Source organism: Coregonus lavaretus (genome assembly GCF_964263955.1).
Source record: "Coregonus lavaretus genome assembly, chromosome: 12".
NCBI lineage: Eukaryota > Metazoa > Chordata > Actinopteri > Salmoniformes > Salmonidae > Coregonus > Coregonus lavaretus.
In genome coordinates, this window is record NC_139999.1 from 38,613,204 (window position 1) to 38,682,336 (window position 69,133).

The 69,133-nt window shown below is 42.8% G+C and overlaps 2 protein-coding genes across 3 annotated transcripts; both read right to left on the reverse strand.

Moving 5' to 3' along the window:
* Positions 1 to 14,800: 14,800 nt before the first annotated feature.
* LOC311137958 (STE20-like serine/threonine-protein kinase) lies at positions 14,801 to 38,691 on the reverse strand. The gene is made up of 18 exons (XM_084172589.1): positions 38,671 to 38,691; positions 33,663 to 34,016; positions 32,747 to 32,911; positions 32,548 to 32,596; positions 32,284 to 32,433; positions 32,005 to 32,077; positions 31,662 to 31,856; positions 31,396 to 31,564; positions 27,450 to 29,420; positions 26,696 to 26,826; positions 26,393 to 26,516; positions 25,966 to 26,145; positions 25,764 to 25,893; positions 19,861 to 19,985; positions 19,521 to 19,706; positions 19,181 to 19,306; positions 18,882 to 18,995; positions 14,801 to 18,317 (listed from the first exon to the last, which is right to left on the reverse strand). Exons 2-18 carry the CDS (start codon positions 33,810 to 33,812, stop codon positions 18,237 to 18,239), a joined length of 4,119 nt encoding a protein of 1,372 aa, XP_084028715.1. The 5' UTR covers positions 33,813 to 34,016; positions 38,671 to 38,691; the 3' UTR covers positions 14,801 to 18,236.
* LOC311137959 (LETM1 domain-containing protein LETM2, mitochondrial-like) lies at positions 34,956 to 59,475 on the reverse strand. 2 transcript variants are annotated; one of them, XM_084172591.1, is made up of 11 exons: positions 59,312 to 59,475; positions 48,924 to 49,001; positions 47,939 to 48,413; positions 43,970 to 44,113; positions 43,545 to 43,688; positions 43,134 to 43,337; positions 42,645 to 42,764; positions 42,186 to 42,311; positions 39,762 to 39,872; positions 39,380 to 39,451; positions 34,956 to 39,027 (listed from the first exon to the last, which is right to left on the reverse strand). In XM_084172591.1, the coding sequence occupies exons 2-11, from the start codon at positions 48,968 to 48,970 to the stop codon at positions 38,980 to 38,982; spliced, it is 1,491 nt and encodes a 496-aa protein (XP_084028717.1). In that variant the 5' UTR covers positions 48,971 to 49,001; positions 59,312 to 59,475; the 3' UTR covers positions 34,956 to 38,979. The 2 variants fall into 2 exon arrangements, with proteins under 2 accessions (XP_084028717.1, XP_084028716.1); XM_084172590.1 differs by having other exon boundaries at positions 39,762 to 39,875; positions 59,312 to 59,442.
* Positions 59,476 to 69,133: the final 9,658 nt, after the last annotated feature.

The window sequence follows — 69,133 nt, forward strand, 5'->3', positions numbered from 1 at the left end:
ACCCTTTCCATCATATGTTTTATTAGAACAAAAACAACTTTTAGCCCTCACTGCCTTCACCTCCAATGCTTCAGGGTTCGCTGTTACCTGATTTTCCTTACCGTCTAACAAATTCACATAGGGTAATTCATTTAACCAAGAACACCTAAACCTAGGCCTAAACAAATGTTTTGACAACGACATTACTTTATCTGTTAATGCTTGTTGCTGATACAACAGCCATGACAAAGCATAAGATTGACACATACTTGATAGAGGTTGAGCAACCGTCTCTAAAATGGAACCCCACGTCTCTGGTGCTGGAATTCTCAACAGACATGGACCCTCAAGATTCCTCACTGATCTTACAGAATGAGTTAACTGCTGGAACCAAAGATTTCTACCTGCCCATTCATCTTCAAAACAGAAGAATCAAATCCATATGCTTTCCATTTAGTTTCTCTTTTCCCTAACGAGCGGTATTGATCAGATGTATCTTCTGATGTTATGTTGAACTCAAAGAACTCATCCTGTACCTCCATGATATTATCTTGCACTATTTCAGATGAATCTATATTGTTCTCTATCACTATCTGCTGAGTCATTCCTGCTACATCCTTTAATTTCAGAAAAGTTGTTGTCGGTGTCGGTGTCATACTTCCTACATTTGTTATTGCCGTCGTACCATTAATTCCTTCCAAAGTTACCATTAAAGTATTTGATTTAGTTGATGAATTAACACCCTTAATTACTTCTAGTGGGAAAGTTACCGATATCCTCTGTGTATTATTTACTGTTGGAGTGGCTACTGTAATATACTTCTCCTGAACTCCTTTGGTGACTGTGGAGGCTACAACAGACCTCAACTCTTCCATTATAAGCGTCACTTTACGAATTACATAGCCTTTTAACCAATAATTCTTAACCGGAACAAATTTTAATGCTTGCACTAGATAAGTACACATATATTCTCCCTGATCTTTCTCTGTAACATTACGCAAAATAAGTGAACAATCACTCATAACCCTCTTCCCCTTCATATCGTTGTACAAAATATACTTCCTTTGACTAGGGGGCACCGCTTCTACATCTGGTCCTGATAACAATACTTCTTCTCCATAATTATCTCTCCATGTGGGAGGAACGTCCCCTCCCCCACTCCATCTCTCACAGCTACAAGGAAGATGAGCTGTCTCACCCCTCCTAACTTTAATAACAGTCTTTTCTTCTAAAATTGGTGCTGGAGCTATTGGTTCCCTTGTAATCAAATGCGATATATTTATGGCTTTAATAACTATCAATGTTGAAAGAGTTAAATTGCTTTTCACTGTTGTTATAATAGACTGAAGTGTTGATGTCATTGTTGTTACTTCATCCCTAGTTTTCGTAACGTTTTGGTCTGACTTTTCTCCTAACTGGTCTAGGCCTACTTTGTCTAACTGAATCACTAGCTTCTCCTGTAACAGAGTTGCCCTTGGTGGTCTCTGCTGCTTCACATTCCACTGAAATATTCCCTGTTGCTTCTGGGACGTATTGAAAATCAATTTCCCCAAATCCCCTTTCCTTTCCATCCATTGCATAGTCATCTCTGGCATCATCAGAAGTGTAACCATTATCAACGTTATCCCCAACATTGACAATCTCTCCCTCTCCCTGTTCCCCCCTATCCCCATCCTCTCTCTCTGTGCGTGGCACCTCTTCTCTTGGCGCTTTAACACAATGTGACAAATGATACCACGTAGGAGACCCCTTAACCTGGACAGCTGTTCCAGTACTACGAACCACTTCAAATGGTCCTTCACGACGTTCGTTATACCACTTCCTTCTGAATACCTTTACGAATACTTTGTCCCCCGGTTGTACTGTATTCCTCTTATCCTCCTCAAGCTCCTCCTGCACCTCTTCTTGTCTTTGCCTGTCAGAAACATATGTGGACAACTTTTTATGAAAATTGGCCATATATGTAACGTACGCTCTCATTTCATCTTCCAACAGAGCCAAGCTTGGACCCTTTCCGCTTGTTCGCAAACAAGGCGTAGGCATCCTTCTTCCTGTTACCAACTCATGGGGTGTCATACGTAGATCACGTAACTCACTTGAGCGACACACCATTAGTGCTAAAGGAAGCGCCGCTATCCAGTTTAGACCTGTATGTTGACAAATCTTCACAATGCGATTTTTCAAGACACCGTTCATTCTTTCACACATCCCTTGACTTTGTGGGTGATAAACTGCTCCAAGACGTTGCTTAATTCCCAATTTTTGCAACATCAATTTAACTGATTTATCCACAAATTCCCTTCCATTGTCTGAGGATATTCGATCGGGTAATCCCCACCTGCTTATGACTTCTTTACACAAGAACTTGGCAACCGACTGAGCATCCTTACGCTTGGTTGGACAAGCTTCCGTCCATCGTGAAAATCTATCTACAACCACCAACATGTATCTTTTCCCATCAACTGGTTTTATCATATCAACAAAGTCAATAACCAACTCACGCATAGGACCCCTTGGTGTAGGAATGTAACCCGGATGAACAGTTACCCCTCTTCGAACATTATTTTTAAGACAGATAGTGCACCTTCCTATCATATAATCAATTTGTTCAAACAAATATGGAGCCCAAAAACCATATTCCTTTGTGATCTTTCTGTTAACCTCCCCCCTCGCAACATGAGCTAACCCATGTGCTTCCTGAATCATCAGACCTAAGAGGTCTAGAGGCGCTACTATCAACCCCTCATGGTTTCTCCACAGACCAGTAGCATCTTTGACCGCTCCTCGGTCTAGCCATAGCTGTTTGTCGATCATAGAAGCAGCTTCTTGCATCAAAATTACATCCTGAAGCGTAATTTTGTCTTCCAAGTCCACTCCATGAGTGACCAGAAAAACTTTTCCCAATTTATCCGCTCCTGCGACGGCTTTTGCAGCTTCATCAGCAGCTTTGTTCCCTTGTGTCACTCTTGACATATCTGTTTTGTGAGCTGCACACTTAGCTATCACTATCTCTTTAGGCTTCATCATAGCATGCAACAGTTTCATTATTTGCGCATGATGTTGTATCGGAGAACCATCCGTTTTCTTAAACCCTCGACCTTTCCATACTGCCCCAAACAAATGACATACACTATGTGCATATGCTGAATCAGTGTATATCGTTACTCGCTTTCCTTCTGCTAACAAACATGCTTCTGTTAGCCCCACAAGTTCAGCAAGTTGTGCAGACGCAGGCTGTGGTATTACTTCAGCCTTTTCCACAACAAATCCAGTTCCTCTGCCTTTAACTACTGCATAACCAGCACATAATTTCTCTCCCACCCGATAACAAGACCCATCAGTCCAATACTCCAGGTCTGCCTCACGTAATGGAAAGGCTTGTAAATCTGATCTAAGCCTCGAATATCTATCTGCTTCTTGGACACAATCATGTGGCTCACCATCCTCTGAAGTTGGTAAACTCTCGGCTGGATTTACTGTATCACACCTCACTAGGGTGACATCTTCCTGCTCTAAGAGCCTATGATAGTCTCTGAGCCTAGGCATAGTCAATGTATATTTCCCATAGTTCAGAAGATTTCTGAGACTATGATGGGTAAGAATTGTTACTGGGTAGCCCATTGTAACCGATGATGCTTTGTCATACATTGAATATACTCCCACCATTGCTCTGTAGCACAGTGGTAACCCTAGTTCTACCTCTGAATAAGCAGTAGAGTAGTAGGAAATAGGCTGAGGATTCGTCCCCGTGCCTGTCGGTTGACAAAGAACCGCACACGCATATCTACCTCCAGTAGAAGTAGACACATATAGCAAAAAGTTATTTGAGTAATCTGGTAGTGTAAGTGCAGGTGCCTCCTGCAACCTCTGTTTGATCGTTTCAAATGCCACATGGCCTTCCTGTGTCCAGGAAAGATTGCTATGGAGTTGACCACTCTCAGTACCCCTAACCATAGCTCTCAAAGGTGCCATCAAACTAGTATAACCCTCCACCCAAGCTGAGGAATAACCAGCAATACCCAGAAATGTCATCATCTCTCTGACCGTTCTAGGCTTTGGAGCCTTACGAATAGTTTCCACTTGCCTGTCCGAAATGTTTCTGTGGCCATGCGTTATGTTTTGACCTAAATACACAACCTTCTCCTGGCAATATTGCAGCTTTTTCTGTGAAACCTTATGCCCCTTTTCTGCCAATACCTGTAGCAATTTAATTGAGTCTCTATGACATGTTTCCTTATTTTGTGAGCAAACCATTATATCATCCACGTACTGAATGACAGTGCTCTGCAATATCTGATCTATCCCTACCAAATCCTCCTTCAGTACTTTATTGAAGATATGAGGAGAATGCCGGTACCCCTGTGGCATTCTACTGTACTCATAGAATTGTCCCTTATATGTGAACCCAAATAAATTCTGACTCTCTACACTAAGTGGAACACTACAAAATGCTCCACATAAGTCTAGCACTGTAAAATGTGTCGCATCAGGAGGAACTTGGGCTAACAAGGTATGAGGGTCTGGCACTTCTGCTGGAAAGTCAGTCACTACCTCATTTACTGCTCTCAAATCATGAACTACACGATAAGTTCCATCTGGTTTTTCCACAGGCCACAAAGGCGTGTTACTCCGAGGGTTTTTTGTTGTCCTTAAAACACCTGCTTTCGAAAGTCCTTCAATTTGTGGTTCAATCCCTTGGATTGCTTCATCTTTCAATGGATACTGATTTTTCCATGGAGGTCTGGCTCCTGGTCGAAGTTCAACTTTCACAGGTTGGGCTGATTTCACAAGTCCAATATCGGTACTGTGTTGAGACCACAACCCTTCTGGAACTTGTTGCAACATCTCCTCTTTCATAGAGTCTGAATCCATCTTCATATTGCAAATAGATTCATGTGTCATTCCTACCGCCTGTGGCTCTCCTTGTCCTTGAGCCGAAATCATTATTTTAAGAAATCGTTGATCTTCACTTCTCCAGATCGCCAAATTCTCTTTCATTGGTCTGAAAATAAGTTTCTCTGCTTCTGTCATCATTTCTCCTATTTGCTTCTGCTCATAGCCTTCCGAAACCAACAAGGTAACATGTGGCACACTCTTCTCAATCTCAAATTCTTTATTCAGATAGTCGTCTGTGTTTATCTTCATAGCTGATCCTTGTGGTCCTAAAATAATGCAACTTGAGCTAAGTTGAACATTCTTCGGTTGATGACTCAACCATTCCTCTGAGTGTGGTTGGGCAGCCTTCTTGAAATACCTGAGCGTACAATGGAATGGATATTCCGGAAGCCTCGCATCCGGCATATTTGCAACAATAAATCTCTCCCATATCTTAGCCTGCTTCATAAAATCTTCACTGAGATTTCCAATCCAGAATACTGAAGACGAATCCATCTCTGTCATCATCAACACTTGGTAAACCTTTTCCTTTGGCATTTCTACCAGACAGCCGTCTGGTGTACATCTTATTGTACAGTTCAACTTACACAATGCATCTCTTCCCAATAATGCAACAGGTGTATGTTCTGATACCAATATGGGTATTGTAATTTTCTGATCTTTATAGCAGAGCTCAATTGGTTCCGTAAGAGGAATCAGCTGTTTTACTCCCTCAAATCCGATTGTCCTAATGAGTTGGTTGGACATAGGGAGATGTGTAGCATCTTCAGGCCGAACACAGGTGAACGCAGCTCCGCTATCCGCCATCACTTCCAATGGTCGGTTGTTTATTTTCACCTCAATTGTTGGATCTTTTTCCGGTCCTGATGCTAACAGCTGACACCCCCCTTTCGGATCTTCTAGGCACCTCTAGAATCCTTGCTCCGGACCCCTGTAGGGGTTCACCGGTCCTCCAGATGATCTTGACTGGCCCCTGTATCTTCCTCTGAAATTCCCTCTGATGTTTCCTCCTGACCAATTGCACTCACGGGCATAGTGACCAACCTGTCCACAATTATAACACACATCTGGAGACTGCGGGAAGTATGGCTTAAATCTTCCTCCCCTTTCTAATCCTTCTCGTCCTCTTCCTCTCCAATTCTGTGTCTGTCCAGAAATTGGCTGTGGATATGAAACAACTGGTACCCCCATTGGTGGCTGGTACAATTGCGGTTGGACCTGGTCTGGTTGAAGCTGCGGCAGTGATTGTTGATTTGGTGCACACTGATTCTGCATAACCAAAGCTTGTTTCTTCTCCTTCTTATTGTCCCCAAGTTGTATTTGATTGAGTTTTCTGAGAGTTTCTTCGTCCTGTTCTTTCTGGTTGTGTTCCTTTTTCCTGTACAGATCCACTTGATGAGCTATATGATCTGTATAGACACCTTTTGTCATGCTTCCAAGTCCAACCACTTCTGCCAGTTTGCTCCTTACTGGTGAGGGCAGTCCCATTTGCAGTTTAGCTCTCAAAATTGACTGCTCAATTTGACTCACATCTGGATCATTTCCAGTAATATTTCTCCACACTTGATGAACTCTTGACACATAGGCTCTCGGATTTTCTTGTTGTCCTAGTGGGTCAATCAGAATATTATCAGGATGCACATTTGTTGGAAATGTATCTTTCAATGCTCTCCACAGACGATTCCTACTTGCAGCCAACAATTCAGGATCGTTCACTGCAGTCCCTACATATCTAATGAGTCCAGCTCTCTGAAAGACTTCTTCCATATCTGGAATCCCAATGAGATTAGCCAAAAGTCTCTTAACGTCTCCTATGGCTGACTGTGTTCCCACCGTAATTTCTTCCAATTTCGAAATCCAAGGATAGGCCCCATCTTGAAGAATAGGCAGCTTCTCAAGTATATTTGACATATCGGTATTTTGCAACGGCTTATATTCTAAGTTTTGACCTCGAATGATAACTGGTATCATTTTACTCGTGGCCTCTTCCTTGGCCTTAATGCATATTTTCCCTCAACTTCTTTGGATTATTTTTTCCGCAGTTTCTCCCTCTGTATCTTCAGCGTCTTGAGTTGTTCCTCTAGCTCTCTTACCTCTTCTAAAGTCCTCGCTTTATCCAGGTCTGATAAGCATCGGTCTATATCTCCTTCTATTCCTTCTGTGCCAGTCCTTGTAGGATAAACTCATTTTGAATACACAGCACCTTTAGTCTCCTCTTTATCGCTGTCTTCATCTTTGCTTTCATCAGAACTAGAATATATTGTATCCTTCTTCTTCAAACCTTCCTCACCCCTTCTCTCCGTTCTGGCCAACCTCCGTTTGATCACAGGATCATATCCACCCATGATCTCCTCTGAATCACTCTGATCATCATCGTCCTCATCCAGTTTCATCCTACTTAACCTCATTCCACCCTTAGTTTCCAGACATCTCGTTTTCTTTTTACTTTTGGAGTTTGGATGCATTTTTATGGTCGTTTCTGCTTGTCCTCTCTCTATTATTCGTTCATCTTCATCTCTGATGCAATAATCACCCTGCTGGAGGATCACTGGAAGCTGAGGATAAACATCCCTAAGCTCTACTTCCTTCTCATAAGGTGGGGGTCTTTTCGCTGAATCCGTATGTGAGAAAGGTATACTGACTTCTGCCCTTAGTTTTTCTGTCGACTTCTCTTCCTTTAGCATTTTCTCTATACCTTTGTTTCTCTTATCGTTGGTATCTTTCCTCAGTTTTCGTCCTTCATCTTCAAACAGCTTAAGAACACCCAGCTCCCTTTGTCTCTTCTCTTTACGTCGTTCCCTTTTTTTCCCCTTCTTTTGATCTGCCTTGTAAATTGACAGAAGCACTTTCATGATGTTGATGACGTCAGGGTTCAGAGTCCCTTCCACTGGCCATGGTTGTTCAATGTCAGGCCAACGTTTGTTCCATTTGCCGGATAACCTCGCAATACCCTTAACTAAAGGATTACTATTTTCAACTATATCAACCGGTGTAATGACTTTCATAGCCTTGCTGTCCTTTCTCCCCATTGTAACTACTCTTTTATATTCCTTTATTGTGAATTATTTTATTTTAGACTATATAGCCTATGGCTTCCCCCCTTTAATTATTAATATAACCTTTTTTTTTTTTTTTATCAATCAACAAAAATATGAATATTAAAAAAATTCAATACAAAATTTTATTCAAAAAATATTTTTAATTAAAATAAAAAATCAATTAAAAAAATCAATTAAAAATTATGAATAATTAAAAACAAATTTTTTATTTCTATATCCTATCTTACCAATTTATCAATTAGAGGCTATCTTACCACAACCCATCAGGAAAGTAAATGCAAGTAGTCAACTTCAGACTACAATACCCATAAACCCCCTTGCTCTATAAGCACCTAATTATCTTAATTTCACAGAATAATGTCAGTACTTGATTTCCACACAACCCTAATCAACCCAAGTGATGCACAGAGACTCTAAAATGCAAATTTTATTCAAATGATCAGTCTGTTGCCAAGCGTCTGCGAAATTGTCATAACATCAAATATCCTGTAGGGGAAGATTTTGTAAACTAGCCTGATATCTGACTCGATCCTCTGCCGCGTCACACCTTGTCACGTCAGCCCCTCCTCTCTTTCTCCTCTGACACTCCTCTCGTCCTATCGCCTCTCATATGACAAGGGAACAAAAAGGGACAGACAAGCATTTAAAGTTTATACACTCACTGAGTTATCCACATTCAATATTCCCCCACTCATATTCGCTCTAAGACTTAACTCAGGACTAAATAGCTCAATAACATTTTTATTTATTTTAATCCGTCATTTTATTTTATTTATTATAATCCGTCAACATATATCTAATTTATAAATTCACTACATCTCAACAAATAGTTTCATTTTCAAACAACAGCCGCTTTAACAACTAGACGATTCGTGTCCAAATCTCCTCTTTTCCTGTGTCTGTTTCTCTGTCTCCCCCTGCAGGACAGTCTAACAGAAATATGACAAATTTACCCACAATCCCCCGTGTTGTAGTTTTAGTAAACAACGTGTTGTAGTCTAGTGCCGTAAAACAAACGTCTCATAATCTCGTGCCGTAAACTCCCCCGTTTTGTAGTGTAGTGTCGTAAAATTAAACGCATGCGCAATACATTCAATGATACGATTTCCAGACAATAGAACGTTATCATTTTACCCCAGCCCCTCTCTTTTACCCTTTATAGTCAAACAATAACACTTAACAGAGCTCACAATCGCATAGAACCTGAATTCTACACACACAAACATAATTTAAGAGGCTTTATTCCATCGCAATGGCCCTCTAAGGTCACACGTTAGCATGTAGCACGCAACACAATTAGCATTAGCATTTAGCATTAGCATTTAACATTAGCCTTTATGTACAATGTGGCATGAAACACAACCAGCATTTAGCATTAGCATTAGCATTAGCATTTATCATGTGGCGTGCAACATGTAACAATAACCTGCATTGTGCCTAACTTATTTTTCCTTTACCGCTAACTTTATGCTGCCGTGAGTTCATGGATATCCTATGAGAGGTTACATCAAACAAAATGCTTCGTCAACCACCCGCTGAGCGGTAACATGCAATTGAATATATTCCAAAAACCCGTGTTCCCAGAACACACCTAATCACACCGAATGCGTTATTAGGATTTATGGCCCACCCTATGGTGGCCTCATTTCGAGGTCTTTTCAGATTCACAATGCCCTAATTGTACGTATATCTGCCTTTATTCACTACCATCAATTGCTGTACAATTTTAGAATAATTATGACAGACCCTTAGTCGACCGCAATAACACCCCATCAGCACAAACCCAAGTAATTTACATGGTACACCTTCACCCGCGCACAACCATAAGCTAGCCAAACAACTAACGCCCAATAATTTGTGAGGAATCTCACCTTATAGCTGGCTTGAGCGGTAGTCACCTCGCTGCTCATGAATGAAACAAAGGGAAGATGCAGGCCAATCTCAGCGGAGCCTCCATTTGTCGTCTATCGCGTCGATGCTGGCAATTATTGCTGTCAAACAAAGGAGTCCGCTTATACTGAACTTTGATCACAAGGTTTATTCATATCACAAGTTTTCAGCATAAGTTTACAGACCTGCAGTGTCTGGAGAAACAGTGTCCCAAAATAATCTGTCTGTTTCTAACCCCCTCTTCCTCCAGCATATACTTATAAACAATGCAAAAATATGGGTTGCTCCCTTTGCTGTCCAATCACCTGTCTCCCCTGGGGCGTCACCCTACAAATGGCTACTTTTGAACTAACATAAACCTCTTTTCAGTTCTACATGAAAAACATTAACAAAGACATAATCCTAATACACTTCACTACGGTTTGCAACTGCACATGGGGACAAAGATTGTACTTGTTGGAGAAATGTCCTCTGGTTTGATGAAACAAAAATAGAACTGTTTGGCCATAATGACCATCGTTATGTTTGGAGGAAAAAGGGGGTTGATTGCAAGCCGAAGAACACCATCCCAACCGTGAAGCACGGGGGTGGCAGCATCATGCTGTGGGGGTGTTTTGCTGCAGGAGGGACTGGTGCACTTCACAAAATAGATGGCATCATGAGGAAGGAAAATGATGTGGATATATTGAAGCAACATCTCAAGACATCAGTCAGGAAGTTAAAGCTTGGTCGCAAATGGGTCTTCCAAATGGACAGTGACCCCAAGCATACTTCTAAAGTTGTGGCAAAATGACTTAAGGACAACAAAGTCAAGGTATTGGAGTGGCCATCACAAAGCCCTGACCACAATCCTATAGAAAATTTGTGGGCAGAACTGAAAAAGTATGTGCGAGCAAGGAGGCCTACAAACCTGACTCAGTTACACCAGCTCTGTCAGGAGGAATGGGCCAAAATTGTGGAAGGCTACCCGAAACGTTTGACCCAAGTTAAACAATTTAATGGCAATGCTACCAAATACTAATTGAGTGTATGTAAACTTCTGACCCACTGGGAATGTGATGAAAGAAATAAAAGCTGAAATAAATCATTCTCTCTACTATTATTCTGACATTTCACATTCTTAAAATAAAGTGGTGATCTTAACTGACCTAAAACAGGGAATTTTTACTAGGATTAAATGTCAGGAATTGTGAAAAACTTAGTTTAAATGTATATGGCTAAGGTGTATGTCAACTTCCGACTTCAACTGTATTTCACTGTGACCTGCTGCTAATGACTATCAGGCAGTGAGCAGGCTGTTGCTGAGTGCGCGGTGAGGACGGCCGGAGGGGTGTGTGTGTGTTGAGAGTACTGAGCTTTTGTTGCACACATATCTAGATGATGCTGCATACTATTTTGCGCAATGCAGATACTGACTGCGTCATTGCGCAAAATAGTATGCAGCATCATCTAGATATGTGTGCAACAAAAGTTCAACATTCACCTTCTGCTACCATTTCTGTCAACCCGTTTACGCATACAGTTTGATGCATACGTTCGATAAATCCAACATATGCACCACACAGAATGCACTGCAACTGCCTCTGCAACGCAATGCTGCAAGGAAAATGCATCGTTCCATTGGAAATGAATGTACTTCTGGTGTACCAAAACGCAATGTTGCAGTTGGTGTGCTCGAAGTCCACCATTGGCTGAGTCACGTGAGTGAGAGGAGACAGAGCAGCAGGCGCGCACGTCGTGACAACCTTTTACTAGTTGTAGGTAGGCTATTTAACTTGTCATTATGGCTGTTTTTTCCAAACCTTTTTCCATAAAACATATTAACACACTAGAACTAAATGAGAATCAAGAAATAATGGCGACAAAGCACTGGGAAACGAGCGCATTTGATAATTTTCTTGGAGGTGGTTAAACGCCATTCTAATTGCGACTTTGCTTATGGAAAACGGTATCATGCAAACAGTGTTGCCAACTCCTCAGTAAGGAAAGTAGCTATTGGCTGTCCTAGAAGTCGCTGAATGATGTCATCGCCTAATTTGCATAATTGGCCATGTGCATGTAATTGTGATGGAAGTTGTAGGAGAGAGGAATAACTGGAGTTATACCCACCCCCACCCCCACGGCATCACCTGCTGCTCGTTGAGAAGAGTAAGAACGATACGTGCTTTCACGTCAGAGTCTCCAAAAGTCTGCAATAACACCAGAAAAAGTCGCTAGATTTGTCGCTAGTCGCTTTTTTGAAAATGTGTCGCTAGAGGGGTCTGAATACTCGCTAAATATAGCAACAAAGTCGCTAAGTTGGCAACACTGCATGCAAAGTGTTTTACGCATGCTCAGTTCTTTGGTCTGGAAATGGAAAGTTATGGAACGCCCTCGCGTGCTTATGTTATGGGGGAAAGTCCACAATGGAACTGACATTAAATGTGGAGAATGATATATTTGCATCTGTTGGCCATCAAGTAGCCTGTTAATTGATATGCCATTGTAGGCTACTGTTGGTTACCATTTGATACAATAAGAATGTTGAAATTACTAGGCCTATATCACTGGAGTGATTGCAAATCAATTTGTGCCACTTGTGTAGCCTACCTGGAGCTGGCAGTGTAACTTCAGTGTATTGTTGTTGTAGCCTTGTGTTATTATGCAATTATTAATGGCCATGTTTAGTTAAATAAATGGGAAGTTATCAAAGCTCTATCGCAATTGCCGATGTTGTTAGAATGCATTAGATTGACGGTAACAGTCAGATTAGGCAACAGGTTAAAAAAATAATAATAATACACAATGGCTGTTTTTGACAAGCATATTCAGTTCATATACTTATTCATATCTAATTCAGTGATTGAAATTACGACCCCATCCTCAGTAGCCTATTCCAGCAGGCTATTGGGAAACACAAGCACTTCTTACCTCGAAATCGCCAAGCTATTCATGTTGAATAAATTAGTCTGTTAATTTGAACTAAACAAGCTGCTAAATCGTAGTTTACATCTTGCCTACACCTTGCCTAGGCTACTGTAGTCTATCTGAAATAAGATGTAGGCCTATCAGGGGCTATAGGCTACCTTCATCTATCTAAGCAAACCATGGCAAAGTTGAATTACAATCATAAACCCAGATTTTAGTCTGTAGCCTACACATATTGAAATTACAAGTCAATCTCGGAAATGGGCCATTTATACCTGTTTATGGTCTTAACATCTGGCACATAATAATGGCACAATTGCCAGAAAATAGCCTAACATTCGTTTTTTAAAGTTCTTCCAAGTCTTGCCTTTCAGATTTATCTATAGTTATGCACATGCGCAAAAGGGATTTAATGACTGTTATAAACTGGGTTCTAGCCCTGAATGCTGATTGGCTGAAAGCTGTGGTATATCAGAACTTATACCAAGGGTATGACAAAAACACTTTTCTTTACTGTTCTAATTACATTAGTAACCAGTTTATAATAGCAATAAGGCACCCCAGGGTTTTGTGGTATATGGCCAATATACCACGGCTAACAGCTGTATCCAGGCACTCTGCGTTGTGTCATGCTTAAGCACAGCCCTTAGCCATGGTATATTGGCCATATACCATACCCCCTCGTGCCTTTTTGCTTAATCATAGCAGTCAAACAAGTTAAATCAACATCCATTGATGGAAAATGATCTGGCGAGTTTAATAATAATAATCAAATCAAATCAATTTTTATTTGCCACATGCGCCGAATACAACAGGTGTAGATATTACAGTGAAATGCTTACTTACAAGCCCTTAACCAACAATGCAGTTAAGAAAAAATAAAAATAGCAAATAATTAAAGAGCATCAGTAAAATAAAGTAACAGTAGGGAGGTTATATACAGGGGGTACTGGTACAGAGTCAATGTGCGGGGGCAGCGGTTAGTCGAGGTAATTGAGGTAATATGTACATGTGGGTAGAGTTAAAGTGACTATACATAAATAATAAACAGAGTAGCAGCAGCGTAAAAGAGGGGGTTGGGGTTGGGTGGGGGGGGGGGGGGGGGGGGGCAATGCAAATAGTCTGGGTAGCCATGATTAGCTGTTCAGGAGTCTTATGGCTTGGGGGTAGAAGCTGTTAAGAAGCGTTTTGGACCTAGACTTGGCACTCTGGTACTGCTTGCCGTGCGGTAGCAGAGAGAACAGTCTATGACTAGGGGGGCTGGAGTCTTTGACAATTTTGAGGGCCTTCCTCTGACACCGCCTGGTATAGAGGTCCTGGATGGCAGGAAGCTTGGCCCCAGTGATGTACTGGGCCGTACGCACTACACTCTGTAGTGCCTTGCGGTCGGAGGCCGAGCAGTTGCCATACCAGGCGGTGATGCAACCAGTCAGCATGCTCTCGATGGTGCACCTGTATAACTTTTTGAGGATCTGAGGACCCATGCCAAATCTTTTCAGTCTCCTGAGGGGGAATAGGCTTTGTCATGCCCTCTTCACAACTGTCTTGGTGTGTTTGGACCATGAGAATGGGGGCGTGCTGAGTCCTCTTTTTTTTCCTGTAGTACACAATCATCTCCTTTGTCTTCATCACGTTGAGGGAGAGTTTGTTATCCTGGCACCACACGGCCAGTCTCTGACCTCCTCCCTATAGGCCTACCACTGGCCTACCACTGTTGTGTCGTCGACAAACTTAATGATGGTGTTGGGAGTCGTGCCTGGCCATGCAGTCATGGGTGAACAGGGAGTACAGGAGGGGACTGAGCACCATCTTTATTATTGATTTCTGGAAGCATTGTGTTGCTCAGGGGATCCATGTTGCATTCTGGGTATTCCATCCCAAATTCTGGGTGTGCTGCTGTGCTGTTTTCAGCCACCAGGGGGACATATACTCACAGTCACAGGTATAAAATGTAAAACTATCACACACCCCAATGCAAAATGCAAACTTCAACACTTTGCATCATCAATTAAATCTATTTTTCAAATAGTGTACAAACAAAGTTTCTACAAAAAAACAGTTATGAAATACTCAGCAATAGATCAAGACAAACATTTTATATGGATTTGTAATTTATTGCAAATATTAGGTAAAAAATAATAGCAGGGGAAATATCCACCTCACAACAGCATTTGAAAGAACACATACTAAAGTAGCCTGCTACACATCCTTCAGTGGTCAACTATTGAAATATGTACTAAACTGTCCTCTATTCTCTTGCAAGACAGTTATATATATACTGAACAAAAATATATAAACTCAACATCGGACAATTTCAACGATTTTACTGAGTTACAGTTCATATAAGGAAATCAGTCAATTATAATAAATAAATTAGGCCCTAATCTACGGATTTCACATGACTGGGCAGGGCCGCAGCCATGAGTGGGCCTGGGAGGGAATAGGCCCACCCACTTGGGAGCCAGGCCCAGTCAATCAGAATGAGTTTTTTCCCCACAAAAGGGCTTTATTACAGACAGAAATACCCCTCAGTTTCATCAGCTGTCTGGGTGGCTGGTCTCAAACGATCCCACAGGTGAAGAAGCCGGATGTGGAGGTCCTGGGCTGGCATGGTTACACGTGGTCTAAGGTTGTGAGGCCGGTTGGACATACTGCCAAATTCTTTAAAATGACGTTGGAGACGGCTTATGGTAGAGAAATGAACATTCCATTTTCTGGCAACAGCTCTGGTGGACATTCCTGCAGTCAGCATGCCAATTGCACGCTCCCTTAAAACTTGAGACATCTGTGGTGTTGTGTGACAAAACTGCACATTTTAGAGTGGCCTTTTATTGTCCCCAGCACAAGGTGCACCTGTGTAATGATCATGCTGTTTAATCAGCTTCTTGATATGCCACACCTGTCAGGTGGATGGATTATATTGGCAAAGGAGAAACGCTCACTGGGATGTAAACACATTTGTGTACAACATTTGAGAGAAATAAGCTGTTTGTGCATATAGAACATTTCTGGGTTCTTTTATTTCAGCTCATGAAACATGGGACCAACACTTTACATGTTGCATTTATATTTTTGTTCAGTTTATATTGTAAATAATTCCTCTTATACTCACTCCTCTCTAGAGTGAGCTTAGGTCATTTAAAATATTTAAAGGACCTAACTTAAGGGAGGTGGGATTGTGATTTCTAATACCAACATGTATATCCCCCCAAAATTATACCTTGTTGGATGCAAACAATTTTTTTTTTACAAAAATTGGATTTTCGATCCTACCAACTATAAAATCGAAGTGAATAAAGTCCTCGATAAAGGACTACAAATTAAATGGTTGACAGAACAGGAATTTAAATACCATTCTGCAAAAAACCTACAGTTTCGATTTATGGTCTGTTTAAGGTTCACAAATCAACCACAGACCCTCCATTAAGACCTATAATTTCAGGTATTGGCTCCCTAACAGAAAAAGTGTATCGTTATGTGGACTTACACATTTATCCATTTGTCAAACAGTTGCCATCTTATTTAAAAGACACCACTGACTTTCTAACAAAACTACAAAGTATACCAGTTATTCGTGAAGGAGATTGGCTAGACGCTCTTGATGTGTCTCATCGCTATACACCAATATTCCGAATGATGGAGGTATGGAGGCCCTCAAATTCTTCCTATCCAACTGCTTAAGCGATGTGCCAACAAATTATATAATTGAGCTTGTGTAACTAGTGCTCACTAAAAACTATTTTCTATTTGACAAATATTACTACTTACAGACCCTTGGAACAGCGATGGGAACCCCATTAGCTCCCAACTATGCAAATCTCTTCATGAAATAATCCTTACAAAGATCATGTCAAATATTGGACCCGCAACATAGATGATTGCTTTATGATCTGGACGGGTTTCGAAATATAATTAAACAAATGTATTAACTACATTAACTCTAGAGTACAATACATTTCCTTCACTATGGAAAATAACATTTCTTCGATGTAGGCAGGCCTACATGTTACGAAGAAGGGACAATTTCTAAGTACTACAGTTTCCAGGAAACCTACAGATAAAAATACTATACTGACAGCTGATAGTTACCATCCTCTCCCCCTAAAAAGAGGTTTACCAGTCAGCCAACTTTATTGACTGCATAGCATCTGTGACAGGAAGAATATGATAGACAATCAAATTCTCTCCTTGAGCTTTTCTGCTAAAGAGGATACCCCGATACCATAGTGGCGGGAAGTAGGGTGCTGATGGTGCTGCAGCACCCCCTGAAAAATCATAATAATAATAAAACATTTATTATAAAAAACTTAATACAATTATATTTGTAAAAATTCTCACAAAAGTAGTGGACTGGGCCTTTACTAGTCCTGTATTAGCGGACCGATATAGCCGTCTGTAACCATGCAAAATAAATAATCTGCTAATAACTTAAAAGCTTGAACAGAAACCATGTTACTTAATAAATCCCAACAAAAACAGAAGAAACCGTTTTCTGTAAACTATATACTTACTTTCAATGATAGCTGTAATGGCATCAAGTCTATTGTCAATAAGCACTGGCATATACTATCATCAGACTCCTCTTTAAATTCTGCCTTCCACCTTTATTTACTTATAAACAATCAAGAAATCTATTAAACATATTGGTTGAATCAGATGTGGTCAGAGAGAGAAAAGAGGCCTTCATAAAGGATGTTTCCCCTGTAGATCATGTACCTCATGTAGCACCATAAGGAAATGTACTAGCTTTGTATGCCCTCAGACTTCTTGGACATATGAGATAAAGTAATGTATAACTGGCACTACTAAAGGAGTTATTTATATGTTACAGTGTTCTTGCAATAAGATTTATATTGGAAAACCATTTCGCCTTGGAGAACCAAAATCCGCTATCAGACGTCAAGATATCACCTCGCCAGTTGCGAGACACTTTATAGAACAAAATCACTCTATTAATGAATTGCATTGCGTCGGGATCGAAAAAGTTAATGCACCATGCAGAGCAGGTGATTCCGGCAACAACTGACTCCAAAGAGAAGCCATGTGGATATAACAATTAAAGTCCATATCCCCACACAGTTTAAACAAGGAACTACATTTCACCTCCTTCCTATAGGCCAAATTTAGACGGTTTTACAAGAACACTCATCGCCCATCAGTTGCTCACCTGTGTTCCCTACAAATGCTGTTATGAATGAAAAAGAACACTGAAGGCGGCTGCAAAGCCGAAACATCTGTGTACGCTTTCCCTGATGCAGTGAAAATAAAAATAAAAATGAAGAAAGCTTTATGCAACATCTTTTTGAGTGTGGACCCATCAAACCTTTTTATTTATCTGAATTCATGGGTTTTACGCACCAACCAAACTTCTTGGAGAGCGCGATGGTTCCCTTTTGATTAGGCACTGTCAGTTGTTTTTATATGTTTTTGAGTATATGTGAGATCTGTGTGAATGATATAAAAAGCAGTTTGATTTGTCAGGATTGTTTTCTCTTTTGGTGGTGTTCAGTTAAGAGAAGTTGAGGCTTGGGAAGAACCGCCGTCTTTTCGCTCCCTTCTCCGGCGAGCCAGGTCTTCCTCCAACACCTGCACACACAGACCAACACAGACAGATGGACGGACGTATGAACGACAGACGGACATACACAGATAGATACACAGACAGACAGACAGAATGACTATACCAGACAATGCCTGCACAGACAAGCAGAAGAAACATGTTCAAACACAGACTGATGGACGGACCTATGGGCAGACGGACAGACAGACAGACTATACCCTCATTGAACCTTTCAGGTCATCAAGGTCATGCCAACAAGTGCAAAGGAACATGTTTTTGGATTCAAAGTGTAGCCCTGGTGTCCCTTCAAGCAGCAAGCTGTTAACGTGGTATGCATGTCTAATGGTTATGACAACTGAACATTGAGCAATTTCCATTTCTCCCTGGGTCCATACCTGACCTTATTGAACCTTTTCAGATCTTTAAGGTCAACAAGTGCAAAGGAAAGGGAGCATGTTTTCAGATTTAAAAAACCACCCTGTTGCCCCTCGTCATTAACCTGTTAATGGATCAACAGAAAAAAAATCTTTGCCATTCAAGACATTATTCCCACAACAACCTTAATTTCTTTCTCCCTCTGTCTCCCATACCTCTTTCCTGCAGGCCAGCTTGTCTTCCCACTCGTTCAGCTCCAGAGTGTGTTCATCCTCTAGTCTCTGAATCTTCTTCTTCTCCATGTCAACTAACAGCTGCAGTTTCTCATTCTGAAACACACGAGCACAAACGCACACACACGCATTCATTTTTTGCACGTTCTTCATATAATCAATTATGCTTATTTGATTATATTAATAAATTATATTATAGAGTATACCAGTTTATAGTACATATAACATTTATATCTACAACCAAATTAGCTTGCTAACACATGGGGTATAGTGTAGTCCACCTGCAGCTCCAGGAGTTTGGCCATATTGCCGTCACACTGCTCCTGCACCTCCCACTGCTGGCCCTCCTGGTCCTGCTTCAAACTCTGCCTCTCCTCTCGCTGCCTGCCCTCCTCCGACGACACAAACTGACAGAGAGAGAGAGAGAGACAATGACAGAAAGAGAAAGTGAGTGAGAGAGAGGCAGAGAAAGAGAGCGAGAAAGTGAGAGATGGAGAAAAAGAGACATCGAAAGAGAAAGAGGATTGCCAAACGATGAATTACTAGTGGCCAAGTAGCACTGCAAAGAATGTTTGTTAACTATTTGGGAACTCAGACGCTATACAAGTTCCCTGTACCGACCAGTGTGAGGCGCTGCCGGTGCTCTGGCCCAGTCAGGCCCAGTGTCTTCAGCTCCAGCTTGAAGTGGGCCAGCCGGGCCTTGGCCTCGGTGCGCTGGGCTCGTTGGAGCTGGGTACTCTCCTGGGCCTGCTGGGTCCTCTGCTCATCCAGTAACGCCCGATGGAACTGAGACACCCTGTCTGTATCCTGGGAGGGGAGGGGAGGAGGGAGTGGATATAAGTCATAGTGTTTGTGCATGCGTGCATGCCTGCATGTGCATGTGTGTGTGTCTCTGTGCGTGCATTTGTGTATGCAAGTGCATGTTTGGGGGGTTCTTGTTAGTGAGAGCATTCCAACTCACTTTGCTGTGCCTCTTGCAGAGCTGTTGTCTTTGCAGTGAATACTGCTCCTTCACCTGCTGCTTAAAGAGGTGGTACTTCTCCTGCAGATGACGCTGCTCCATCTCCCAAATCAGTGATTCCCGGGCTGCAGACAAAATATTTATATAGGCACAAACACAGTCAATATCGGCATTTTGGTCAATGTCTCATTTCCTGTCGGTCTGATTTACATTTACATTTACGTCATTTAGCAGACGCTCTTATCCAGAGCGACTTACAAATTGGTACATTCAACTTATGATAGCCAGTGGGACAACCACCCTTTTTTTTATTTATTTTTTTATGTGGGGTGGGGGAGAAGGATTACTTTATACTATTCCAGGTATTCCTTAAAGAGGTAGGGTTTCAAGTGTCTCCGGAAGGTGGTCAGTGACTCCGCTGTCCTGGCGTCGTGGGGGAGTTTGTTCTACCATTGGGGTGCCAGAGCAGCGAATAGCTTTGACTGGGCTGAGCGGGAACTGTGCTTCCGTAGAGGTAGGGGAGCTAGCAGGCCAGAGGTGGATGAACGTAGTGCCCTCGTTTGGGTGTAGGGTCTGATCAGAGCCTGAAGGTAAGGAGGTGCCGTTTCCCTCACAGCTCCGTAGGCAAGCACCATGGTCTTGTAGTAGATGCGAGCCTCAACTGGAAGCCAGTGTAGTGTGCGGAGGAGCGGGGTGACATGAGAGAACTTGGGAAGTTTGAACACCAGACGGGCTGCAGCGTTCTGGATAAGTTGAAGGGGTTTAATGGCACAGGCAGGGAGCCCAGCCAACAGCGAGTTGCAGTAATCCAGACGGGAGATGACAAGTGCCTGGATTAGGACCTGTGCCGCTTTCTATGTAAGGTAGGGTCGTACTCTGCAAATGTTGTAGAGCATGAACCTGCAGGATCGGGTCACCGCTTTGATGTTAGCGGAGAACGACAGGGTATTGTCCAGGGTCACGCCAAGGTTCTTTGCACTCTGGGAGGAGGACACAATGGAGTTGTCAACCGTGATGGCGAGATCATGGAGCGGGCAGTCCTTCCCCGGGAGGAAGAGCAGCTCCGTCTTGCCGAGGTTCAGCTTGAGGTGGTGATCCGACATCCACACTGATATGTTTGCCAGACATGCAGAGATGTGATTCGCCACCTGGTTATCAGAAGGGGGAAAGGAGAAAATTAATTGTGTGTCGTCTGCGTAGCAATGATAGGAGAGACCATGTGAGGATATGACAGAGCCAAGTGACTTGGTGTATAGAGAGAATAGGAGAGGGCCTAGAACTGAGCCCTGGGGGACACCAGTGGTGAGAGCATGTGGTGCGGAGACAGATTCTCGCCACGCCACCTGGTAGGAGCAACCTGTCAGGTAGGACGCAATCCAAGAGTGAGCAGCGCCGGAGATGCCCAACTCGGAGAGGGTGGAGAGGAGGATCTGATGGTTCACAGTATCAAAGGCAGCGGATAGGTCTAGAAGGATCAGAGGAGAGAGAGTTAGCTTTAGCAGTGCGGAGAGCCTCTGTGACACAGAGAAGATCAGTCTCAGTTGAATGACCAGTCTTGAAACCTGACTGGTTTGGATCAAGAAGGTAATTCTGAGAGAGATAGCAGGAGAGTTGGCTAGAGACGGCACGCTCAAGAGTTTTGGAGAGAAAAGAAAGAAGGGATACTGGTCTGTAGTTGTTGACATCGGAGGGATCGAGTGTAGGTTTTTTGAGAAGGGGTGCAACTCTCGCTCTCTTGAAGATGGAAGGGACATAGCCAGTGGTCAAGGATGAGTTGATGAGCGAGGTGAGGTAAGGGAGAAGGTCTCCGGAAATGGTCTGGAGAAGATAGGGTCAAGCGGGCAGGTTGTTGGACGGCCGGCCGTCACAAGTCATCTGGAGAGAGAGGGGAGAAAGAAGTCAAAGCATAGGGTAGGGCAGTGTGAGCAGGACCAGCGGTGTCATTTGACTTAATAAATGAGGATCGGATGTCATCAACCTTCTTTTCAAAATGGTTGACGAAGTCATGAGAGAGGGATGAGGGAGGGGGAGGAGGAGGGAGATTCAGCAGGGAGGAGAAGGTGGCAAAGAGCTTCCTAGGGTTAGAGGCAGAGGCTTGAAATTTAGAGTGGTAGAAAGTATATTACTTGCTAATGTACAGTCTCTGGACAATAAACTTTGCGAGCTCAGCGCGCGGATTTCCTACCAGAGAGATATGAGAGACTAACGGAATCTGCTTTACAGAGACTTGGATGTTGGGGGTGGTGCCTGATCAGGCTATACAGCCTGCAGGGTTTTCTGTACATTTCACGGACAGGGAAAATTAACTTTGTTGGAAAAACAAAGGCGGAGGAGTATGTTTCATGATCAACAACTCATGGTGTGATTGTAGGAACTTAAGAGTTTCTGTTCCACTGACCTGGAATACTGACTCAATTATCTCCCGAGATAATTCACAGCTGTTTGCATCACGGACTGTTTTGATCACATGGACTGGGATATTAACATTGACGAATACACTGACTCTGTCTCTGGGTTCATCAGGAAGTGCATAGAGGATGTTGTTCCTACTGTGACGATTAAAACATACCCAAACCAAAAACTGTGGATAGATGGTGGCATTTGCACAAAACTCAAAGCACGAACCACCACATTTAACCATGGCAAGGTGACTAGAAACATGGACGAGTACAAAAAGATCACCTATGACCTCCGCAAGACAATCAAAGAGGCAAAAAGACAGTGTAGGTTGCAATTCAACGGCTCTGACACGAGACGCATGTGGCAGAGACTTCAGTCAATCACAGATTATAAAGGGAAAACCAGCCATGCCACAGACACAGACGCCTCACTTCCAGACAAGCTAAACACCACCTTATCCCACCTGGAAAAGAGGAATACCTATGTGAGAATGCTGTTAATCGACTATAGCTCAGCTTTTAACACCATAGTGCCCTCCAAGCTCATTACTAAGTTCAGGACCTTGGGTCTGAACTCCTCCCTGTGCAACTGGGTCCTAGATTTCCTGGCGGTCCGAGTCCAAGTGGTGACGGTAGGCAACAACACCTACGCCACGCTGATCCTCAACACAGGGGCCCCCCAGGGGTGGGTGCTCAGCCCCCTCCTGTACTCCCTGTTCACCCATGACTGCGTGGAAACGCACGACTCCAACTCAATCATCAAGTTTGCTGACGACACGACAGTGGTAGGCCTGATTACCAACAACGACCAGACAGCCTCCAGGGAGGAGGCCAGAGCCCTCCCTCTTCCACAAAATGAAGGAGCTCTCCAGAGCGTGGGACGGTCAGCACAACACATCATCAGAGCACGCTGCCTGCCCTCCAGGACATTTACAGCACTCAGTGTCAAAGGAAGGCCAAGAAGGTCATTAAGGACCTCAGTCACCCGAGCCAGGGACTGTTTACTCGGCTACCGTCTGGCAGATGGAGTCACTCAGAACAGATGCATCAGTGCTAAAAAACAGCTTCTATTACCAGGCCATTTGACTGTTGAACAGCTTCTATTACCAGGCCATTTGACTGTTGAACAGCTTCTATTACCAGGCCATTAGACTGTTGAACAGCTTCTATTACCAGGCCATTAGGCTGTTGAACAGCTTCTATTACCAGGCCATTTGACTGTTGAACAGCTTCTATTACCAGGCCATTAGACTGTTGAACAGCTTCTATTACCAGGCCATTAGGCTGTTGAACAGCTTCTATTACCAGGCCATTTGACTGTTGAACAGCTTCTATTACCAGGCCATTTGACTGTTGAACAGCTTCTATTACCAGGCCATTAGACTGTTGAACAGCTTCTATTACCAGGCCATTAGACTGTTGAACAGCTTCTATTACCAGACCATTAGACTGTTGAACAGCTTCTATTACCAGACCATTAGACTGTTGAACAGCTTCTAGTACCAGGCCATTAGGCTGTTGAACAGCTTCTATTACCAGGCCATTAGACTGTTGAACAGCTTATATTACCAGGCCATTAGACTGTTGAACAGCTTCTATTACCAGACCATTAGACTGTTGAACAGCTTCTATTACCAGACCATTAGACTGTTGAACAGCTTCTATTACCAGGCCATTAGACTGTTGAACAGCTTCTATTACCAGGCCATTATACTGTTGAACAGCTTCTATTACCAGGCCATTAGACTGTTGAACAGCTTCTATTACCAGGCCATTAGACTGTTGAACAGCTTCTATTACCAGGCCATTAGACTGTTGAACAGCTTCTATTACCAGGCCATTAGACTGTTGAACAGCCATCACTAGCTGTCTACCAGGTGATGCACACTCACTCACACAAAACACTCACACAAGCTATCACACACACACACACACACACCTAATACTCACAAACACACACACACACATATACACACACACACACACACACACACACAGCCAACACTGCTGTTCCATGTCATAGAGACACTGAACCACTGGACACTTCCCGTTTCACACTGAATATTTAAATACTGTATTCCCGACATACCTCATTCTAACATTTCTACTACTGTACTTTGTATTTAGTTACACTGTTTATACACACCACATATGTATTTATATAGTGGATTCTTGACATAGCTCACTCTAATATTTTTTATTTTTTTTTATTTTTTTTTATTTCACCTTTATTTAACCAGGTAAGCCAGTTGAGAACAAGTTCTCATTTACAACTGCGACCTGGCCAAGATAAAGCAAAGCAGTGCGATAAAAACAACACAGAGTTACATATGGGGTAAAAAACATAAAGTCAAAAATACAACAGAAAATATATATACAGTGTGTGCAAATGTAGCAAGTTATGGAGGTAAGGCAATAAATAGGCTATAGTGCAAAATAATTACAATAGTATTAACACTGGAATGCTAGATGTGCAAGAGATTATGTGCAAATAGAGATACTGGGGTGCAAAAGAGCAAAATAAATAACAATATAGGGATGAGGTAGTTGGGTGGGCTAATTTCAGATGGGCTGTGTACAGGTGCAGTGATCGGTAAGGTGCTCTGACAACTGATGCTTAAAGTTAGTGAGGGAGATAAGAGTCTCCAGCTTCAGAGATTTTTGCAATTCGTTCCAGTCATTGGCAGCAGAGAACTGGAAGGAATGGCGGCCAAAGGAGGTGTTGGCTTTGGGAATGACCAGTGAGATATACCTGCTGGAGCGCAGACTACGGGTAGGTGCTGCTAAGGTGACCAATGAGCTAAGATAAGGCGGGGATTTGCCTAGCAGTGATTTATAGATGGCCTGGAGCCAATGGGTTTGACGACGAACATGTAGTGAGGACCAGCCAACAAGAGCGTACAGGTCACAGTGGTGGGTAGCGTATGGGGCTTTGGAGACAAAACGGATGGCACTGTGATAGACTACATCCAATTTGCTGAGTAGAGTGTTGGAGGCTATTTTGTAAATGACATCGCCGAAGTCAAGGATCGGTAGGATAGTCAGTTTTACGAGGGCATGTTTGGCAGCATGAGTGAAGGAGGCTTTGTTGCGAAATAGGAAGCCGATTCTAGATTTTATATCTACTGCTGTACATATCATTCTTAATATATCTTGTGTAAATTCTTCCGGTGTACATATGTATCGATTGCATTTTGATTACTGTTACAGTGCTATTTGGGTTGTTAATTCGATTCGTCCCAACGTTCTTGATTTCTTGTTTTTTTAGCTTTTTATTTTTAAATTATGAGTGTACTTTTTTGACATTTTACTGCATTGTTAGGAGCTAGTAACATAAGCATTTTGCTGTACCCGCTATAACATCTGCTAAACTGTATACCCGACCAATAAACTTTGATTTTATTTTCCTAACCTTTGTCATAAAGCAGCCCATAATCGTAACCAATTTGTGTGTGCGTGTGTATGTGAGTGCATGCGTGTGTGTGTGTGTGTGTGTGTGTGTACCTCGCTTAAGCTGCTGGGTCTTGACAGTTATGTCCCACTCCATAGAGGCCACCTTCCTCTTGTGTTCCTGGACTTCTTTCTGGAGCATCTCGTTGAGTTCCTGCTGCTGCTTCTGCAGGTAACGCTGCTCCTTGAGTGAACACAAAAGGAGGCAAGATATACGAAGGGCTCAGTGTGTGTGTCTGTGTGCGTGTGTATGTACCTCTCTGGGTTGAGCCTTCATTACAGCAGCCTTGCGGTTCAGCTCTCTCTCCTGCTGGCTCTTGAGTCTGCGTGCGTCCTCTCTGAGCCTGGCTGTGTGCTCTTCCTCCATGCGGCTGCTCTGCTGCACATACTGCTTCTCCAGCCGCTCCAGCGCACTGTCGTAGTACTGCTTCTTGTTCTATGCAATGCACACAAAACACACCACATTTGTTTGAGTTTGGAAGGCAGGGGGAAAGATTGCCACAAACCTCATGTACTCACTCAACATTGAAAATGAGTTGTTCCCTAATAGGCCATCAAATTCAAATCCCATATCTTAAAACTAAAAAAACAGGTGTTATTGGCAGTCACAATGGGGTAATAAGAGAATGTAGGATTCAAACATATCGAGAGAACAGTGTTTTTAATAGGGCCCCACTACTCACGGTCATCTCCTGAGCGATTTGTCGGAACATAATCGCTCTCTGCTGCTGCAGCCGCTGCTCCATCTGGGCATACTCTCTCTGCTCCACCCTCTGAAGGAGCTTTAGAGCCTGCAGCTCCTGGCGCCTGCACAATCAGACGCACGCACACACACACACACACACACACACACACACACACACACACACACACACACACACACACACACACACACACACACACACACACACACACACACACACACACACACAGTGAAGTGAATGTGTTGAATGTGTTTAAGTCTCCCATCCAAGAAGATGGTTTACCTAGCGGACCGCATGTGCTGCTCCTTCACATCGCTCTCCTTCAGGACCTTTGATGTGGTGACACTGACCTCTCGGCCGTCCACCATGAACTTCCGGGTCCTTTTGATCGTCTTCCTGTTATGGATCAACTCCTGAATACAACAAAGAAAAGATTGCAGAGTCACAAAGTGCCTCTGTTAAGTTGGTGTAATCTATCTAGGGAAGCACACAACACCTCTTATTCATTCTCTTAAAGACATTACACTCTAAAATCTAAGTTTGTCAGATGTTTTCAGACCTCAAAAGTGGTCTTCCACATCCCCAGATACTTTTGAGGTTTGAAAGCACGTGACAAACTTTGATTTTGTGCAGATATGTGCACCACATCATTGTTCTCTCTCTCTCGCTTTGCTGCGTGTGCATCTTACTAACTGTCACTCAAATGGCGAGGGGCTGAAATTCATTGGCAGAAGCCCATTGGCTGAAACTTGATTGCTAGGGGGCTGGCCCATGTGGGGGGAAATATAGGGAAAATGCTTCCAGAAAACTAGGGATTTCGTGGCTAATTGAGATAAGAAAGTAATTCTGCTCATAGATTATGAATGTATAAACTACACATTGAAACATCTAGCCCAAAGGGGGAGGTTTAAAAAAGACTTACTAGTCGCCAAAGTTCCAGCGCATGTCTTTAATTGTACCTTCATGTTCTGCATTCTATGTTGTATTCACATGGGGAAACAATGGGTGCAAACTTGCTCTGATCACTATCACTCACCTCTACAGGTCTTGACATTGTCGAGACTGAGTTGACTTTCTCTGTCGTGTCAGCTTGGTCTTCACTGGCAGCCATCTTGTCTGTCACTTGGTGCCAGTTATCATTTGATGCTGAGTTCGGCTGTACTCTGTCTATAGCAGTTCCCTGAGATCTGGTTGAGCTCTGTTCAGTCACTATGTCCAACTGGGTCTGACTAGCCTTCCCTCCTTCCTCCAGCTCCCTCCCTCCCTCCTCTTTCCCTCCTTCCTCTTTCCCTCCTCCCTCCCTCCCTCTATCTGACTCCAAGGTCAAGTTCACCTTCGTCATAGGTTCCCCAGTTGGGAGGTCTGTCATCTTCTCTTCTCCCTTACTGTCCCCTTGTTGGTCCCCCTTTTCTTTCGCTTCCTGCTTTATGGTCATATCAGTTTCTTGTACTTGGATGGTCACTATGTTATCGCTTTCTAATCCAAGGTCCTCTTTACTCTGTTCATTTTTTCCCTCTGCTCTGTCTACATTTTCAAATTCAGTCACATCGAGATCAAGGATTTCATTTTCTGTCTCTGCGCTTAAACGCTTCTCCTTTTCACTGGTATCAACTTCCATAGTTGATTCAGGTTTGTGTGAAACATCACTTATTTGCTGCTCTGTTTTAGTCTGTATTTCTCCTGTTTGTTCTGATGGTACGTTCTCTTCAATACCACTCTTAGATTCTCCGTCCTCCATTTCAGGACTTGCCTCATGTTCTTCTAAATCCATTCGTTTTCCCACACTTGTCTTCAACTCCACGTTGTCCTCCTGTTCTTCTTCCACACATGTCTTGCCTTGTATTCCGTCTTCATTTATCTGCATCTCATCCCTTTCTTCTACTCTTCTCTCCTCGTGCTCTCCCTCTTCATCTCTCATAGCGGATAGTTCATTCTCTTCCAATATCTCCTCATCTTCCTCCTGCTGCGCCTCCTCTCCCCTCTCCTCTTGTATTTCCTCCTTGGTCAATTCAGTCTCTTTCTCTTTGACACTCTGTTTGGTCTCTTCCTTAGTTTTCCCACTGGTGGCCATCTTGAAGTGGTTATGAGTGGACAGGTCCAGGAAGTCTAGCACAGAGTGCTGGCTTTCTCCTATCTCCTTTGTGGATGGCTGGGGCATTTCCAAAGACAAGGCTATAACCAGTGGATTGTGTGTTTGCACTGACAGGCTAGGAGCTTCTTCTACCCTACTGTTAATGTCATTGGATGGTCCTGCTTTGAGGATACAAATCTCCTCAACTGAACATTGAGCCTCAGTCATTGGTTGGTTATCGTCACAGAAAAGTGCATCATCACCCGAGTCATTGGTACAGTTTTGGTTCATGTCAGTGTGGATGCCTACTATTTTCTGTTCAGAAGAAGAAACCACTTCCGAGTCAAAGTCTTGGGCCTCGCAGTCACTTGCAATTTCATCCTCCTCTTTTTTCTGCCCCTCATCCTTTTCTTCCTTTTCTCCTTCATCTCCCGTGCCATTCGTTTTAGGGATGGGGAGGATGCTGCCCCTCCCAATGTTCTCACACAGATCCTTCTCCGCGTTCCCTGCATCCCTCTCTCCCGCTGGATTTGTCACTTCCTGCTCTTCTGATTGGCCAGTGGGACTGTCCTCCTTGTTTTGCTGGCTCTGATTGGCTGAAATCGATGGGGTGTCTCCCCAGAGGCCGGACTTGCAGCGGCGAGAGGCTGCAGTCAGAAAGGAGAGGAAGGTCCCTGGCTCCCATACTGACAGACACTTGGCCCCCTTGGTCCCAGTGGTGCCCCCATTTTTCACTGGGGTGGAGGAAGAGACCGGGTCAGGGTTGGGTGGAGGTGGTGGTGGACTCATACCAGCCTGTATGGTAGATGGGCCCTCCTGAGGTTTCTCTGGTACCTGCATTGTCACTTCCTCTTGCTGCTGCTTGGACTGTGCAGTCCCTCCATCCGGCCCCAAAACCATGTCCTCGTCTCGAGAGCCCCTGTTATCTATCAGGGACTGGCAGAGAAATGGATAGGAGGAGGGTTACCATTGCAGATCATTTTAGACAGACTGTAGGAGATCATTTTCTATTAATCTACTTTAAGGTAAAAATTAAAATACTCAATGTTATACAGTGGGGGAAAAAAGTATTTAGTCAGCCACCAATTGTGCAAGTTCTCCCACTTAAAAAGATGAGAGAGGCCTGTAATTTTTATCATAGGTACACGTCAACTATGACAGACAAATTGAGGAAAAGAAATCCAGAAATTCACATTGTAGGATTTTTAATGAATTTATTTGCAAATTATGGTGGAAAATAAGTATTTGGTCACCTACAAACAAGCAAGATTTCTGGCTCTCACAGACCTGTAACTTCTTCTTTAAGAGGCTCCTCTGTCCTCCACTCGTTACCTGTATTAATGGCACCTGTTTGAACTTGTTATCAGTATAAAAGACACCTGTCCACAACCTCAAACAGTCACAATCCAAACTCCACTATGGCCAAGACCAAAGAGCTGTCAAAGGACACCAGAAACAAAATTGTAGACCTGCACCAGGCTGGGAAGACTGAATCTGCAATAGGTAAGCAGCTTGGTTTGAAGAAATCAACTGTGGGAGCAATTAGTAGGAAATGGAAGACATACAAGACCACTGATAATCTCCCTCGATCTGGGGCTCCACGGAAGATCTCACCCCGTGGGGTCAAAATGATCACAAGAACGGTGAGCAAAAATCCCAGAACCACACGGGGGGACCTAGTGAATGACCTGCAGAGAGCTGGGACCAAAGTAACAAAGCCTACCATCAGTAACACACTACGCCGCCAGGGACTCAAATCCTGCAGTACCAGACGTGTCCCCCTGCTTAAGCCAGTACATGTCCAGGCCCGTCTGAAGTTTGCTAGAGTGCATTTGGATGATCCAGAAGAGGATTGGTAGAATGTCATATGGTCAGATGAAACCAAAATAGAACTTTTTGGTAAAAACTCAACTTGTCGTGTTTGGAGGACAAATAATGCTGAGTTGCATCCAAAGAACACCATACCTACTGTGAAGCATGGGGGTGGAAACATCATGCTTTGGGGCTATTTTTCTGCAAAGGGACCAGGACGACTGATCCGTGTAAAGGAAAGAATGAATGGGGCCATGTATCGTGAGATTTTGAGTGAAAACCTCCTTCCATCAGCAAGGGCATTGAAGATGAAACGTGGCTGGGTCTTTCAGCATGACAATGATCCCAAACACACCGCCCGGGCAACGAAGGAGTGGCTTCGTAAGAAGCATTTCAAGGTCCTGGAGTGGCCTAGCCAGTCTCCAGATCTCAACCCAATAGAAAATCTTTGGAGGGAGTTGAAAGTCCGTGTTGCCCAGCGACAGCCCCAAAACATCACTGCTCTAGAGGAGATCTGCATGGAGGAATGGGCCAAAATACCAGCAACAGTGTGTGAAAACCTTGTGAAGACTTACAGAAAACGTTTGACCTGTGTCATTGCCAACAAAGGGTATATAACAAAGTATTGAGAAACTTTTGTTATTGACCAAATACTTATTTTCCACCATAATTTGCAAATAAATTCATTAAAAATCCTACAATGTGATTTTCTGGATTTTTTTCTCATTTTGTCTGTCATAGTTGACGTGTACCTATGATGAAAATTACAGGCCTCTCTCATCTTTTTAAGTGGGAGAACTTGCACAATTGGTGGCTGACTAAATACTTTTTTTCCCCACTGTAAAGGTGATTTACGAACTTTCACCTATACTATATAGAGGCAGAAGTAGAGAAACGTTCCCAAAAATGTTCAGGTCCATGCTCTGCAGATTTCCAGTAGGAAAGGCATCATCCCTCAAATCAAGTGTGTAACTCGAGGCACTGCATTCCAAATTCTACCCTATTGACCAATCCCATAGGGTTCTGGTTAAATGTAGTGTATTTTATAAGGAATAGGGTGCTATTTGGGATGTATCATAGAACAGTCCCCATCTCTTACCGCTGTCTCCTCCATCACCTCTGCCTTGGCCTCTGCGATGAGTTCCCGCAGGGCTCGGCCGTCCCGTCCAGCGCAAGGGAAGGGGTGGGCCAGAAGCTGCTGGGCTCCCCACCGGGCCTCGGGGCTCTTCTGCAGCGCCCTTTGCAGGAAGTCCTGGAAATGAGAGGACCTGGAAACGGGAGAACAAGCCAGCATGCTCTGGATGGTCAAAAGTAGAGCACTAAATAAAGAATAGGGTGCCATTTGGGATGCAGACCTTGACTCACCAGAGGTGTGGGTTGCTGAGGGTGGGTGGGGCGGACTTGGTGATCTTGAGCAGGACCCTCATCGGGTTGAGTGAGTGGTGGGGAGGCTCCATCTCTGCAGCCTCAATCAGCGTCACACCCAGGGACCAGATGTCAGCCTTGGGGCCATACGGGTTCTCCTTGGAAGCCTCGCACTGGATCACCTCGGGAGCCATCCTAGGAAAGACAGACGGACGGGCGGACAAAGGGACGAACAGATACATTTACACATTGGGGTTGTTGAAAACATGAAGTTGAAGACATGGGAATGTGGCTGCATGCTATCAACATTTCAACATAAAATCATGATAGGAGTAAAACAAACCAGTAAGGGGTTCCAATGAAAGTGGCTCTTCTCTGGAGGGTGTGAGTGTTTTTGGCAGACACTCCGAAGTCAGCTAGGGATGGGAAGAGATATTTGAGAGGACTCAATGAGAGGCACTGATACACTATGAGAGACACTAGGATAGACATATAAACAAAACATAGACAGACACAGTCAGGTAGACAGACAAATGGTTGGACGGACAATCGGAGAGAGAGAATAGAACAGAGAGAGAGATAATCCAGTAATTGTAGGAGTGTGTGCTATGCTGTGTTGTACCCAGTTTGACATGTCCCTCCATGGTTAGAAGGATGTTGCCTGCCTTCAGGTCTCTGTGGATGATGTGTTGCTGGTGCAGGTAGGACAGAGCCTGCAGCGTCTGACAGCACACCTCACTGATCTGCTGCTCAGACAGGCCCCGCTCCAGCTCTGGGGGATACACACAAACAAACACAAACGTATAAGTACAAACATGAGTTGCTTCCCAGAGGAGGAAAAACTAAAGAAGTGGAAACTAAGGAGTGCATGATTCTTGGCTCCCACCTAACATGATGTCATCCAAGGCCCCCCCTGGGCAGAACTCAACCAGGATCTATGAAACAGAGAGTGATTTAATCCATAATCAATTAGCTATAGCCTGTATAATGATGCATACTGTATAGTTCACTGAAACCCCCCTCCAAAAAGTCTTAATACTGACACCTGGCAATCGACTCGAGCAGCTGAAAAAGACCTCACTCACCCACAGCCAGCCCTCAAAGAAAGTGGCGTCCAACAACCCAAGGATGTTGTGATGGTGACAGGCTGCCAGGATGTCAATTTCGGTAATGTAGTCCTCCAGCTGTTCCTCATTGCGCACCTCCATCACTTTAGCAGCAGCCAGGGCCCCAGTGGTGTGGTTCTGGGCCTGAACACACACAGAAAAGTACACAGGTCTCTATGGGGCCATCTATACTGACTTTACAAGATATGTGCATGTGTTATTCATGATCTTCTCACAGGCTTTGTATAAAGAAAGACAGTTAAAACATAAAATATACCTTGAACTCATAATATGGTAAATTATACCAGTGAAACATTACACAAATGTAATATAGAGGGCCTTAATTTGCATCTTGGGTTCAAAACTATACAACAGTATTTTACATTTACAATTAAACAAATGAGAAATAAGACAATCACAGTAAAGTTAGAACTCAGTCAGCTCCATGCAACAATAGTCAAGGTGATGTTGCAAAACAATTAAGAGCAGATGCGTGTGGGTTGTACGTCAAGACAGGAAGTTATATTTCAGCCTATATGGGTTGGCAGGAAATAGGCAACCCACAGTATGACCTAACGGCCTATGCTATATATACTCTGTCACCCGTGGAGAGGATCCACAACACAGTTTGGTAACACAGTTGGCTGCTCTTGTTTTGCACTGAGATGTAATTTCACTCCATCATTAGCATTTTGAATTCAATCCAGAGTTAGGGTTCATTCCTCTCCATCCCATCAGAGATGATAGAATTTTAGTTGAGGAATTTTCAGGTTACAAATTCATCTGCAATTGAATCCCTTGAAGGATTCGGTTTGGTTTGAAGAGGAGAGGAAAGTAGGAGACCAAACCAGGAAGTAAAACAAGAGTTGAGTATTAGGCCCCAGCCTGCTGGTACCTTGTAGACCTTCCCGAAGGCCCCGTCTCCCAGCTCCCCCTGGGTGTCCCAGGTCTCCCGCGGGTCCACGTCTCTCCGGAGGTTCTCGTAGAGCTTCACCCTCTTTTTCTCCGCCCCCAAACGGAAGACACGCATCAGGAGGGACACCATGTCCCCCACCCTACCTTGCCCTGTCCTCCTCCCCACCTCGCCCTGTCCTCCTCCCCACCTCGCCCTGTCCTCCTCCCCACCTTGCCCTGTCCCCCACCCTACCTTGCCCTGTCCTCCTCAGTCTACAAGGATCTCCTCAGTTTACACCCTTACAGTGGACAGCAGCCCACAGAACACCTCCCTTCTCTCATATACAACGTCCACCTAAGAGAGTGAGGACAGGCAGAACCAAGCGTCAACTTCCATTGTGGGTGGAGACACAATGAGAAAGGGCTTTGACCCCCCTGCTACGTCTGTCTCCGACACCTTTCAGAAGAGACGCAGGAAGCAACTGTGCTACCCACATCCTACACTGAAAACAAATAAAAAAGCATGCAGTGAAATACAGTGCCTTCGGAAAGTATTCAGACCCCTTGACTTTTTCTACATTTTGTCACGTTACAGCCTTAATCTAAAATTGATTAAATATACATTTTTCCTCAACAATCTACACACAATACCCCATAATGACAAAGCGAAAACAGGTTTTTAGAAATAGCCATAGTCTTGTTAAATTTCTTCTTCACATTTTTTTATGCTACAAATGTATTTGTTTACTGTCCGGCCACTTTGTGTATAGAAACAGATGTGTTTTTGGTTCTTGGAGGTTGAAAACAAACATAGCATTGCTTTGTCAGGTATTTCTGACTGTATTCTTTAACATCGGTCATCAGTTTTTGGCTTAACTTCTGGTTTCCTCATACACACTGGCCGACGCCCCATTGTGTACCAGTCCAGCTGATGGGTTATAAATCTGCTTCAAAATGTCAAGCAATCTGAAACCTGAGACTGTATGGTAGGTACTGTAACCCGCAAACCCTGTTGGCTGCTGTACTTTTGTCAAGTCAATTAATTACAGGTAAGAGTTTATAATAACTTTGACAAATAAGCATTCATTGACAATTTATACATTCATAAGTATTTCATTATTTGTCAACATGTATAAGCATTGTCAGCTTTACAATTCATAAGCAATAACATATTTAAAGCATTTATAAGCATTCGTGAAGGCTCATTCACTTAAGTTATTATAAGTGCTACCAAAATTAAAACCGAAATTTCCAATTCAGAGTCCAGTTAAATACACAACACAGGACAGCAAAATGTCATGAAATAATTTTTTTAATGCCATCATTTGGTTTTCCAAACTCTTCAGAATGAAGTCACTGGAAAGAGGAAAGCTGCTACCTCTTTTCCAGAGATGTAAACCACTACACATTTTGTTTGTATGAGGATACAATTGAAGAATTGAACTTGCCCTATGGTACAGCCTCAACTACTATCTTGGAGCTTGTACCACACTGTATGTTGGATGCCAAGAATACGGTACAGTGCATTACTTGCAAGGGGCGAGCTACAACTAGAGGAACATTGTTTCATCATAACAGTTGAACATTGACATAAAGGGTCTTAACAGACCCAGGCCAAAGTTTGGAGCTAAAATAACAATGTATCATGTCTAAGGCTTTCCCAGGTTGGAAGTAAAGGAATCACCATTTGACACCATACATTGATCAAAGCACAGTAGTCGACGAAGAGGTTAAGAGTCTAAATGCACAAGGTGGTAAGCAGGTTTTGACATACAGTACCAGTCAAAGGTTTGGACACACCTACTCATTGCAGGGTTTTTCTTTATTTTTACTATTTTCTACATTGTAGAATAATAGTGAAGACATCAAAACTATGAAATAACACATATGGAACCATGTAGTAACCAAAAACGTGTTAAACAAATCAAAATATATTTTATATTTGAGATTCTTCAAATAGCCACCCTTTGCCTTGATGATAGCTTTGCACACTCTTGGCATTCTCTCAACCAGCTTCATGAGGAAGTCACCTGGAATGCATTTCAATTAACAGGTGTGCCTTCTTAAAAGTTAATTTGTGGAATTTCTTTCCTTTCCTTCTTAATGCATTTGAGCCACTCAGTTGTGTTGTGACAAGGTGGGGGGGGTGGGGGGGGGGGGGGGGGGTTATACAGAAGATAGCCCTATTTGGTAAAAGACCAAGTCCATATTATGGCAAGAACAGCTCAAATAAGCAATGAGAAACGACAGTCCATCATTACCTTAACACATGATATGGACTTGGTCTTTTACCAAATAGGGCTATCTTCTGTATACCCTCCCTACCTTGTCACAACACAACTGATTGGCTCAATACGGAACATTTCAAGAACTTTGAAAGTATCTTCAAGTGCAGTCGCAAAAAACATAAAGCGCTAGGATGAAACTGTCTCTCATGAGGACTGCCACAGGAAAGGAAGACCCAGAGCTACCTCTGCTGCAGAGAATAAGTTCATTAGAGTTACCAGCCTCAGAAATTGCAACCCAAATAAATGCTTCACAGAGTTCAAGTAACAGACACATCAACATCAACTGTTCAGAGGAGACTGTGTGAATCAAGCCTTTATGGTTGAATTGCTGCAAAGAAACCACTTCTAAAGGACACCAATAATAAGAAGGGACTTGCTTGGGCCAAGAAACACGGGCAATGGACATTAGACTAGTGGAAATGTGTCCTTTGGTCTGGAGTCCAAATTGGAGATTTCTGGTTCCAACCGCTGTGTCTTTGTGAGACGCTGTGTGGGTGAACGGATGATCTCTGCATGTGTATTTCCCACCGTAAAGCATAGAGGTGGTGTTAGGGTGTGGGGGTGCTTCACTGTCTGTGATTTATTTAGAATTCAAGGCACACTTAACCAGCATGGCTACCACAGCATTCTGCAGCAACACGCCATCCAATCTGGTTTGGGCTTAGTGGGACTATCATTTATTTTTCAACAGGACAATGACCCAACACACCTCCAGGCTGTGTAAGGGCTATTTGACCAAGGAGAGTGATGGAGTGCTGCATCAGATGACCTGGCCTCCAAAATCCCCCGACCTCAACCCAATTGAGATGGTTTGGGATGAGTCGGACCGCAGAGTGAAGGAAAAGCAGCCAACAAGTGCTCAGCATATGTGGGAACTCCTTCAAGACTGTTGAAAAATCATTCCAGGTGAAGCTGGTTGAGAGAATGTGTGCAAAGCTGTCATCAAGGCTATTTGAAGAATCTCAAATATAAAATATATTTTGATTTGTTTAACACTTTTTTGGTTACTACATGATTCCATGTGTTATTTCATCGTTTTGATGGCTTCACTATTATTCTACAATGTAAAAAATAGTCAAAATAAAGAAAAACCCTTGAATGAGTAGGTGTGTCCAAACTTTTGACTGGTACTGTATGTCAATTACAAAAAATAGGAATTCTGCTACGTAGTCTCTAGACATTCTACACCCCCGATATTAGTTCTAAAACCACCATCTAAGAAATTGCAAGAAAGGTGTTCTCCAGCCAAAGATCCACAATTTACAAAGGCAATTCAGTGCAAATCTAGTTAAGAAGATGTGGTCATTATGTTATGTCTGAGATTGCTAACTGGATCAGTTGAGTAACAGCGTCAAGATGCTTCCTTTAAGACACAATAAAGTAGGACATAGGTTTGTTGACTGAAATGGCACCTTTAAAATTGAAATTAAACGTCTTCCATTTTTCTGGAGGCATGTAGGATTCTTATTGATCCGAAAACTGAAGATTGCTCCATTTCACTGTAATTCACTTGAGGTGGAAGATCACAAGTTAAAACTTTCTGGAAGTCTACAGTTGAGTTCCCGAGGTATTGAGTTAAATGGAACGAGCACCTATTGCCTTATAGGCTGAAAATGACAAAAACTAAACACCAAAAAGAAAGCAAGAATATATAAACTGTTTGACAAAGGTCTGTTTTTGAGCCCTTGGGGAAAGACATTGAAAAATGTCCAATTCAAATTAGTTAAAACTAACTAGCATAGATGACTTGTAACTTGAGTTGGTGGCCTTCGAATTAGAAGGGCGTTGATTATTTTTCATAGGGAAAATAATTGTAATAACAGGTATGTGAAATATTTTTTTTTACTTCTGACCAATTTCAAATAAATTATACACATCTCCACCTAAAGAGCAATTGGACAAGTGGTTCTCCCCAAATTAAAATGTATCAACTAAACTTGAGTCCCACATGTTTTAGGCAATTTACAAGCTTGGAATCGAATTGCGTAAAGGTTAATCAAATAAATGGGTTGTTTTTATAGTAACTTATTAATATTTTACATATAAAAAAATGAAAGTACACTTGTTCAGATTTGTATATGTATAAAAAAAAAGGAAGTTCTTTTTTTATATTATGGGCACCATGATTTTTTAAGGTATGCATCTACATGGGTACACAGCATACCATGTTACCCCTTTAAATAAAGCAAACCCAACATATAAAACACATTTTGATTTAGACTGCAGGTTCAGCCAATACGCAGACCTGGCGTACGTAGTAACCTGGAAACGTAGTAGCAGCTAGCAGGCTAACAAAAATATCCCAGAGGAGTGAACATTACATTCCCCTGTATGAGGGAAATTCTAATGACCTCAAGCTTACCTTTAACAATGTGTTCACCAACTAATAACAGGAACGTCCCATAATTTTGTCTTAATAAATCTGTAGTAGGATTGACGCCCCTTAGACTAAGCTTAGAGTATGGCCCAGTGGACTACACAAAGCAGGGGCAAGTATACAATATCATACATTCAACGTATTTACAAATGTACAGGATACAGTTTTGCTAGCATAAATGATGAGACTGATGATTCTATTAAACATGATATTATACCAAAAATGTGCTACTGTTACAGTGAAACGTTTACCGTAGTTCAAATCACAGAACATGATGTTCTGTTCCAGAGCAAAAAAAGACTGATATTTGATACAGATCTTACAACAGTTTAGCAATATCCCACCTGATGGAGTGAAGCAAATGAGCAGTTCAGATGATGAAGGAAGCAATACATTTAAAGTGACCCTCTCACTTATTCTCCGTTGTCGTTTCTTGGGATCAGACTAGTCCTCTTGGATGATAGATAGTAAGCCACGACCGCCTCCAACTGTCTAGCTACATCTCATCCTTTCCTCTGTTTACTTGACTAAAAAGGGTGCCACGATGGCTTCCCTAAACCAGGAGTGAAAGAGGGAATGGGGCTTGGGATTGTAGCTTCCTTCAGCAGTCTACGCAGCTGGTGAGTGTTGGACCCAGTAGTGTGGGGAGGCCTTCACATCCCCTTGGCAGCCATCTTGGCAGCCAACTCAGCACCTTTTGCCTGAAAATGGAGGATAGATAATATGAGCAAAGAGCTAAGCCAAGTATGTTATATTCTTCAAGAACCAATAGGTTGACTAGATATCATTAATGAAAATGATCAGTGAGAACAGCAGAACATTTCAACTTGAAATGGCATGGTATATAACAGAGTCAATACCTCCAAAAAGAGTGACTAACATATTGATGCAGCTTTGTGAAATACAACAATCGATAAGGGTGGACTCTAACCAAAGGACCATTACAAATCCCACTGAATGCCCCTTGGACTTGCCTACCTTCTGCTCCTGTATCGCTTTCCAAAAACATTGTACACAAAACCATGGAATGAAATGTCTCCCACTCAAACGTACATGTATTAACTGAGCTTCTGGTGACGGCATCTCCAATTCCACAATCCCGGCTTTATCCAAAACGCTCTCCACCTGAAAAGATAAGGCAATCCAAGAATAAGGAAATGTGTGTGTTTGTGTGTGGGGGGGGGTCAGTGTGTCTGTATGCTTACACTTCTTGCTTTGGGATTTAATTTCCGAATTCAAAATCAGAAAACGTTATTGCCACGCAAACAAACGTTGCTAGGATGTTCTCTTCGTGTTTTACACAGAAGGAGAAGAAGTGTCTACATCGACAGAAACAATCAATCCCCATCAATAAAGACAGATAAATGGACTGAATGGAAGTGGACCCCGTTGACCGTGTAGTTTAGAAGCGCGTCCAGTGTGTACAAAACTGTACCTTTCTGTCCATTATAATGGGGGCAGAGTCCACCAGCTCTTCTAGTGACGCAGACATGGGCTTGTCTTTGACAGGGGCTTCGATCTCTGCAGGAGAGGGGGCGGCGACTTGCTGCTGGGGAGAACAAGAAGAGGGGATCAATTCAATGTTGAATTTAGCCTATTCTTCGGTTCAGTTTCTCGGTCAACTGGTGTGATTTGGGCATTATTGGGTAATTTTGGAGTTAGCAGATAGAGGGAGTGGATGATGCCAAAATACAGTTGAGCCCGGGAATTTAGCCATTACATAACGATAGCTCAGCCCACTAGAACACTTTGCCATCGATCTTATTGTGGCAGGTTACTTAGCAACTGTCTACTCTCAGGCATTCTTATCTAGGAAGGTTGTTGAGAGCACTTACAGAACACATAAACAGAATATTATTTTTACTGTAAAGTTCCGCCATGTCAGCAACATGACTTGCCATTTCTCCTCAGGTGAAACATTCTCTCTAAGGAGTCACATGTTTCAGGGCACAGTGTGCCTAAAAGTACCATTATAAAACCTTCCAGTACTACACTGCTCAAAAAAATAAAGGGAACACTTAAACAACACAATGTAACTCCAAGTCAATCACACTTCTGTGAAATCAAACTGTCCACTTAGGAAGCAACACTGATTGACAATACATTTCACATGCTGTTGTGCAAATGGAATAGACAACAGGTGGAAATTATAGGCAATTAGCAAGACACCCCCAATAAAGGACTGGTTTTGCAGGTGGTGACCACAGACCACTTCTCAGTTCCTATGCTTCCTGGCTGATGTTTTGGTCACTTTTGAATGCTGGCGGTGCTTTCAATCTAGTGGTAGCATGAGACGGAGTCTACAACCCACACAAGTAGCTCAGGTAGTGCAGCTCATCCAGGATGGCACATCAATGCGAGCTGTGGCAAGAAGGTTTGCTGTGTCTGTCAGCGTAGTGTCCAGAGCATGGAGGCACTACCAGGAGACAGGCCAGTACATCAGGAGACGTGGAGGAGGCCGTAGGAGGGCAACAACCCAGCAGCAGGACTGCTACCTCCGCCTTTGTGCAAGGAGGAGCAGGAGGAGCACTGCCAGAGCCCTGCAAAATGACCTCCAGCAGGCCACAAATGTGCATGTGTCTGCTCAAACGGTCAGAAACAGACTCCATGAGGGTGTAATGAGGGCCCGACGTCCACAGGTGGGGGTTGTGCTTACAGCCCAACACCGTGAAGGACGTTTGGCATTTGCCAGAGAACACCAAGATTGGCAAATTCGCCACTGGCGCCCTGTGCTCTTCACAGATGAAAGCAGGTTCACACTGAGCACGTGACAGACGTTATAGTCTGGAGACGCCGTGGAGAACGTTCTGCTGCCTGCAACATCCTCCAGCATGACCGGTTTGGCGGTGGGTCAGTCATGGTGTGGGGTGGCATTTCTTTGGGGGGCCGCACAGCCCTCCATGTGCTCGCCAGAGGTAGCCTGACTGCCATTAGGTACCGAGATGAGATCTTCAGACCCCTTGTGAGACCATATGCTGGTGCAGTTGGCCCTGGGTTCCTCCTAATGCAAGACAATGCTAGACCTCATGTGGCTGGAGTGTGTCAGCAGTTCCTGCAAGAGGAAGGCATTGATGCTATGGACTGGCCCGCCCGTTCCCCAGACCTGAATCCAATTGAGCACATCTGGGACATCATGTCTCGCTCCATCCACCAACGCCACGTTGCACCACAGACTGTCCAGGAGTTGGCGGATGCTTTAGTCCAGGTCTGGGAGGAGATCCCTCAGGAGACCATCCGCCACCTCATCAGGAGCATGCCCAGGCGTTGTAGGGAGGTCATACAGGCACTTTGAGGCCACACACACTACTGAGCCTCATTTTGACTTGTTTTAAAGGATCTTACATCAAAGTTGGATCAGCCTGTAGTGTGGTTTTCCACTTTAATTTTGAGGGTGACTCCAAATCCAGACCTCCATGGGTTGATAAATTTGATTTCCATTGATAATTTTTGTGTGATTTTGTTGTCAGCACATTCAACTATGTAAAGAAAAAAGTATTTAATAAGATTATTTCATTCATTTAGATCTAGGATGTTTTATTTTAGTGTTCCCTTAATTTTTTTGAGCAGTGTATTTCCTCCTTTTAGTACACTTCTAGTGCTAATCCCAGTTTGTCAGACAATAGGAGTAGTCAAGAAAACAACAGAATATGCTTTCTGTAACTGAAAACTAAGTTTATACTGAGGCACCTGCAACATACGAATCATGTCAGCTTTTTTAATACATAAGAGCACTATAAATTCAAACTAACTTGTTGTAGCAGTCTTATGGGTGATGCCATCACCCTTTCTTTTTTGGCCCTGACCTAAGCGTTTATATTGATCATGACCCTTGCTTTAGTTGCCAACTTCAGCCCCTTACCTCCACTTCCAGTTTGACGATGGGGGGGATGACAGGAGGCTTGGGCGTGAGGTCGGTATGGTACATAGCACGGGACAGCAGCAGGAGAGATGGAGGAACATTCTCCTTCAGGTGAAGATCCAACCACTGACAGAAGAGAGACAGAAGTTACCTTAATTGCTAGTGCATGGTTGTCCCTGGTTGAGTTATGCATTTGCTGCAGCTTGTGTGTATTTAGCTCTATCTGTTTTATGTGGTTGTTGTCATCTAGGTCATTGAAGGTGACAATGAATAACCCATCAGACCAACCCCATGCAGTTGTGTGTTTAAAAAAAAAAATAGCTGGAGGGAGTGTTAAAACTGGGATTGAATCTAGTGAGACAGGAGCTCAGCAGGTAGCTATTCCTTTCACATGCTAACAGCCTGCTAGGTGTGGGGGAGGAGCAGTGTAGGTTGGAGGGTTGGAGGAGGAGGACGTACCTGTTGCAGTTGCTGCGTGAGTTGCTCGGTCGTCAGCCCCAGCGACCTCATTCCCCGGCTACGACACGCCACCTGCAGCTCTGACACACTCATGGCTGCCACGCCTTCTGTGGCAATCATCTATAGACACACACAGAGATATTACAGAACCGTACTCTGCCAACATGTTCCGGCTGGCCAGCAGAAAAAGAACAACGACACCCAACACCCTCGTGTGATCCGGCAAAGACACATGGCCTAGTTATACAGTTTCATAAGAGTCAGTAAAACAAATACAGTTACACAAATGGCTCTAATTTGCACTGTAAAAACAAAGCCTTTTTTTCACTAATACGTTTTCAGCTAACTTTATTTACAGCTATAACTAACAGCACATTTTACGCTTCCATTTAGTAGTTATTTTACAGATCTCCTTTCAAGTCTATATTAATGTCCAAGAGGGTAGCGGTCGATTTGGAAGACAATACACTCCTCCTCTCCTGTCTTCACCTGGTCATCGGCTTTGATGGTGCGGAGCTGCATCTTGAGCTGGAAGCGCAGCAGGTTGTTGGTTCCTATGGGTTGCAGCTCCAGCAGCTTACACAGAGCCACCAGCTGGGGGCGCTCCAGGTGCTCTAGGGTCAACTCGTCCTCAAACAGCTTGGAGAACTTGACGATGTCCTTGGTGCTGGGCTGCTCTCCTGCGTGGCGCATCTGAAGAGGGCAAACAGGACAGTATGAGGAAATGCTTGCAATGGTTGTGCCAATGACCTTTTGACCCTGAACAAAACCTTCATCACCATATTGCTTACACCTGTCTAGTAGTACCTGGGGGCAAGGAATTGTTTTGGGACCTAGGTCACGTTCATGCATATGCACGAAACAGAAGAAAACAGTCCATAACCCTGGCCTTTGACTCACCTTTTGCACGTAGGTAGAGAACTTCTGGGTCTCGTCGCTCCCTGCCGCCTTGGCTTTGTTCCTCAGTGCCATCTCACCAATGGTCTCCTGGAGGAACTTAGCCAGCTCCAGCTTGGCAGCCAGACCCTTCTTCTGCTTCTCCTCCTGACAGAGACACACAGGAAACATGTTGTCCATCAAACACATGCAATCCATACATGAACGGAATGTCCAGGGATACAGATTATTTTTTATTTTTTATCTACCCTTTTAAAAAGAACTTCTAGAGAGTCCAGCTGTTGACCTCTGTCTAAACAATGACACCATAAGTCTATGCAGTATCAATATCGTAAACCAATATATTTGATTTATCACAGAATTTGACAATACAATATTATGCAGAGCTGGGTTAGCTGGCTACTCTGGAGACCCCCTTCCCCACTTGCCTTCTTGGACTCTGTCTCAAAGGTAGAGGGCAGCATCTCTGGGAAGAGTTTGAGGAAGACTGGCAGGAGTAACTCCATGAAGGGCACGATGATGAACAAGCTGAAGGGGACCAACCGGAACAGGTCCGCACATGTCCTCATCAACTGGAGGAGGGAACAGAGGAAGAAGATTACTTCATAGTCGAAGGTGCATTGTTTGTCTTTTGCTTTATTCCAACCCCTCTCAAATAGGGATGGGCACAGTTATTCCTTGCAAGAGTATTCATTTGTTAGACAAAAAAAATAAAGTAAAAATAGGCCTATTCTAATGAAAAGGCTGTCTAAAATACAATTATCTGTGACATTGCTACATACAAGGATAGAATATGACAGACAATTTTATAAAACAGTTTTTATGAGTGCGTCCCATAAAAAAGACATACCGGTAGCCTATATTTCACGCGAGTAGCTTGTTATTGTCGGTCAAATCAAAGCATCACTACCGTCAGAGGCTCCATGTGTAGCAAGTGAAGTGGGAGATTTCTAATCAATGCTAAATTAAATGACAATGATGGAATTAAGTTGGATAAATGAGAAGGAGTAGGTCACAATGATCAAACAAAGGGTAGGCTGTTGTTTAATATGAATGGAGTTGTACTCCTGGGGATTACTTTGTAGGCCACAACGATTATGCGGATAGATATGAATTGAACAGATTAAGTGATGCCTAGCGCCTACATTAGAGCAATGTATTTATAGTCTAAGTACAGTGCATTCGGAAAGTATTCAGACCCCTTGACTTCTTCCACATTTTGTTACGTTACAGCCTTATTCTAAAACAGATAAAATTGTTTTTTTTCCCCTCAATCTACACACAATACCCCATAATGACAAAGCCAAAACAGGTTTAGAAATGTTTGCAAATTTATATAAATAAATAAAACTGAAATATCACATTTATATAAGTATTCAGACCTTTTACTCAGTACTTTGTTGAAGCACCATTGGCAAGCTCTGTCAGGATGGATGGGGTGCGTCGCTGCACAGCTATTTTCAGGTCTCTTCAGAGATGTTAGTTTGGGTTCAAGTCCAGGCTCTGGGTAGGCCACTCAAGGACATTCAGAGACTTGCCCGAAGCCACTCCTGCATTGTCTTGGCTGTGTGCTTAGGATTGTTGATCTGTTGTAAGGTGAACCTTCACTCCCGTCTGAGGTCCTGAGCGCTCTGGAGCAGGTTTTCATCAAAGATCTCTCTGTACTTTGCTCCGTTCATCTTTCCCTCGATCCTGACTAGTCTCCCAGTCCCTGCCGCTGAAAAACATCCCCACAGCACAATGATGCCACCACCATGCTTCACCGTAGGGATGGTGCCAGGTTTCCTCCAGACGTGACGCTTGGCATTCAGGCCAAAGAGTTCAATTTTGGTTTCATCAGACCAGAGAATCTTGTTCGTCATGGTCAGAGTCTTTAGGTGCATTTTGGCAAACTCCAAGCGAGCTGTCGTGCCTTTTACTGAGGAGTGGCTTCCGTCTGGCCACACTACCATAAAGGCCTGATTGGTGGAGTGTTGCAGAGATGGTTGTCCTTCTGGAAGGTTCTCCCATCTCCACAGAGGAACTCTGGAGCTCTGTCAAGAGTGACCATCGGGTTCTTGGTCACCTCCCTGACCAAGGCCCTTCTCCCCCGATTGCTCAGTTTGGCCGGGCAGCCAGCTCTAGGTAGAGTCTTGGTGGTTCCAAACTTCTTCCATTTAAGAATGATGGAGGCCACTGTGTTCTTGGGGACCTTCAATGCTGCAGAAATGTTTTGTTACCCTTCCCCAAAGCTGTGCCTCAACGCAATGCAGTCTCTGAGCTCTACAGACAATTCCTTCGACCTCATGGCTTGGTTTTTGCTCTGACATGCACTGTCAACTGTGGGACCTTAAATAGACAGGTGTGTGCCTTTCCAAATCATGTCCAATCAATTTAATTTACCACAGGCGGACTCCAATCAAGGTGCAGAAACATCTCAAGGATGATCAATGGAAACAGGATGCACCTGAGCTCAATTTTGAGTCTCATAGCAAAGGGTCTGAATACTTATGTAAATAAGGTATTTCTGTGTTTTATTTGTAATACATTTGCAACAAAAAAACATTTGCTTTGTCATTATAGGGTATTGTCTGTAGATTGATGAGGGGAATTTCATCAATTTTACAATAAGGCTGTAACATAAAATGTGGAAAAAGTCAAGGGGTCTGAATACTTTCCGAATGTACTGTATATGGGTCTGGCCTACATATTGTATAGTCATTTTATTTCTATCACGGTAGTGCGCTACTAAAAGTGCTATCAAATTTTTATGAGAGATCTACGACCACCAGTTGAAATCTCTCATTTAGCAACAGGAAAGTGCTGAGTTTCGCTGTACAGGAGAAGGAAAAGATTCAGCGCTAAATGCATGTGTTATAATGCACCCACCCATCCCAATTTCTTCATTACGGAAAGTGCTAACAACACATTGTTAACAAATACCCAGGTGTTTGTCACTCAATTCACACGGTCGGTCAATGGAGGTCACATAGGGGCTATTCCATTCCAGCATTGCCCTAAACTATTTTTGTATCTCAAAAGTACCCTTTTAGATTTTGTTCATTTTTAGACATATTGTTTTAAACAATATACTCTACAAGTACATCACATTTCCAGAGTGGGCTCGCTGCTACTTTTAAAGTTATGATCAATTTTATGAGCACCACCAACACAGTGAATGAGAAAATGGATTCAAAGGGAACTTCCTCTGCTGGGGATTTGCTGAATGTGCAATCCTACAGGAGGGCTGTGATTGGTTAATGTCCTATGATGTCAATTTTTATGTATAACATTTATAATTTCTTCAAAAGTAGCAGAGAGCCCACTCTGTATTTATTTTTTTTGGTACTTTTTACCCTTCTCTCCCCAATTTTTTTATATCCAATTGGTATTTACAGTCTTGTCCCATCGCTGCAACTCCCGTACGGACTCGGGAGAGGCGAAGGTCGAGAGCCATGTGTCCTCCGAAAAATGACCCCGCCAAGCCACACTGCTTCTTGACACTCTGCTTGCTTAACCCGGAAGCCAGCCGCATCAATGTGTCGGAAGAAACACTGTACAGATGGCAACTGTGCATGCGCCCGGCCGCCATAAGGAGTTGCTAGAGCGCGATGGGACAAGGACATCCCAGCAGGCCAAACCCTCCCCTAACCCTGACGACGCTGAGCCAATTGTGCGCTGCCTCATGGGTCTCCCGGTCGCGACACAGCCTGGCATCTAACCCGGGTCTGTAGTGACGCCTATAGCACTGCGATGCAGTGCCTTAGACCGCTGCGCCACTCGGGAGGCCATCCACTCTGGAAATGTGATGTGCTGGATGAAGAGTATATTGTTCCAAACAATTTAAAAATAAATGCTAAATCAAAAAGGTTACTTTTTTATATGAGATATGAATAAATTAATGTGAAAATGTTTATTTCAGAATATAGACATACTCCATATTTTAAAGCACACTATAAGGAGTATAATGACACCAAGATGTTGTCTGTTCCATGTATGGTTCACGGATCATAGGGTCTTACAGGAGGCATGTATAGGTCTAAAAAAGGGCCTGAAAGGGCCACTTTCATCATGATTTTGAATAAAAACATTTTGTGATACAAATGTAAAAAGAATGTTAAACATTCTTCCTCCCAATTAAGTATCTATGTTAGAATTGCCTGAACAAATCTGTGATACAAAAAAAAAAAAAAAAAAAAGAATCGCCCATAGGTGACATACCGGTAGTTGCTCAGCAGCTTTCTACGGCAAATTGGCAACAGTTACATGACTGCAATGCTAGGGCTAATAGCAAATCAGCAGGCAACAGGCTGACAGCCAGAGAATCACTCCACTCAATTCTCTAACCTCTATCCTTTCCTTGAGTATCAATACAGAGGTGTGCATAGAAGGTACCTGTGGATTAAGTTTTGCCTTACCCTTCTGCGCTCTCTCCTCGTGAGCTGTTGGCCGTGTAGTAACCTCCACCCCATCCTCCCTGCGATGTTCGTGTCGATCCCAAGCAACCGAAATCCATGATAGTAGTGCTTTAGCTCGTCCACTACTCTCTGCCCAATTGACTTAGGCGCTACCACTCTGTCTGGGGAGTTGTTTGGAGTAGGGGCAGCCTGCGGGGCTGCGGCAGTGGGGACTGGGACTCTAGTCTCTGCTGGGGACGGGGGAGTTTCGGCTGGAGAGGCCTTTACTTCCTGGAGCCTAGCGCAGGACTCGTGAAGAAAGCGAACTGGAACGCAGCCATGGCGCCGCAGGTAGTTCGCCGTACATCTGTGTAAAATGGGCCTGGGTCCGTGTGATGGTAGGGCAGTCTGGTTAGAGACATCTGATAGGTAGCGAATGCATGCCGTGGATGGGAGAGCGGCGCAGTTGGGCCTTTTGGATAATAAATAGGATCCCCTAAAAAAACATGTCAATTGTTAGGCCAATATTGTCACATTGACATTGTAAATACAAATGTATCCAAATATACTAATGAATTAATTGGAATTAAATTTATTTTTAAATTAAACATTAACCAAAACAGGGCTCTACAATGACATTTTTTTTACAAGAAGCACAAGTGCACCTAAGAAATTTAGGAGCACAATGAAAAATATTTGAGATAATAAAGTTAAAATCCTTCATTTTTCTAGGCGCACTGGTGCTCCTAAATAGAAATTCCAGGTCGCACAGCAAAGTATTTAGGCTAATATATGAGTAAAATGGTCACACTGTAGAGCCCTGCAAAATATAAAGCCATTTTATAACATACAACATTGTATATAATGTTTCCTGTCATAGCTAATATAATACAATAAAATATAGTGGAGTAATACACATCCACAGCCATATATTTATCTATAAATATATATAAATAAATATATGGCTCTAGTCTGCACATATCCACTATGTTTTATCTAATCTCACCTTGATCTAGTCACAGCAATCAGCACCTGAGATCCAAACACTACCATGACGTGATAAGGTCTTGTCGTCCTGAAATAGCTATATATATACACATTTAAAAAACTGGTTAGATATTAGCCTAGGTAGACGATTGTGCACAACTAGCGCCCATGCACTATTGTCTAGGCTTGATGTGCATTCCCGGTAATACACTCGTGTCCACCATGGACGGCTAGTACATAAAGCATCCTCCATTCAGCTGCAAAGGCATCATTTTCCTCATTAACTACCTCTAATGGCGAGAAGGCCTAGACGATTGTGCAGATCTAGAGCCCATGCACTATCAGCTGCCTAAGCTAGTTAGATAGGCATATCTAATAACTGGCTAAATTAAGGGTAACTAGACAATCATTGATGTAATAAATAATCTATTGTGTTTATAGTAGTTAGCGAACACAACAGAAGAACAATTTCTGTTGACATGACACACTGCAGCATTAACGTAGCTCTCGAAAACGCTAGGCAGCATTTTGCCTTCTCCCTACAGTTTTAGCCATTAGCGTTGCCCACGACTGGCTCATGGGAACTACAATCCCGACCATGTGTTTTAACGTTTAGAAGCGTCAATAATAATTGCTTGCGATACGGCTTTCGAAACATATGGCCCTTATCTTTCATCAGCGACAAATAATCCTTCATATAAAAAAAAGATCCTAACTGTTGCAGTTTTGCACAGATCAAATCAACTTGTATTTGTCACATGCTTACTTACAAGTTCTTAACCAACAATGCAGTTCAAGAAATAGAGTTAAGAAAACATTCAGCTATGGGCGCTTCTACCCGACAAAACTACACTTCCCGTTAGGATTTACAATTCGTACAATATGTTACGAATATTAATTAGGACAATATGTTACAAATTGCAATTTGTACAATGTTATTGATGCAGCTGTAGTATTGGTTGAAGAGGCCAGACAACTAAGGTGTAGGCTTTTCAGGTCATTAATGGCTTTATTACATGCTGACCAAACCGCCCGCGTTGCGTGTATGAGTGTTGCAAAAATAAATGTACACACATGTTATTCAATCGTTTCATCCAAACTGCTCCTGGGCATCTGCATAGCCAGGCACTAAAATAGAACTTGGTGCAAGTCCCACCTCTCCACATCTACTCATTGGTTTTTACGAGCATACTAACCACCTTGGGTGATTGAGTACGGTTACATGCACACAATAATGCAATTATTGTGAATAGTGTTGGGTTTTATTTTTCTCATAATTGGATCTGTATGAGATGACTACCTTGGAAGGAATGCATTGATGTAGATTGTTTCACTTGGCAAGCTGTGATTAATGTGAGGAGCTGTTTTAGGGAGTAAGGGGAGATAAGAACTTGTGTCTCAAAGTACTAGACCTCACTGCCTCTTTGTATTCTGTGAAACTGTCCTTGAACATGGAGTACAGTGGGAGGATGTCTTTCTGGGTGCTGGCTCTGCAGGTTATCATAGCAACCATGTCTAGTAACAAATGGAGTGCCGAGGAGTTGGGCCCACCCCTGCGCCAACGGATTGGCTGAACCACACTCAGTCCTTTGCTCTGGTTGGCCAACAGAAGAAGGGACTGCTTTCTGTCAGAGTATTTGAGAAAGAATCTGAAAACAGATTCTTAGTTCTCTGTCGGCCCTGCGTGGTTTGACAGTGAGCCCGTATACGAACTTTCATACTTATCATACAATACATTTTGCATATAATAAATTAAGCTTGGATTGAAGATCTCTTGATTCTTATTCCAAATACCAGATTTGAATTACGCAATCTCGACAATTGGTGACCTCCGACTGTGATCTGGTGGCGGAACTTCGCTGGAATTCACCCAGCCTATTGGACATCACTGTCATCGAACTGTGTTTCACAAATTGCCCGGGCTTTTAAAAAGGTAAGCAAAACACCTATTGTAATATAACTGAAGTTTTGCACATTGGCTTTATCCAAATTAATTTTGTGATGCACCTGTTTGATGTAAGTGAACCCTATTGTACTATAAATAACGATTACAGTATACTATTTCGATTTCATAATATACTATGCAAATGTTTGATAAATGTGAGGGTTAAAAGCCATGGTATATTGAGTATTGTTCCACAGAAGAGCGGTTCTGGGAAAATACTGAAATCCCCAGACTAGGTACCACCAGGGGTGGGCTGGGGATATAGGGAATTATTGGATAAAAGTGTGTACGCTATTTGTCACTATATTCCATAAAAAGCTATTGTCATTGTATCAGTCTAGGCTGAATATAATTGGGAACATAGACTAATGAATCTATTGTCATTGTATCAGTCTGGGCTGGATATAATTGGGAACATAGTCTGGATATAGTTAGGATCATAGGACAGCACTCGAGTGTGTACGCTATTTGTCACTATATTCTATAAAAATCTATTGTCATTGTATCGGTCTGGGATGGATATAATTGGGAACATAGTTTGAATATAGTTGGGATCATAGGACAGCACTCCTAAAAACTTAGAAGACAGTATAAATCGCCATTTGTCGTTGTCCGGGACAACTGGGAACATGGGTAGATACTGCAAATTAGTAGAGAGTATTAACTTATTGTCTTTGCACCAATAGGGTGCAAATGGGAACATAAGTGAGATACTGCAAATTAGTAGAGAGTATTAACTTATTGTCTTTGCACCAATAGGGTGCAAATGGGAACATAAGTGAGATACTGCAAATTAGTAGAGAGTATTAACTTATTGTCTTTGCACCAATAGGGTGCAAATGGGAACATAAGTGAGATACTGCAAATTAGGAGAGAGTATAAACTTATTGTCTTTGCACCAATAGGGTGTAAATGGGAACATAAGAAATAGAGTAGGTTAAACGAAAGGGGTAAGGGCGTGGCAACGTACCTATTGTTGGTACTTTAAAAGTTAGACAGTGCGAGTGTTGTCGTATGCATGAGAGTGTGAATGACAAACCTGTATACTTTGTTAGAAAACTAATTGGAAGTTAAAACGTCTGTGGCTGTCCAAACTGTGTAATTTGGGGATAACTGTTGGGTTCGTGATTGTTTAAACCATATAACCCATCAATAACAATTGGGAACATAAAGCTAAAGTGATTAATTGTGTGACTGAACTGGTTTTGAATAGTTGTGTTGAAACAATTTGGTTTATTATTTGATTCAGTGTTTGATGTTTGACATAGCATAATACTGGTTCTAGGTGTTTGGGTTGAAGCTTTTTGGTTTATTATTTGATTTAACGTTTAATGTTTGACCCTGCAAAATACTGGTTAAACAATTAGACTGAAATAATTCGGTTTATCATTTAAATATAAACATGCACCAACTTTAACTAATTAGGTGGGAATAATTTGATTTAAATAACTAGACTAAAGTAGTTTAAATAACGGCAGAATATTTGGAACACTAAAACGAAAAACAGCTCTTCAAAAGGCCTGCTCTCCTCAAAAGCTGAAGAGAGAGTTGCGAGGGGAGGGGCTGGAGAGAGCGAAACTGTGGCTTTTGGAGCGAGGAAAGACTGGGAGTTGGCTGGGAACACCACGGGGTGATTATTTGAGAGGTGCATGTGGGTTTCTGACGAGAGATGTTCTGAACTTGCTCACCCGAGCGTCGTGGGTGAGAAAGTAGAAAATGTTACATTTGCATTTGTGGTAATTTGGCTGACGCTCTAGTCTAGAGCGATTTATGGGAACAATTGGGGTTGAGTGCCTTGCTCGAGGGCACATCGGCAGATTTTTCGCCTGGTCGGCTCGGGGATTGTAACCGGTGACCTCTCGGTTGTTGGCGCGGCGCTATTGGTTACTAAACTGCCAGCCGCCCCATATGAGTTTAAGATTGTGGCGTTGTTGGATAATATGATGGCGGATTAAACTGACCATAAGTAATGTTGTTTTAGACGTAATGTATAATAGAGTACAAAACAAATAGAGGGTTAAATTGAACTAATTATCATGGTAGAGCTAACATAGTACAGTGAGGGAACTTCATTTTGTGTCAGAGGGTAAGATGAGATCATTAATGGTACTATTAGTGGAAATCTATTTATCATTTCAAGGCTTGGAGTAATAATCTGCATTTATGAGTGTAAATTCCACGGCTGATGTGTTGATTGAATGGGTACGATGAGTATTTGGTTTGGTAATGTTGAATGGACTATTTGTAGCGAGCGTGTTTAGGGGTTAAATAGGTGTGAAGTGACTGGCGATGTCCCTGGTTCGAACACAGGTAGGGACAGTAGATAAAGCTTACGCAGTGGGGCTATATACCTGAAAGGTTGAATTAGATATACTTTTCTAGAATACTTCTATTTAAGCTATGTAAATATGTTATAAGGTTACCATGCGCTCTCTCCGAAGGAGAAAGGGGAGGGTGAGAGACAGTACAGTTCAGATGGTAGGAACATAATTAAATGTATGCTAATCAACGATAGCAAGTATTTGTTTTATTAATTAGGGCATAATCAGAGAGAACAGTTAAATAAATTGAATAGCGAACTGAAATGGTTTAGCTGGGAAATATTTTTTTTGGTACATTTTAGAACGATAATGTATTTTGGTTAAGTGGATGCAAGTGACATTGGCTGTTGTGATGGGGGAATGGCGCCAGCCTGTGGTGGGTTATGGATTTGTTACATAAACTTATATTTTAAACTAAAAGTGATGGAATAGGCTACAATTATGACATTATCAGAAAAAAGACACAATTTAATGTGAAATAGTTATTACAATTATTATTGATAGTTATTACAGTTATTATCATTGATCCAGTAATGATATAAGGATAGTAGAGGAAGGCAGGGGATTTAATCTCATTTAGGGAAGTTATATTAGGAAGAAAATACCATTAAATTAGGGAACATTTGATGTAACTGTGATTGTATTGGCTAAAAACTCAAATATGACATATACAGGGAGGACAGGAGCAATAGAAGGGAAGACAGGTTTTCCTAGGGAGTTGAATAAATAATTGATAAATGGATCATTTGAGATGAGATCACATGTAGCAGAGTTAGGGTAATCAATTAAATAATCATAGTATACTCGAGGAATTTTGAGTGGTTTAATGGATTAGTTAGGAGGAATTAGAATGATACAAACAATTATTGATGGGTTAAGACTGGGAATATCTATCATGTTTTGTGTGTACTACCATCTTTAGAATATCACTAGGAGAAAGAGATTAGCTCATCTCGTTGGAATGTTGCCAAGGGCTAGGGGAGCAGTAGTGAAGTTAGGCCGTATTTAGGTCATAAAAGTGAACTACCAAATTAAGGCCTGGCTATTTGTGGTTGTTTTTCAAATTGGGTTTTCAAATAAAAAACAACACACCTAGTATGATGTTTATAAAGCCTTGTTGTTTCAATTTTGGGGGGTTTCAGCAGGTCAAGGGTGATAGGTCTTAGAGGAGCACACAGTGAATTTTATGGAGTTTTTTAGCTTTTGGCTGAGTTTGGGGTATATATGATTTCTTATGAGAATGAATGTCATGAGGATTTAATGAACACTTGGGATAACTAACATTTATGAAATATTTAGAATAATGGTAATGTTTAGTATACTATGGGATTAAACAGTTCGTTAAATGATTTCAATGGCCTCTGAACTCTGTTTTAACATTCTGGTGTTATTTTAATCATCCACACTAGTAAATTCTAAAGGCATGAGAGGAGGACTTTAAGATAGTTTATTTTACTAAGTTGAGGGTAATTTATAGTACAGTGAAAATTGTGAAGAAGATTATAATTTGGTAATAATATATTTGATTTGAACCATAAAATAACAGAAGAAAGAGTGGAGGAATGGCAATTGGATAATGAATTAACAATATTAACTAAAGTGATTGTTTAGATAGGTGGTAATATTGACACATGGCCAAATCATGTGTCAAAAGGGGGATGGTTGGATTAAATATTAAATATATACGAAGGAGAGGACAAAATACTAAAAAAAAAAAAAAAAAACATATATGATAGTTTATTAACCACACCTGTATGTCAGAGGTTTTGTGCCCCACAGGTGAACTAAAGGAGAAGGTGACCCACTCTATCTAACCAGGAGACTGAATCAGGCCTGGCGGGAAGGGCCCTACCAAGTACTGCCTTTTTGCCAGCAGAACAGCTGAGAGATCCATCTGGGTGCATGTCACACACTGTAAAAAGGCAAACCCAGCTACACCTGACGAACAAACACAGAGTTAGGAGAAAGATCCGATAACCACAAGGGTCCGGGGGTTGGCTCCTTAACGAAGATTCCCTTACCCTGTCTGATCATCCCTGTGTGAGTTCGGTAGAAGGTGAAGCAATGGGTTGGCCTCTGGCATCTGACATGTTCTCAGGGCAAGGGTGGGGATTCACAGGTCTCCCGACGGTAGGTAGCTGTCTGATTGTGGGGGCCATATTCCTAACACACACGGACCCTCCTGTTTCAGCCAGAAGTAGTAGTTAACCTAACACAAGTTGAAAAGGCATAGGAGACAGCTAGACGTAGGGAAAGGGGAAATTCTAGAGTAAACCTCTCTGATGGAGGTAGTGAGACCGGGGCTGTGGTAAAGATAGTGCAAAACTATAGACCTGGAGGAAGTAGTACAGGTGGAAACGGGGTATAGAAATCTTAACCTGTGGTTGGAATGGATTCAGTATACGGCAAAAAACTATGTCTAAAGAGGACTGTTTTGCCTGTGGGACAGCCAAACCAGGGTTGACAACTACTCCGTTCCCCTTGACAGGCTTTGACTCTCTGTCAGGTTTATCCTCCATGCAAGCCCGATAACGGGGTCGTCCCGACCTGGGTTGCCTCAATTTGAAGTCTCAGGGGATTCTAATTGTTTTTCTAGGACTAGTAAGATAGGATACAGAGTAGGGCATCTTAGCTCTGCTCCTACACAGAGAATATCACAACTGAAAGAGAACATGACTAATCTCTCCTATTTGTTGCAGACAGAGGATTGTAGGACCCAAAACCAGGCCTGTGCTGACATCTGATGGTTGTGTGGTGATAACTGATTGTGAACTCAACTACATATGCAAACAATCAAACGTGTCAGAGACTGGTGAGTTGTCACATAGAAAGTAGGACCTCCTCCCGGGAGCCTTTGATGAAAGGATATATATATATATTGATGGGATCCACAATCAGATCGCAGCTGGGTTTGAATCAAGTATTTTCTGATGGTCAACAATTAATAAAAATGTAGATTGGATAAATTATATTTAATATAACCAGCAAAATATTTATAAACCACACTCGTGATGCAATAAAGGGATTAGCTGAGCAGACAGCGGCAACTAGCTTAATGACATGGCAGAATAGAATAGCTTAGATATGCTTTTGGCTGAGCAGGACGGGGTTTGTGTTCTGTTTGGATATATGTGCTGTACTTTCATCTCCAACAATATAGCACCGGACGGGCCCGTGACCAAAGCGCTTGAGTGACCATCACCACGCTGGCGAACGAACTGGTTGAGAACTCTGGTATTGATAGCTCCATAAACGGTTGGTTTGATAACATATTTGGTAAATGGAAAACTATTGTTGTGACTGTTCTGGATGAAGTTATAGCTTCTATGGGTATACTTGTTATTTGTGGATGTTGTCTTATTTCCTGGCTGAGTGACTGGTTTGGTGAGTACACTTCTATGGTGGTTACTGGATTTCTGACCCTAATAATTGTGTTTTTGCTGTTAATGTGTTGTGCTGCTTGCATCGTCCCCTGTCTCAGGAGGTCAGTGGTAGGAGTGGTGCAGGCGTCAGGTATGATGCTGTTGTTACCGGCCCAGGATGATGCGGGTGACTCTGCTACTGACTCTGAGACCAAGCTGGATGATCCATGGTTTGCCTAGTAAAATACATACACGCATTTATTTTCAGTTCTTGCTCATTTATTACCTTATGTTTTTACTAACCACTGTGATTGTTTATTCTTCCTGATGTGAAGGTAAAGGATTCCTGGGTGGCTGGTAGCCAACTCAGTACATGTTAGGTGTAGGGGAGGAATAGAGGGTTAAAATTATAATTTTTTATTTTTTATTAACATTAAATGTTGTGATTTAATTTCCATATCCTGTTATTCTTAAGGGTGATTATACTCTGTTTAGAGTGACACCATAAATGGTGTCAAAAGAGGGAATTCAAAAATGTCCCTTTAAAAATCTTTAATCACACCCTAGAGTTTTAATAATCTTGTGTTTTGTGTTCTATTAATCCTGTGTTTTATGCTTTATTAATCAAGTTAGCCATGTGAATGTTTGTCTTTCCTTATGTGATGGTTTGAACTTCTTTGATGACTAGTAACAGTTTGCAAGTTGGGTGTCGATGGAAGGACTGAAGGACTGAAGGACTTTTATTATCAAATTGTCTATTAATAAAAGTGTTTATTTTTGTTTGTATTGTATTTTAATGAGTGACACCCTAGAGGGCGTCAAAAGAGGGAATTGTTGGGTTTTATTTTTCTCATAATTGGATCTGTATGAGATGACTACCTTGGAAGGAATGCATTGATGTAGATTGTTTCACTTGGCAAGCTGTGATTAATGTGAGGAGCTGTTTTAGGGAGTAAGGGGAGATAAGAACTTGTGTCTCAAAGTACTAGACCTCACTGCCTCTTTGTATTCTGTGAAACTGTCCTTGAACATGGAGTACAGTGGGAGGATGTCTTTCTGGGTGCTGGCTCTGCAGGTTATCATAGCAACCATGTCTAGTAACAAATGGAGTGCCGAGGAGTTGGGCCCACCCCTGCGCCAACGGATTGGCTGAACCACACTCAGTCCTTTGCTCTGGTTGGCCAACAGAAGAAGGGACTGCTTTCTGTCAGAGTATTTGAGAAAGAATCTGAAAACAGATTCTTAGTTCTCTGTCGGCCCTGCGTGGTTTGACAGTGAGCCCGTATACGAACTTTCATACTTATCATACAATACATTTTGCATATAATAAATTAAGCTTGGATTGAAGATCTCTTGATTCTTATTCCAAATACCAGATTTGAATTACGCAATCTCGACAATAGTCAGATTAATATAATAGTTCGATTAAAAACGTTTACATGCATTGCAAGAAGGACAATTGCCCTAATAATCCTATTTACATGGACACACCTGAAAATCAGGCTACCTGATGGCACTATGTTAAACGCAGAAAATCGTCAATCAAAATAAACATTCTACCACAGCGAACATGTTATTTTTGGGAAGCATGTTTGATTCGGAGTTCGGACATGTAAAGTTTGTATGTGAAAACTATTTCTACTACGCATACATTCAGTTCTTCCGAACTCACAGTAAAGAGGGAGGCTGGCTCGGCTGGTGCACACATGCGCAGGTCAAATACACCGCTGGAACGCCCCGATTAAGGCGTTTACATGTCCTAATAATTCGAAAGATTGTTAAAAAAAAAAACTGGTGTTTTAATCGGCGTATGTTTACTTCGATTTTGACCTTAAACTGATTAAGATAAGCAGAGTAAGGTGTTTACATGACTATTGCATAATCTGCCATAATCAGTTTACTATCGAATTATTAGTGTGCATGTAAATGTATCATTGAAAGATTAACAAGGTCCACACTCCAGTCCAGTTGGTGGTGGTGATGCACTTTAAAGTTGGTTGCCAACCGCCATATAAAATCGAAAGAATAATGAAAAAGGAGTGATTAATCAAAGAAAACGAACTAGGTTTCCCCTTTTATATCTGTGGATTAATTGTCGGAGTAAAGAACACACGATTGTGTGACTCAAAATGGGTCAAAATACTACAAAGATCCAGCAAAAAAAAAAGTACCATATCATATGCATTTCAGGTAAAATAACAACCCAGTGTTTATCTCCCATGACAAATGAACTAGCAACAGTAAGCTAACTAAATATCCATGAATGTTCGACCTGTCCCCAAATTAATATAGTTGGTTCACAGTTGGTTTAGGTATTTTAACCTACGTGTCATGAACGCTTCTGGTGTGGATAGACAAAATCAACATACGCGCGGAGCCGCTTTGGTCACCATGTTATTCCTGCTTCTTCAGACAAACATATGGCATAAGGCCCGATATAGCTAGCTAAATGTAGAGCTGTGACTAGCTAGCTGGCTATACATAACAATGCGATAAATGCTTCCGTAATCGCCAAAAAAAATCTGTTGGATAAAAGTGGTTGCTCGCGATAGAAGCTCGAAGTGGATTGAACAAGCGAACTCGATTTAAGTGCCTTTCACTAACCTTGTTTTACCCAACGTTTGGGTTGAATGTAATAGTTTGGAAAGTGGCTAGTTAGCTTCTAAGCTACTTTCGTTCGCGAATTTAATTAATAATGATCCTAGTTATTCAATCGGTAATGTTTATCCAGCGGAAGATGGTCGGATGGCTAACGTTAGACCTAGACAACGTAGCTTACCTAAGTCAATGTTATTTATCCTCCACGAGATGATCCGCATGAAAAAATACTTGGTACTTTTCCGTGTCCTGGGTGAAAAATGTCCTCTGCTAGATGGCGACCATTTGACTCATGACTGACTCACCAGTGAAAGATCGTGTGGCTGCTGCTGACTGTAAAAGACTGAGAGTTTCCACTAGTTACCACAGCGTCAAAATTGGTTATAATCGTAAACATTTATTAAAATAAAAATTACATTTTTGGTCTTAATTTAAGGTTACGTTTAGATTTAAGGTTACGGTTAGGCATAAGGTTAGCAGTGTGGTTAGGTTTAAAATCACATTTTAAGACTATGTATTAATGTTTATGAATTTGTGGCTGTGGTAACTAGTGACCACTAATATTAGACAAAACCATTCTATTGCTGGGGGTTCAGAGAGGAAGAGAAGGCAGGTGTGTGGTTGATTAACAACATTGCCCACCAATGATAGCACGGGAAACGCCACTCGAAAGGGAACACGGATCAATCAGTTGACTCCGGGAGGACTCGAAAAACACGTGCCTCGACGCTTTCGATTTTCCCGCCAGCGTCCCCTACCGGCTTAAAGACACCAGAGCACTTTCGAGTAAACTGATGAGAGAACATCGCCCTCATGTGTTTGTAACCTGTAATAACTAATTATTCTGCAGTCATCCACACTTTCCAGTACATTATGATACACAATAGCCTCCACTTTCTGGAACATGCTAATGAAATTGTTTAATACTGTACGGTAACATTTACATATGTACAGTTTCCTCTGCAATCGTTGCCCTCTGCTCTACTCTGTTCTGTCTTGCATAATAACATCCATGCTCTGATTCATAACATTGGGGGGGGGGCCCTTAGGCAAACTACTAAACTCTGCAGAGGTTGAATGTCAGGAGACACACTCATTGTGGAGACAATGGACAGGAGACACATGTTAACCCAGTTTGATTTAATTACAACCGTAGAATGTTTTTTTAGGTCCTTATTCTAATCCTCCCTCCTGGTCTGTCTTTATCGAGTTTAGTCTAAAGGCATCAGCTACTTGTCTGTGCCTGAGTACCAATTCTTCTGTAAAAAAGCCAGGAAATTATAACCTGTTAATATGTAGTCCTATATGGCTCCGTTGGTAGAGCATGGCGCTTGCAACACCAGGATTGTGGGTTCCATTCCTAGAGTTCTTAATATGAATGTAGTGTATTCAAACATAATGTACTTACATTCTCTCGCTCTCCCTCATTTTTGACTAGTCCCCGCTAAAGCCAAAGCCCTGCTGTTCAGAGTATTCCTCCAGTGGAGGTGGGTGGTAGCTACAGTACAGTACATTCTGTCCTATCCCAAATGGCAGGCCTCGCCCGTCTGGGATTTAGGGGAGGGAGGAGGGTATATGTATCCCTCTGGTGGTTGATTCCTTGCATGGAGTTGGGCAAAGCTTCCCCTAGATGCTGATCTTGGGTCACAATTGCATTTCCCCCACTAATGGTTAAGGTTAGGATTGGGGGAGGGTAAGCTGATCCTAGATCTATACATAGGTGAAACTTCACCCCAGATAGTGGTTGATGCCTTGCATAAGTGAGGTGCCTGGTTGAACCTGTTTTACTAGTGCTTCAGCTGAGAGTTTAAAGTAGTGTTCAAGTGGTAATGACATCGTATGCCATGGGGGGAGCTAGTAATGCTGCACAAGGATTTCAATAAAACGTGTCAATCATGAATTTAAGCTATTTTGGCAAACTTAATGGATTCACTTCACTTCTGATTCATTTTCCTACTCCTTTCTCTACTCTGTACTAGCTGAGATCATTAGGATGGCCTCATTATTAATAACCTAATAGCCAGATTGGTGTCAGATAATCTGTTCTTATTCACATTACCTGCTAAATCAGTTTTTTTACTTCCCAGAGAAAAGAACATAGGGCTTGCTGCATGGATCTAGATTCAATTAATCCATTATGCCTAATTTTGGAGCTGGAGCCACATTACTTTATCCCAATCCTCCCAGGAAAACAGTGGCATGTGTTACTGAGTGTGCTATCCTGTCTTAAATTAAATGAAATTAGCTTTTTAAATTGAAGCGTAAGCATAATATATTTGACTTGTCCATGAAACCAATGGGCAATTTTGGCTTGCAAATTTAATCTGGGTCAAACTGAGAAACTGTGTTGATGGTCATTCAAATTATGATTTGTTGATGGCGTTTAGAGCCACAAGCATTGTGTAGCCTACATCACACATTCAAGAAAGAAAAATAAATGCACATTTATTTAAGAAATTAGAAATTGTCCATTACAAACAATGAGGATTTATGTATCTTAATGTACTGTATGTAAGCTACCTGAATATTTACCTGTGATTATGTCATTTCACTTCATCCCATATGGAAAAGAATCATGAAAATCTAATAAGAATCTATGGCAGAAGAAGATTATTTGTACAAAAATCTAATAACTAATCTAATAAGGATCTGTTAAATGGTGGATTTCAGTGGTGTATTTTTATATGTGTTGACTTAGATGCCTTATATGACATACACAATTGAATACATGATTGTGGTGAATTTCCTACAAAGATATGGTATGACATATTTGAGACAAAATATAGTAATCTTCTATGAATATTATAAGAAAAGTGTATGTTCTGAGAATGTAACCTCTGAGAATATAAAAAACAAACATAAAAAACCATGACAATTACTGTAAGAAAAATACAACATTTGTATATACATTTTCATGAACGTGTTTCCATAGTTAAGGCTGAGCAGCACCTCCTACTGGACAGTTGATTTATCTACAGCTATGCCTTTGGTTTCTCATCCAGGGTTTTATCCAAGCCTTGCTTAGCTTTGATATTTGTCACTGACTACTACCAATGTACTATCATGAGAATGATTGTTGAGAGATCGCCACTTAATATCTAAATAGATTCACTGCTGCTATCAAAGTCATTCCTCCCCTCCTCCTCCTTTTCTCCTCCTCCTCCTCCTCCTCCTCCTCCTCCTCCTCTCCCCCTCCCTCTCCTCCTCCTCTCCTCTTCCTCCTCTTCTCTACTCTCCTCCCCCTTCCTCCTCTCCTGTCCTCTCTCCCCTTCCTGTCCTCCTGTCTCCTCCTCTCTTCCTCCCTCCTCCTCCCTCCTCCTCCTCCTGTCCCCCCCCCTCCTCTTCTTCCTCTTCTTCCTGCCCTCCTGTCCTCCTCCTTTTCTCTCATCTCCTCCTTTTCTTCTCTCATCCTCCTGTCCTTCTCTCTCCTCCTGGCCTCCTCTCCCCCTCTCCTCCTTCTCATGTCCTTCTCTTCCTCCTTCTGCTTCCCCCTTCCTCCTCCTGCTCCGCCTCTACCTGCTCCTCCTGGTTGTGGACGTTGCTTTTTTCAATAAGCTTACGTGCATAGCTTACATGTCTCTCGTATGTTTTTTATACAATACATGCAACAGCTTATTATTACCATGATCCAGGTGCTTAGAAATGTTTATGTCCCAAGTATGAGACCTTAGAAGGCTTAGCTTACATGTCTTTTGTATGTTTTTTATATAATACATGCAACTTTTTTGTTATGTCTAAATGTTAACCACCCATATAATTCAGATATTACAGAATATTCTATGAATCGTGTTAAGTGTATTTGCTGCCATATGTATTACTTGCAAGTTCCAGTAGAATATATAAGAATCTTGTTAAAATTCTTCTATGTCTTTTCCATATGGGATAAGTGTACCAAGTTGGTACAACTCAGGCCTCATGAGGTGTGTATTCCTCTAGATGTCACTCTAATGCAAAGGATGGTCTTGTCTTCCGCAGTCAGTCAGTTTCGGTGATGAGCCCTTGCATACATTTTGCAACAGAAACCGTTTACTCCAAACGCTGTTGAATTCCATTTTGTTCTTAAATGGAAGTTGTAGTCGTGTCTCTCTTCCAAAAAAGAAGCGGCTGGAAGAAGTTGGAAGGAACCCTGTGGACTTCACTCCACTTTAGAGCATGGTAGAATCGATTATTTATAGATGTGAAACTTCCATTGAGAAACCTAACAGCTTTTACATCATGCTGAAGAGCGTTTGGAGTAAACAGGCAACAGACGAAACATTTTGCAACAGATGAAACGTTTTGCAACAGAATCGGCGTAATGAATACACCCCAGGTCGAACCAGAGTTACGATGACGAAGATCATCATAATTTGATGCGCTCAAAGGTCTGTAGTCTATACTGCTAGCCCATCCGGCCGGCAGATGGCGCTATTATTCCTTTTACGTCGTTTATCATCTGCATCCAACTGGAATGTATGCATTACATTTACATTTACATTTACATCATTTAGCAGACGCTCTTATCCAGAGCGACTTACAAATTGGTGCATTCACCTTATAGCCAGTGGGATAACCACTTTACAATATGTTTTTTTTTTTTTTTTTCTTTGGGGTGGGGTAAGGGGAGGTAGAAGGATTACTTTACACTATCCCAGGTATTCCTTAAAGATGTGGGGTTTCAAGTGTCTCCGGAAGGTGGTGAGTGACTCCGCTGTCCTGGCGTCGTGAGGGAGCTTGTTCCACCATTGGGGTGCCAGAGCAGCGAACAATTTTGACTGGGCTGAGCGGGAACTGTGCTTCCGCAGAGGTAGGGGGGCCAGCAGGCCAGAGGTGGATGAACGCAATGCCCTCATTTGGGTGTAGGGACTGATGAGAGCCTGAAGGTACGGAGGTGCCGTTCCCCTCACAGCTCCGTAGGCAAGCACCATGGTCTTGTAGCAGATGCGAGCTTCAACTGGAAGCCAGTGGAGTGTGCGGAGGAGCGGGGTGACGTGAGAGACCTTGGGAAGGTTGAACACCAGACGGGCTGCGGCATTCTGGATGAGTTTTAGGGGTTTAATGGCACAAGCAGGGAGCCCAGCCAACAGCGAGTTGCAGTAATCCAGACGGGAGATGACAAGTGCCTGGATTAGGACCTGTGCCGCTTCCTGTGTAAGGCAGGGTCGTACTCTCCGAATGTTGTAGAGCATGAACCTACAGGATCGGGTCACCGCCTTGATGTTAGCGGAGAACGACAGGGTGTTGTCCAGGGTCAGGCCAAGGCTCTTTGCTCTCTGGGAGGAGGACACAATGGAGTTGTCAACCGTGATGGCGAGATCATGGAACGGGCAGTCCTTCCCCGGTAGGAAGAGCAGCTCCGTCTTGCCGAGGTTCAGCTTGAGGTGGTGATCCGTCATCCACACTGATATGTCTGCCAGACATGCAGAGATGCGATTCGCCACCTGGTTATCAGAAGGGGGAAAGGAGAAGATTAGTTGTGTGTCGTCTGCGTAGCAATGATAGGAGAGATGTGAGGATATGACAGAGCCAAGTGACTTGGTGTATAGCGAGAATAGGAGAGGGCCCTGGGGGACACCAGTGGTGAGGGCCCTGGGGGACACCAGTGGTGAGAGCACGTGGTGCGGAGACAGATTCTCGCCACGCCACTTGGTAGGAGCGACCGGTCAGGTAGGACGCAATCCAAGAGTGAGCCGCGCCGGAGATGCCCAACTCGGAGAGGGTGGAGAGGAGGATCTGATGGTTCACAGTATCAAAGGCAGCAGAGAGGTCTAGAAGGACAAGAGCAGAGGAGAGAGAGTTAGCTTTAGCAGTGCGGAGAGCCTCCGTGACACAGAGAAGAGCAGTCTCAGTTGAATGACCAGTCTTGAAACCTGACTGGTTTGGATCAAGAGAGAGATAGCAAGAGAGTTGGCTAAAGACGGCACGCTCAAGAGTTTTGGAGAGAAAAGAAAGAAGGGATACTGGTCTGTAGTTGTTGACATCGGAGGGATCGAGTGTAGGTTTTTTGAGAAGGGGTGCAACTCTCGCTCTCTTGAAGACGGAAGGGACATAGCCAGCGGTCAAGGATGAGTTGATGAGCGAGGTGAGGTAAGGGAGAAGGTCACCAGAGATGGTCAGGAGAAGAGAGGAGGGGATAGGGTCAAGCGGGCAGGTTGTTGGGTGGCCGGCCATCACAAGTCGCAAGATTTCATCTGGAGAGAGAGGGGAGAAAGAAGTCAAAGCATAGGGTAGGGCAGTGTGAGCAGGACCAGCAGTGTCATTTGACTTAACAAACGAGGATCGGATGTCGTCAACCTTCTTTTCAAAATGGTTGACGAAGTCATCCACAGAGGGGGGGGATTCAGCAGGGAGGAGAAGGTGGCAAAGAGCTTCCTCGGGTTAGAGGCAGATGCTTGGAATTTAGAGTGGTAGAAAGTGGCTTTAGCAGCAGAAACAGAGGAAGAAAATGTAGAGAGGAGGGAGTGAAAAGATGCCAGGTCCGCAGGGAGTCTAGTTTTCCTCCATTTCCACTCGGCTGCCCAGAGCCCTGTTCTGTGAGCTCGCAATGAGTCGTCAAGCCACGGAGCAGGAGGGGAGGACCGAGCCGGCCGGGAGGATAGGGGACATAGAGAGTCAAAGGATGCAGAAAGGGAGGAGAGGAGGGTTGAGGAGGCAGAATCAGGAGATTGGAGGGAGAAGGATTGAGCAGAGGGAAGAGATGATAGGATGGAAGAGGAGAGAGTAGCAGGAGAGAGAGAGCGAAGGTTGCGATGGCGCATTACCATCTGAGTAGGGGCAGAGTGAGTAGTGTTGGAGGAGAGCGAGAGAGAAAAGGATACAAAGAAGTGGACGGAGACATGGAGGGGAGTTGCAGTGAGATTAGTAGAAGAACAGCATCTAGTAAAGATGAGGTCAAGCGTATTGCCTGCCTTGTGAGTAGGGGGGGATGGTGAGAGGGTGAGGTCAAAAGAGGAGAGGAGTGGAAAGAAGGAGGCAGAGAGAAGTCACCCAGAACTGTGAGGGGTGAGCCATCCTCAGGAAAGGAACTTGTCAAGCTCATTGATGAACTCTCCAAGGGAACCTGGAGGGCGATAAATGACAAGGATGTTAAGCTTGAATGGGCTAGTGACTGTGACAGCATGGAATTCAAATGAGGAGATAGACAGATGGGTCAGGGGAAAAAGAGAGAATGTCCACTTGGGAGAGATGAGGATTCCTGTGCCACCACCCCGCTGACCAGATGCTCTCGGGGTATGCGAGAACACATGGTCAGACGAGGATAGAGCAGTAGGAGTAGCAGTGTTTTCAGTGGTAATCCATGTTTCCGTCAGCGCCAAGAAGTCGAGGGACTGGAGGGTAGCATAGGCTGAGATGAACTCTGCCTTTTTGGCCGCCGAACGGCAGTTCCAGAGGCTGCCGGAGACCTGGAACTCCACGTGGGTCGTGCGTGCAGGGACCACCAGGTTAGAGAGGCTGCAGCCACGCGGTGTGAGGCGTTTGTATAGCCTGTGCGGAGAGGAGAGAACAGGGATATACAGAGGCATAGTTGACAGTTGGCATATGCAGCCGGCTATACACTCGTGCCCCCCGGCGACCGGCTCGTACATAAAACATATTCTATTCAGGCTGCAAGGACGTTGATTTTCTCCTCAACTAGCTTTAATGGGGAGCCGCAGAAAGAATATGCGTACTGTCTTAATAAAACACAATTTTCCACCACCGTGGCTAATGCTATTTCCAGATGTTGCATGTCATTCAGCAGGTAGTAAACAACAGAATGCTGCTACCTAATTGGCTGAACATCACAAAGTAACATGCTGGTTTAGGTAGCCTATGAAAAGTACTCTGTAATCAGATGCATAAACTGCTGTAACTCATAGATTTGGCTCCCTGCCTGAACTTTCAAGAGTTTTAACTGGATTTTGGCCAAATTATGCACAGTTTACTCATACATGCCATGCTGTATCAGTAGGCTACATGTCATGTTTACATTGGGTCCTTGGACCTGAAGGCCCAGTGCTGCGGGCCTTCAGGCACCGTTTCGAGTAGATGTCATGGTTGGGTGGGAGCACGGTGCCAGTGATGTACTGGGCCGTCTTCACCACCCGCTGGAGGGCCTTGCAGTCGTGATGCAACCGGTCAGGACGCTCTCGATGGAGAGGACCCGGGGTGGCATGCCGAATTTCTTCAGCCGCCTTAGGAAGTAGAGACGCTTTTGCGCCCTCTTGACAAGAGTGGTGGTGTTGTTGGTCCATGTCAAGTCCTTGGTGAACTTGTCACTCAATTACTCACTGGCAAAATGTAATTCAGTTCAACATTTTAATAACCATGTTATCGTCTGACAAAATGCCTTTCAAAGTTTTGACTTGGGAGGATGGTCATGGGCATTCCTGAATCATCCATCTGTATGATCATTTCTCCCCTTTCCTGTCCTTTAGGTCACAAGAAAAACATGTGGCATAGTTTGATGACAAGCCAGGCTAGAAAATGAGGAGTCCAAACCACGGTTTTGTCTTTGACGTATAGACCCGTCTACTTTGGCCCGTCTACTGCTGTTCGCAGTGTTCTGGTAAGTTCCTACTGTACATGTTAAATCATTGAGAAGGCTTACTACAGCAACATTAGGTTCATGTGTATTGGTACTGTTTCCCAGCCTGGTCCCAGATCTGTATTTGCTGTCTTTCCAAGTCCTATGACAATGACCATGGGAGTATATTGGAGCTGTTTCCTTTAGTAATAATAGAACAGCTGCCAATGATTCTCTCTGTCCTTTAAGTGTGACAGAGGTGCTACCTCCTTTCACCCATGAGATACAGCCAGAGGAGCTGTGGCTCTACAAGTTCCACCATGTTGAGAATGACCACGTTCCTAACAAACATGTTTGTAAGTATCAGTACTGGGTAAATCCATTTGAATTCAATCACTTTTTGATAGCATCCCTTTTTGATTTAAACAACATTTTTCATACATGTTTTTCCATGGAAGAAGTGGTCAGAAAGACCTGAATGCCAAAACATTTTGACCCATTTTGCACACAAAATGGTTGAGTTTGATATCATTTAAAAGCTTACAAACAGGGTTGTTAAACTTCTTTATAATTTATAGAAAACATTATTTTGTTATACAAATGACAAAAAAAAAAACGTAAACTATTTTCTTCATATGTTGTAGCTTAGATCCTACTTTACATCATCAGGTGTTTTGTGTTGTGCCCGTCATCGGTTGAGACACAACATGCTCTTGAATACAGGGTGGGTGTCATTTCAATCATAGAAATAGAATTCATAGAATGGACCGATCCCTTCAGACCACTGCAATTTAACTGGTACACTCTTAGAAAAAAAGGTGCTATATAGAACCTAAAATAGTTATTTGGCTGTCCCCATAGGATAACCCTTTGAAGAACCCTTTTTGGTTCCAGGTATAACCCTTTTGGGTTCCATATAAAACCCTTTCCACAGAGGGTTCTACATGGAACCCCAAAAGGGTTCTACCTGGAACCAAAAAGGGTTCTCCTATGGGGACATCCGAAGGACCCTTTTGGAACCCTTTTTTCTAAGAGTGTACACCATTGAAATTTCAATTTCAATAGACATTTTATCTTCTAATTACTACCACCAAGATGGCCGCAGGTCCACCAACTGTCGAATGTCAACTTAAATGGTAATGTCTTTTCTATTATCTATATTTTTACGATTTCACTAGGTTTCTTATGGAGGATAGACAGTATAACTTAAAACAGACATTCCCATTCAAGTCAACATTATTTGATGTGTGGACCTCCAACCATCTTTGTGGTACCATTTGAAAGTTCACATTTCTATTTTATTCCCATTGTAGTACATTTATTAGCCAAAACATAACACCCACCCTGTATTCAAGAGCATGTTGTATCTCAACCGATGGCGGGCACAACGCAACAACCTCCGATTATCTAAAATAGGGTCTAAACTACAACATATGCAAATATGAGAAAAAAATTCTGAATTTACGCGGTTTTAGATAATTGACGTTTAAGGTAAAACAAAAAGACATATTTTTTGTT

What these genes read in the sequence shown, in the direction of transcription:
- LOC311137959 (XM_084172590.1), bottom strand. Translation starts at nt 48,970, where the DNA reads ATGGTAGTGTTTGGATCTCAGGTGCTGATTGCTGTGACTAGATCAAG. An exon ending in TCGTCAAACTGGAAGTGGAG is followed by an intron (nt 39,876 to 42,185) that starts GTAAGGGGCTGA and finishes TGTTCTCCCCAG; the next exon opens with CAGCAAGTCGCCGCCCCCTC. An exon ending in CAGAAGCTCAGTTAATACAT is followed by an intron (nt 39,028 to 39,379) that starts GTACGTTTGAGT and finishes CTCCATTTTCAG; the next exon opens with GCAAAAGGTGCTGAGTTGGC.
- LOC311137958 (XM_084172589.1), bottom strand. Translation starts at nt 33,812, where the DNA reads ATGGTGTCCCTCCTGATGCGTGTCTTCCGTTTGGGGGCGGAGAAAAAG. An exon ending in CCTTCGGGAAGGTCTACAAG is followed by an intron (nt 32,912 to 33,662) that starts GTACCAGCAGGC and finishes GTGTGTGTTCAG; the next exon opens with GCCCAGAACCACACCACTGG. An exon ending in TCTGCAAGAGGCACAGCAAA is followed by an intron (nt 19,707 to 19,860) that starts GTGAGTTGGAAT and finishes CTCCCCTCCCAG; the next exon opens with GATACAGACAGGGTGTCTCA.